Source organism: Phyllobates terribilis, unplaced genomic scaffold (assembly GCF_046119375.1).
Source record: "Phyllobates terribilis strain yellow unplaced genomic scaffold, ASM4611937v1 Scaffold_12__6_contigs__length_324123572, whole genome shotgun sequence".
NCBI classification, from domain to species: Eukaryota; Metazoa; Chordata; class Amphibia; order Anura; family Dendrobatidae; genus Phyllobates; species Phyllobates terribilis.
The window spans coordinates 87057996-87129111 of record NW_027362772.1 but is presented as its reverse complement, the minus strand read 5'-3'; the positions used below and the strand labels follow the sequence as shown (position 1 = coordinate 87129111).

Here is a 71116-nt window from a genome sequence, read left to right as displayed (position 1 = left end):
GTGGTGTGGAGGTGATGTCTGATGGCTCCGGGGTGATGTGAGGTGGTGTGGAGGTGATGTCTGATGGCTCCGGGGTGATGTGAGGTGGTGTGGAGGTGATGTCTGATGGCTCCGGGGTGATGTGAGGTGGTGTGGGGGTGATGTCTGATGGCTCCAGGGTGATGTGAGGTGGTGTGGAGGTGATGTCTGATAGCACCGGGGTGATGTGAGGTGGTGTGGAGGTGATGTCTGATGGCACCGGGGTGATGTGAGGTGGTGTGGGGGTGATGTCTGATGGCACCGGGGTGATGTGAGGTGGTGTGGAGGTGATGTCTGATGGCTCCGGGGTGATGTGAGGTGGTGTGGGGGTGATGTCTGATGGCTCCGGGGTGATGTGAGGTGGTGTGGAGGTGATGTCTGATGGCTCCGGGGTGATGTGAGGTGGTGTGGGGGTGATGTCTGATGGCACCGGGGTGATGTGAGGTGGTGTGGAGGTGATGTCTGATGGCTCCGGGGTGATGTGAGGTGGTGTGGGGGTGATGTCTGATGGCACCGGGGTGATGTGAGGTGGTGTGGAGGTGATGTCTGATGGCTCCGGGGTGATGTGAGGTGGTGTGGAGGTGATGTCTGATGGCTCCGGGGTGATGTGAGGTGGTGTGGAGGTGATGTCTGATGGCACCGGGGTGATGTGTGGGGGTGATGTCTGATGGCTCCGGGGTGATGTGTGGGGGTGATGTCTGATGGCTCCGGGGTGATGTGAGGTGGTGTGGAGGTGATGTCTGATGGCACCGGGGTGATGTGAGGTGGTGTGGAGGTGATGTCTGATGGCTCCGGGGTGATGTGAGGTGGTGTGGAGGTGATGTCTGATGGCTCCGGGGTGATGTGAGGTGGTGTGGGGGTGATGTCTGATGGCTCCGGGGTGATGTGAGGTGGTGTGGAGGTGATGTCTGATGGCTCCGGGGTGATGTGAGGTGGTGTGGAGGTGATGTCTGATGGCTCCGGGGTGATGTGAGGTGGTGTGGAGGTGATGTCTGATGGCACCGGGGTGATGTGAGGTGGTGTGGGGATGATGTCTGATGGCTCCGGGGTGATGTGTGGGGGTGATGTCTGATGGCTCCGGGGTGATGTGAGGTGGTGTGGAGGTGATGTCTGATGGCACCCGGGTGATGTGAGGTGGTGTGGGGGTGATGTCTGATGGCTCCGGGGTGATGTGAGGTGGTGTGGAGGTGATGTCTGATGGCACCGGGGTGATGTGAGGTGGTGTGGGGGTGATGTCTGATGGCTCCGGGGTGATGTGTGGGGGTGATGTCTGATGGCTCCGGGGTGATGTGAGGTGGTGTGGAGGTGATGTCTGATGGCACCGGTGTGATGTGAGGTGGTGTGGAGGTGATGTCTGATGGCTCCGGGGTGATGTGAGGTGGTGTGGAGGTGATGTCTGATGGCCCCGGGGTGATGTGAGGTGGTGTGGAGGTGATGTCTGATGGCTCCGGGGTGATGTGAGGTGGTGTGGAGGTGATGTCTCATGGCTCCGGGGTGATGTGAGGTGGTGTGGAGGTGATGTCTGATGGCTCCGGGGTGATGTGAGGTGGTGTGGGGGTGATGCTGGATGGCTCCGGGGTGATGTGAGGTGGTGTGGAGGTGATGTCTGATGGCTCCGGGGTGATGTGAGGTGGTGTGGAGGTGATGTCTGATGGCTCCGGGATGATGTGAGGTGGTGTGGAGGTGATGTCTGATGGCTCCGGGGTGATGTGAGGTGGTGTGGAGGTGATGTCTGATGGCTCCGGGGTGATGTGAGGTGGTGTGGAGGTGATGTCTGATGGCACCGGGGTGATGTGAGGTGGTGTGGAGGTGATGTCTGATGGCTCCGGGGTGATGTGAGGTGGTGTGGGGGTGATGTCTGATGGCTCCGGGGTGATGTGAGGTGGTGTGGAGGTGATGTCTGATGGCTCCGGGGTGATGTGAGGTGGTGTGGAGGTGATGTCTGATGGCTCCGGGATGATGTGAGGTGGTGTGGAGGTGATGTCTGATGGCTCCGGGGTGATGTGAGGTGGTGTGGAGGTGATGTCTGATGGCTCCGGGGTGATGTGAGGTGGTGTGGAGGTGATGTCTGATGGCACCGGGGTGATGTGAGGTGGTGTGGAGGTGATGTCTGATGGCTCCGGGGTGATGTGAGGTGGTGTGGGGGTGATGTCTGATGGCTCCGGGGTGATGTGAGGTGGTGTGGAGGTGATGTCTGATGGCTCCGGGGTGATGTGAGGTGGTGTGGAGGTGATGTCTGATGGCTCCGGGGTGATGTGAGGTGGTGTGGAGGTGATGTCTGATGGCTCCGGGGTGATGTGAGGTGGTGTGGAGGTGATGTCTGATGGCTCCGGGGTGATGTGAGGTGGTGTGGAGGTGATGTCTGATGGCTCCGGGGTGATGTGAGGTGGTGTGGAGGTGATGTCTGATGGCTCCGGGGTGATGTGAGGTGGTGTGGGGGTGATGTCTGATGGCTCCGGGGTGATGTGAGGTGGTGTGGAGGTGATGTTTGATGGCTCCGGGGTGATGTGAGGTGGTGTGGGGGTGATGTCTGATGGCACCGGGGTGATGTGAGGTGGTGTGGAGGTGATGTCTGATGGCTCCGGGGTGATGTGAGGTGGTGTGGAGGTGATGTCTGATGGCTCCGGGGTGATGTGAGGTGGTGTGGGGGTGATGTCTGATGGCTCCGGGGTGATGTGAGGTGGTGTGGAGGTGATGTCTGATGGCTCCGGGGTGATGTGAGGTGGTGTGGGGGTGATGTCTGATGGCACCGGGGTGATGTGAGGTGGTGTGGAGGTGATGTCTGATGGCTCCGGGGTGATGTGAGGTGGTGTGGGGGTGATGTCTGATGGCACCGGGGTGATGTGAGGTGGTGTGGGGGTGATGTCTGATGGCTCCGGGGTGATGTGAGGTGGTGTGGGGGTGATGTCTGATGGCTCCGGGGTGATGTGAGGTGGTGTGGAGGTGATGTCTGATGGCTCCGGGGTGATGTGAGGTGGTGTGGGGGTGATGTCTGATGGCTCCGGGGTGATGTGAGGTGGTGTGGAGGTGATGTCTGATGGCTCCGGGGTGATGTGAGGTGGTGTGGGGGTGATGTCTGATGGCACCGGGGTGATGTGAGGTGGTGTGGAGGTGATGTCTGATGGCTCCGGGGTGATGTGAGGTGGTGTGGAGGTGATGTCTGATGGCACCGGGGTGATGTGAGGTGGTGTGGGGGTGATGTCTGATGGCTCCGGGGTGATGTGAGGTGGTGTGGGGGTGATGTCTGATGGCTCCGGGGTGATGTGAGGTGGTGTGGGGGTGATGTCTGATGGCTCCGGGGTGATGTGAGGTGGTGTGGAGGTGATGTCTGATGGCACCGGGGTGATGTGAGGTGGTGTGGAGGTGATGTCTGATGGCTCCGGGATGATGTGAGGTGGTGTGGAGGTGATGTCTGATGGCTCCGGGGTGATGTGAGGTGGTGTGGGGGTGATGTCTGATGGCTCCGGGGTGATGTGAGGTGGTGTGGGGGTGATGTCTGATGGCTCCGGGGTGATGTGAGGTGGTGTGGGGGTGATGTCTGATGGCTCCGGGGTGATGTGAGGTGGTGTGGGGGTGATGTCTGATGGCTCCGGGGTGATGTGAGGTGGTGTGGGGGTGATGCTGGATGGCTCCGGGGTGATGTGAGGTGGTGTGGAGGTGATGTCTGATGGCTCCGGGGTGATGTGAAGTGGTGTGGGGGTGATGTCTGATGGCTCCGGGGTGATGTGAGGTGGTGTGGAGGTGATGTCTGATGGCTCCGAGGTGATGTGAGGTGGTGTGGAGGTGATGTCTGATGGCTCCGGGGTGATGTGAGGTGGTGTGGGGGTGATGTCTGATGGCTCCGGGGTGATGTGAGGTGGTGTGGAGGTGATGTCTGATGGCTCCGGGGTGATGTGAGGTGGTGTGGGGGTGATGTCTGATGGCTCCGGGGTGATGTGAGGTGGTGTGGAGGTGATGTCTGATAGCACCGGGGTGATGTGAGGTGGTGTGGGGGTGATGTCTGATGGCACCGGGGTGATGTGAGGTGGTGTGGAGGTGATGTCTGATGGCTCCGGGGTGATGTGAGGTGGTGTGGGGGTGATGTCTGATGGCTCCGGGGTGATGTGAGGTGGTGTGGGGGTGATGCTGGATGGCTCCGGGGTGATGTGAGGTGGTGTGGAGGTGATGTCTGATGGCTCCGGGGTGATGTGAGGTGGTGTGGAGGTGATGCTGGATGGCTCCGGGGTGATGTGAGGTGGTGTGGAGGTGATGTCTGATGGCTCCGGGATGATGTGAGGTGGTGTGGAGGTGATGTCTGATGGCTCCGGGGTGATGTGAGGTGGTGTGGGGGTGATGTCTGATGGCTCCGGGGTGATGTGAGGTGGTGTGGAGGTGATGTCTGATGGCTCCGGGGTGATGTGAGGTGGTGTGGGGGTGATGTCTGATGGCTCCGGGGTGATGTGAGGTGGTGTGGAGGTGATGTCTGATGGCTCCGGGGTGATGTGAGGTGGTGTGGGGGTGATGTCTGATGGCTCCGGGGTGATGTGAGGTGGTGTGGGGGTAATGCTGGATGGCACCGGGGTGGAGGGGGGTAGTGGCGATGTGTCCTGATGATGGCGTCCTGCTCCTCTTCTCTCTTAGGATTCACACCGGGGACCGGCCGTACAAGTGCCCGCAGCCGGGCTGTGAAAAGGCTTTCACACAACTCTCCAACCTGCAGGTTTGTGCCCGCTGCGGGGTGGGCGATACTGGGTGATGGGCGACTCTTCCGTACAACGCGCTGACTCTTATCTTTCAGTCTCACCAGCGGCAGCACAACAAAGACAAACCGTACAAGTGTCCAAACTGCTACCGGGCGTACAGCGACTCGGCCTCGCTGCAGATCCACTTGTCGGCCCACGCGGTGAAGCACGCCAAGGCGTACTGCTGCAGCATGTGCGGGCGCGCCTACACATCCGTGAGTACACCCTCTCTACTAGGTGTGACCAGTGTGGTGGGGCCCCGTGGTTCCTGTTCTCGGACCACTTATCTCTTTCTGGTGGTCCGGCTCGGGGGTGACTGTCTTCTCTTCTGCAGGAGACCTATCTGATGAAGCACATGTCCAAGCACACGGTGGTGGAGCACCTGGTGAACCACCACTCTCCTCAGCGGGCCGAGTCCCCCGGCATTCCAGTCCGAATCTCCCTTATATAAAGACCGTACGACTGAGGGTGACCAGCCGAGCGGCGCCTCTCTCCAGCCGAGCGGCGCCTCTCTCTCCAGCCGAGCGGCGCCTCTCTCTCCAGCCGAGCGGCGCCTCTCTCCAGCCGAGCGGCGCCTCTCTCTCCAGCCGAGCGGCGCCTCTCTCTCCAGCCGAGCGGCGCCTCTCTCTCCAGCCGAGCGGCGCCTCTCTCTCCAGCCGAGCGGCGCCTCTCTCTCCAGCCGAGCGGCGCCTCTCTCCAGCCGAGCGGCGCCTCTCTCTCCAGCCGAGCGGCGCCTCTCTCCAGCCGAGCGGCGCCTCTCTCTCCAGCCGAGCGGCGCCTCTCTCTCCAGCCGAGCGGCGCCTCTCTCTCCAGCCGAGCGGCGCCTCTCTCTCCAGCCGAGCGGCGCCTCTCTCTCCAGCCGAGCGGCGCCTCTCTCTCCAGACTGCAGAGCTCTTCCTCGTGTCGGGGCGGCCGTCATTCCTGGACTGAGCAGCCGCTTCGGGGGTCTCGCCCCATTTCATGGCCTCTGGATTCTCGCTGGTCGCCCTCGGGATTCCTTCTACGTGTCAGACTAGAGATGAGCGGACATTTTCCCGGGGGTCTCAGAACTTTTTGGCATGGCCGTCGTGTGGTGACGCCCCCCCCGGTCGAGCACTTTCAATCTAATTTTTTTTTTTTTTTTATGTTTCTTTTTTATCCTCCATTTTTTTTTTTTTTTTACATAAAAGAAAATAATTAAAAAAAAAAAAAAAAAAAAAAAAAAATCCTATTTATTGGCCAAGAATCCTGGTGCTGCTAATCCTGGAAAAGAGACTAAGCGGAGTCGGTGGAGGATGGGGGGGGGTGTCCCGGCCCCTCCAGGAAGCCCTGACCTTGGTGGGCAGACGTCACTCCCCCGCGGGCGGCCGTCATGTGGCGGTTATCCTCAGCGCGTGCTGGGGGGGCGCAGGGCTGCTCGTCTCCTCTCAGCTCACAGCGCAGTTGCAGTGGCATTTAGTGCTCCGCAGTTTGGGGTCATACGTGCAGCAGTAGCGGCTCTGTGCGCACCCGGATAGGGGGGACGTTCAGCTGCAGAGCGGTGGTCACATCTGCGCTCGCTGAACGGCGGCCATTGTGGAGGATAGACGGTCGGTGACGCCGGACCCTCAGCCCTCGGGGGGCACTTACCTCTCAGACTCTTTTCTCAGGACTCTCGCTCCTTCTGCCCCAGGTACTGGCCGGATCTTGGGTAACATGCTGAGTGTAGCACTTGGCATGTGTGGTTATTTCCTGTAGGTGGCAGCACTGAGGCGTTGCAGGCTGCCCTCCTTGTGTGCCCGCTATGGTGGTGAGCTGCTCCGCGGTGCCAACCGCTGGACTGGGTGAATGCATTCGTCTCTGTCGCTTGTTTTCTGCCACCTTCTGTGACTTGGAATCACACCCACATTTTTTTTTATACAGTTTGTGTTACCAAAAGTCAAAACCAGTTACCTCTCCTCGTGTGCCCCCCATCACCAGGTCCCGGGGGCCTATGTGCTGCCCCTCCTGTCCCGTCTTTTTGTCTCCTCTGCGGGGAGGGATTGTGGCAAGCTTTAAGACATGGCGCGGTGTGCGGCTCGAGGACGCGCTGGGGTCCTGCGGGGGTTCTCCAGCCGGTGCTCTCCTGCTCAGGCCGGCGCTGTGTGCGGCTCGAGGACTCGCTGGGGTCCTGCAGGGGTTCTCCAGCAGGTGCTCTCCTGCTCAGGCCGGCGCGGTGTGCGGCTCGAGGACTCGCTGGGGTCCTGCGGGGGTTCTCCAGCCGGTGCTCTCCTGCTCAGGCCGGCGCTGTGTGCGGCTCGAGGACTCGCTGGGGTCCTGCAGGGGTTCTCCAGCCGGTGCTCTCCTGCTCAGGCCGGCGCTGTGTGCGGCTCGAGGACACGCTGGGGTCCTGCGGGGGTTCTCCAGCCGGTGCTCTCCTGCTCAGGCCGGCGCTGTGTGCGGCTCGAGGACACGCTGGGGTCCTGCGGGGGTTCTCCAGCCGGTGCTCTCCTGCTCAGGCCGGCGCGGTGTGCGGCTCGAGGACGCGCTGGGGTCCTGCGGGGGTTCTCCAGCCGGTGCTCTCCTGCTCAGGCCGGCGCGGTGTGCGGCTCGAGGACGCGCTGGGGTCCTGCGGGGGTTCTCCAGCCGGTGCTCTCCTGATCAGGCCGGCGCTGTGTGCGGCTCGAGGACTCGCTGGGGTCCTGCGGGGGTTCTCCAGCCGGTGCTCTCCTGCTCATGCCGGCGCTGTGTGCGGCTCGAGGACTCGCTGGGGTCCTACGGGGGTTCTCCAGCAGGTGCTCTCCTGCTCAGGCCGGCGCTGTGTGCGGCTCGAGGACACGCTGGGGTCCTGCGGGGGTACTCCAGCCGGTGCTCTCCTGCTCAGGCCGGCGCTGTGTGCGGCTCGAGGACTCGCTGGGGTCCTGCGGGGATTCTCCAGCAGGTGCTCTCCTGCTCAGGACTGCCCGGTGTGCGGCTCAAGGACTCGCTGGGGTCCTGCAGGGGTTCTCCAGCAGGTGCTCTCCTGCTCAGGCCGGCGCGGTGTGCGGCTCGAGGACTCGCTGGGGTCCTGCGGGGGTTCTCCAGCAGGTGCTCTCCTGCTCAGGCCGGCGCTGTGTGCGGCTCGAGGACACGCTGGGGTCCTGCGGGGGTTCTCCAGCCGGTGCTCTCTTGCTCAGGCCGGCGCTGTGTGCGGCTCGAGGACTCGCTGGGGTCCTGCGGGGGTTCTCCAGCAGGTGCTCTCCTGCTCAGGACTGCCTGGTGTGCGGCTCAAGGACTCGCTGGGGTCCTGCAGGGATTCTCCAGCAGGTGCTCTCCTGCTCAGGCCGGCGCGGTGTGCGGCTCGAGGACTCGCTGGGGTCCTGCGGGGGTTCTCCAGCAGGTGCTCTCCTGCTCAGGCCGGCGCTGTGTGCGGCTCGAGGACTCGCTGGGGTCCTGCGGGGGTTCTCCAGCAGGTGCTCTCCTGCTCAGGACTGCGCGGTGTGCGGCTCAAGGACTCGCTGGGGTCCTGTGGGGGTTCTCCAGCAGGTGCTCTCCTGCTCAGGACTGCGCGGTGTGCGGCTCAAGGACTCGCTGGGGTCCTGCGGGGGTTCTCCAGCAGGTGCTCTCCTGCTCAGGCCGGCGTGGTGTGCGGCTCGAGGACTCGCTGGGGTCCTGCGGGGGTTCTCCAGCAGGTGCTCTCCTGCTCAGGCCGGCGCGGTGTGCGGCTCGAGGACTCGCTGGGGTCCTGCGGGGGTTCTCCAGCAGGTGCTCTCCTGCTCACAGGCCGGTGCTGTGTGCGGCTCGAGGACGTGCTGGGGTTCTCCAGCAGGTGCTCTCCTGCTCAGGACGGCGCGGTGTGCGGCTCGAGGACTCGCTGGGGTCCTGCGGGGGTTCTCCAGCTGGTGCTCCCCTGCTCACAGGCCGGTGCTGTGTGCGGCTCGAGGACGCGCTGGGGTTCTCCAGCAGGTGCTCTCCTGCTCAGGACGGCGCGGTGTGCGGCTCGAGGACTCGCTGGGGTCCTGCGGGGGTTCTCCAGCAGGTGCTCTCCTGCTCAGGCCGGTGCTGTGTGCGGCTCGAGGACGCGCTGGGGTCCTGCGGGGGTTCTCCAGCAGGTGCTCCCCTGCTCAGGCCGGCACTGTGTGCGGCTCGAGGACGCGCTGGGGTCCTGCGGGGGTTCTCCAGCTGGTGCTCTCCTGCCCAGGCCGGTGCTGTGTGCGGGGGTCCTGCGGGGGTTCTCCAGCAGGTGCTCCCCTGCTCAGGCCGGCGCTGTGTGCGGCTCGAGGACGTGCGGGGGTTCTCCACCTGGTGCTCTCCTGCTCAGGCCGGCGCTGTGTGCGGCTGGAGGACGTGCGGGGGTTCTCCAGCAGGTGCTCCCCTGCTCAGGCCGGTGCTGTGTGCGGCTCGAGGACGTGCGGGCGTTCTCCAGCAGGTGCTCCCCTGCTCAGGCCGGTGCTGTGTGCGGCTCGAGGACGTGCGGGGGTCCTGCGGGGGGTTCTCCAGCAGGTGCTCCCCTGCTCAGGCCGGTGCTGTGTGCGGCTCGAGGACGTGCGGGGGTTCTCCAGCAGGTGCTCTCCTGCTCAGGCCGGTGCTGTGTGCGGCTCGAGGACGTGCGGGGGTTCTCCAGCAGGTGCTCCCCTGCTCAGGCCGGCGCTGTGTGCGGCTCGAGGACGTGCGGGGGTTCTCCAGCAGGTGCTCTCCTGCTCAGGACGGCGCTGTGTGCGGCTCGAGGACGCGCTGGGGTCCTGCGGGGGGTTCTCCAGCCGGTGCTCCCCTGCTCAGGCCGGTGCTGTGTGCGGCTCGAGGACGTGCGGGGGTTCTCCAGCAGGTGCTCTCCTGCTCAGGCCGGTGCTGTGTGCGGCTCGAGGACGTGCGGGGGTTCTCCAGCAGGTGCTCCCCTGCTCAGGCCGGCGCTGTGTGCGGCTCGAGGACGTGCGGGGGTTCTCCAGCAGGTGCTCTCCTGCTCAGGCCGGTGCTGTGTGCGGCTCGAGGATGTGCTGGGGTCCTGCGGGGGTTCTCCAGCAGGTGCTCCCCTGCTCACAGGCCGGTGCTGTGTGCGGCTCGAGGACGTGCGGGGGTTCTCCAGGAGGTGCTCTCCTGCTCAGGCCGGCGTGGTATGCGGCTCGAGGACTCGCTGGGGTCCTGCGGGGGTTCTCCAGCAGGTGCTCTCCTGCTCAGGCCGGCGCGGTGTGCGGCTCGAGGACTCGCTGGGGTCCTGCGGGGGTTCTCCAGCAGGTGCTCTCCTGCTCACAGGCCGGTGCTGTGTGCGGCTCGAGGACGTGCTGGGGTTCTCCAGCAGGTGCTCTCCTGCTCAGGACGGCGCGGTGTGCGGCTCGAGGACTCGCTGGGGTCCTGCGGGGGTTCTCCAGCTGGTGCTCCCCTGCTCACAGGCCGGTGCTGTGTGCGGCTCGAGGACGCGCTGGGGTTCTCCAGCAGGTGCTCTCCTGCTCAGAACGGCGCGGTGTGCGGCTCGAGGACGCGCTGGGGTTCTCCAGCAGGTGCTCTCCTGCTCAGAACGGCGCGGTGTGCGGCTCGAGGACTCGCTGGGGTCCTGCGGGGGTTCTCCCGCAGGTGCTCTCCTGCTCAGGACGGCGCGGTGTGCGGCTCGAGGACTCGCTGGGGTCCTGCGGGGATTCTCCGGCAGGTGCTCCCCTGCTCACAGGCCAGCGCTGTGTGCGGCTCGAGGACGGGCTGGGGTCCTGCGGGGGTTCTCCAGCAGGTGCTCCCCTGCTCACAGGCCGGTGCTGTGTGCGCCTCGAGGACGCGCTGGGGTCCTGCGGGGGTTCTCCAGCAGGTGCTCCCCTGCTCAGGCCGGCGCTGTGTGCGGCTCGAGGACGCGCTGGGGTCCTGCGGGGGTTCTCCAGCAGGTGCTCCCCTGCTCAGGCCGGCGCTGTGTGCGGCTCGAGGACGCGCTGGGGTCCTGCGGGGGTTCTCCAGTTGGTGCTCTCCTGCCCAGGCCGGTGCTGTGTGCGGGGGTCCTGCGGGGGTTCTCCAGCAGGTGCTCCCCTGCTCAGGCCGGCGCTGTGTGCGGCTCGAGGACGTGCGGGGGTTCTCCACCTGGTGCTCTCCTGCTCAGGCCGGCGCTGTGTGCGGCTGGAGGACGTGCGGGGGTTCTCCAGCAGGTGCTCCCCTGCTCAGGCCGGTGCTGTGTGCGGCTCGAGGACGTGCGGGGGTTCTCCAGCAGGTGCTCCCCTGCTCAGGCCGGTGCTGTGTGCGGCTCGAGGACGTGCGGGGGTCCTGCGGGGGGTTCTCCAGCAGGTGCTCCCCTGCTCAGGCCGGTGCTGTGTGCGGCTCGAGGACGTGCGGGGGTTCTCCAGCAGGTGCTCTCCTGCTCAGGCCGGTGCTGTGTGCGGCTCGAGGACGTGCGGGGGTTCTCCAGCAGGTGCTCCCCTGCTCAGGCCGGCACTGTGTGCGGCTCGAGGACGTGCGAGGGTTCTCCAGCAGGTGCTCTCCTGCTCAGGACGGCGCTGTGTGCGGCTCGAGGACGCGCTGGGGTCCTGCGGGGGGTTCTCCAGCCGGTGCTCCCCTGCTCAGGCCGGTGCTGTGTGCGGCTCGAGGACGTGCGGGGGTTTTCCAGCAGGTGCTCTCCTGCTCAGGCCGGTGCTGTGTGCGGCTCGAGGACGTGCGGGGGTTCTCCAGCAGGTGCTCCCCTGCTCAGGCCGGCGCTGTGTGCGGCTCGAGGACGTGCGGGGGTTCTCCAGCAGGTGCTCTCCTGCTCAGGACGGCGCTGTGTGCGGCTCGAGGACGCGCTGGGGTCCTGCGGGGGGTTCTCCAGCCGGTGCTCCCCTGCTCAGGCCGGCGCTGTGTGCGGCTCGAGGACGTGCGGGGGTTCTCCAGCAGGTGCTCCCCTGCTCAGGCCGGCGCTGTGTGCGGCTCGAGGACGTGCGGGGGTTCTCCAGCAGGTGCTCTCCTGCTCAGGACGGCGCTGTGTGCGGCTCGAGGACGCGCTGGGGTCCTGCGGGGGTTCTCCAGCAGGTGCTCCCCTGCTCAGGCCGGCGCTGTGTGCGGCTCGAGGACGCGCTGGGGTCCTGCGGGGGTTCTCCAGTTGGTGCTCTCCTGCCCAGGCCGGTGCTGTGTGCGGGGGTCCTGCGGGGGTTCTCCAGCAGGTGCTCCCCTGCTCAGGCCGGCGCTGTGTGCGGCTCGAGGACGTGCGGGGGTTCTCCACCTGGTGCTCTCCTGCTCAGGCCGGCGCTGTGTGCGGCTGGAGGACGTGCGGGGGTTCTCCAGCAGGTGCTCCCCTGCTCAGGCCGGCACTGTGTGCGGCTCGAGGACGTGCGAGGGTTCTCCAGCAGGTGCTCTCCTGCTCAGGACGGCGCTGTGTGCGGCTCGAGGACGCGCTGGGGTCCTGCGGGGGGTTCTCCAGCCGGTGCTCCCCTGCTCAGGCCGGTGCTGTGTGCGGCTCGAGGACGTGCGGGGGTTTTCCAGCAGGTGCTCTCCTGCTCAGGCCGGTGCTGTGTGCGGCTCGAGGACGTGCGGGGGTTCTCCAGCAGGTGCTCCCCTGCTCAGGCCGGCGCTGTGTGCGGCTCGAGGACGTGCGGGGGTTCTCCAGCAGGTGCTCTCCTGCTCAGGACGGCGCTGTGTGCGGCTCGAGGACGCGCTGGGGTCCTGCGGGGGGTTCTCCAGCCGGTGCTCCCCTGCTCAGGCCGGCGCTGTGTGCGGCTCGAGGACGTGCGGGGGTTCTCCAGCAGGTGCTCCCCTGCTCAGGCCGGCGCTGTGTGCGGCTCGAGGACGTGCGGGGGTTCTCCAGCAGGTGCTCTCCTGCTCAGGACGGCGCTGTGTGCGGCTCGAGGACGCGCTGGGGTCCTGCGGGGGGTTCTCCAGCAGGTGCTCCCCTGCTCACAGGCCGGTGCTGTGTGCGGCTCGAGGACGTGCGGGGGTTCTCCAGGAGGTGCTCTCCTGCTCAGGCCGGTGCTGTGTGCGGCTCGAGGACGTGCGGGGGTCCTGCGGGGGGTTCTCCAGCAGGTGCTCTCCTGCTCAGGCCGGTGCTGTGTGCGGCTCGAGGACGTGCGGGGGTCCTGCGGGGGGTTCTCCAGCAGGTGCTCCCCTGCTCAGGCCGGTGCTGTGTGCGGCTCGAGGACGTGCGGGGGTCCTGCGGGGGGTTCTCCAGCAGGTGCTCTCCTGCTCAGGCCGGTGCTGTGTGCGGCTCGAGGACGTGCGGGGGTCCTGCGGGGGGTTCTCCAGCAGGTGCTCTCCTGCTCAGGACGGCGCTGTGCTGCCCACTGGTGAATCCCTTCTTTTCTGCGCGGTTTAAGCCTTAACCATCCGGTTCTTTCGGTTTTTTGCTGACCTTGGCTGCCCCTTCCGCTTCTGATGTGACGGCCCTTACCCCTCGGCATGTAATAATGTGTACAGGCGCTGATACTGATTAACACTTTCTTTTCTATATAATGTACGAGCCACATGTATGTAGACCCTAGCTATCTCATTCAAGGAAATGATGGGGGTGATACTCCTCCATTCTACGACTGAACTAATTCACGGCTTCATTATGTATAAAAATAACAGGAAAAAAAACAAGTTGCTCTTTGTATCTGTTGTGGAAATAAACTTGTACATGCAGCCTTTGTATAAAGCGTGCGGCTCCGCTGGCCTCATTCATTTTGTTCAACACATAGGATGCGCGTGGGGCTCCGCTGGCCTCACTCCTTCTGCGCAACGCCTAGGAGGACGCGCGTGGGGCTCCGCTGGCCTCACTTTTTCTGCGCAACGCCTAGGAGGACGCGCGTGGGGCTCTGCTGTCCTCATTCCTTCTGCGCAGCGCCTAGGAGGATGCGCGTGGGCTCCGCTGGCCTCACTCCTTCTGCGCAGCGTCTAGGAGGACGCGCGTGGGGCTCCGCTGCCCTAACTCCTTCTGCGCAGCGCCTAGGAGGACGCGCGTGGGGCTCCGCTGGTCTCATTCCTTCTGCGCAGCGCCTAGGAGGACGCGCGTGGGGCTCCGCTGGTCTCATTCCTTCTGCGCAGCGCCTAGGAGGACGCGCGTGGGGCTCCTCTGGTCTCATTCCCGCGCGTGGGGCTCCTCTGGTCTCATTCCCGCGCGTGGGGCTCCTCTGGTCTCATTCCTTCTGCACAGCGCTTAGGAGGGTGCATGTGGGGCTCCGCTGGCCTCATTCCTTCTGCGCAGCGCCTAGGAGGATGCGCGTGGAGCTCCGCTGGCCTCATTCCTTCTGCGCAACGCCTAGGAGGACTCGCGTGGGGCTAGGTTGACCTCATTCCTTCTGCACAACGCCTAGGAGGACGCGCGTGGGGCTAGGCTGACCTCATTCCTTCTGCGCAACGTCTAGGAGGACGCGCGTAGGGCCCCGCTGGCCTCACTCCTTCTGCGCAACGCCTAGGAGGACGCATGTGCAGTGCACACATAGGACAAAAGCCTGGCAGAAGAGCACGTGCACAGCAGCACAGAGAACTTAAGCCTCGGTGTAAGGGGAGGAAAGTAGGAAGACCAAGCAATCTGTGCCCATCAGACAGGTGCGGGGGTTCAGCTTCTTCGTGGGACCTTTCTGTATTGGAACCCTGGATCCGGGTCAGTGTTGTGGCCCCGGCCCCGGATGAGGGAGGCTCTGGGAGGTTGTTGCTTTGTATTGAAGTCTCCAGCCTCCGCCGTGAAGGATCCGGAGCAGAAGTTTCGCCTGGACATCTCACCTGCAGGAGCGGACCCCCAGGAAGGTCCCATGGGGCCAATGCGACTTCAATCACACATTTATCGCCGGTCGGTGAGAACCGTAGACGGGATTGTGAAATGATGCAACTGGCCGACACAGGATTAATACAACTGCAACTTTATTTATAAAATAAAGATAACACGGCCTTTATACGCGAGCACCAAGAGCGCTGCCGCCAATCCCTGACACGGTGCCAGTAGTAGTCTGGGCCTCTCCCGTGGACGATGTGCACAGGGAAAATAATGGCGGAAGCAAAAGGACAACCCCTGGGGATGAGGACAATCCCATCTGTTCATGCAATATGGACACAGCCATTGTCCTGACGGTAGAGGACGGACCCCTCCAGTCAGATCAGGCTCAGCCCAGGGCTGAATGCACAGGGGCCCGAGTCAGTGAGGGCCACACCAGGAGATTGAGGAGCTAAGGTGATGGAGCCAAAAGAGGAGGACGGGTCACCGCCATCGCCCACTACCCCCAGCCCACCAGCAATGCTTCCCTGACGCTAGAGGAAGGGTCACCGCCATCGCCCACGACCACCCTCATAACGGACATGCAGAAAAGGCTTCCAACGATGAAATGGCGGCGGATACAAATCTACAAATTCATTTCCTGCTAAAAACAGGAGAAACCGTATAAAATAGAGAATCTGCTCATAAAAATATAGAAAACGAGGAAAACTCCTATAAATAACGCTGTTCCCCAGAGGGCTAATAGCCCTGCAGATGTTGCTGCCCCCGTCCTGCAATCCATACCCCACGAGGGTTCGGCGAGCTGCCCGGCTGGTTAGGGGTCCTTCAGCATGCTGATCCGAGCGTACAGCTTCAGCGCCGGCCCCAGCTTAATGTTCATGGTGCTCATCAGGTGGTCCTCCTTGAGGAGCAGCAGGGCCTGGCCGTCAATCTCCTGCACACGAAACTCCTCCGAGATCTCCTGACACCCTGCACAGAGAAGACGACATGAAGATGGGGGGTTCTGACAGAGGAGCGGCCGCGATCACCGACAGGTGCCACAATATGGAGGCAGCCGAAGCAGTGGAAACCCCCCGCTAGGTCAGACCTGGGCAGGAAGCACACACCTGGCAAGGACCGGATGAAGCAGTGGAAACCCCCCGCTAGGTCAGATCTGGGCAGGAAGCACACACCTGGCAAGGACCGGATGAAGCAGTGGAAACCCCCCGCTAGGTCAGATCTGGGCAGGAATCACACACCTGGCAAGGACCGGATGAAGCAGTGGAAACCCCCCGCTAGGTCAGACCTGGGCAGGAATCACACACCTGGCAAGGACCGGATGAAGCAGTGGAAACCCCCCGCTCGGTCAGACCTGGGCAGGAAGCGCACACCTGGCAAGGTCCGGATGAAGCAGTGGAAACCCTCCGCTAGGTCAGACCTGGGCAGGAAACACACACCTGGCAAGGACCAGATGAAGCAGTGGAAACCCCCCGCTAGGTCAGATCTGGGCAGGAATCACACACCTGGCAAGGACCGGATGAAGCAGTGGAAACCCCCCGCTAGGTCAGACCTGGGCAGGAATCACACACCTGGCAAGGACCGGATGAAGCAGTGGAAACCCCCCGCTAGGTCAGACCTGGGCAGGAAGCACACACCTGGCAAGGACCGGATGAAGCAGTGGAAACCCCCCGCTAGGTCAGACCTGGGCAGGAAACACACACCTGGCAAGGACCAGATGAAGCAGTGGAAACCCCCCGCTAGGTCAGATCTGGGCAGGAATCACACACCTGGCAAGGACCGGATGAAGCAGTGGAAACCCCCCGCTAGGTCAGACCTGGGCAGGAATCACACACCTGGCAAGGACCGGATGAAGCAGTGGAAACCCCCCGCTCGGTCAGACCTGGGCAGGAAGCGCACACCTGGCAAGGTCCGGATGAAGCAGTGGAAACCCTCCGCTAGGTCAGACCTGGGCAGGAAACACACACCTGGCAAGGACCAGATGAAGCAGTGGAAACCCCCCGCTAGGTCAGATCTGGGCAGGAATCACACACCTGGCAAGGACCGGATGAAGCAGTGGAAACCCCCCGCTAGGTCAGACCTGGGCAGGAATCACACACCTGGCAAGGACCGGATGAAGCAGTGGAAACCCCCCGCTAGGTCAGACCTGGGCAGGAATCACACACCTGGCAAGGACCGGATGAAGCAGTGGAAACCCCCCGCTAGGTCAGACCTGGGCAGGAATCACACACCTGGCAAGGACCGGATGAAGCAGTGGAAACCCCCCGCTAGGTCAGACCTGGGCAGGAAGCGCACACCTGGCAAGGACCGGATGAAGCAGTGGAAACCCCCCGCTAGGTCAGACCTGGGCAGGAAGCGCACACCTGGCAAGGACCGGATGAAGCAGTGGAAACCCCCCGCTAGGTCAGACCTGGGCAGGAAGCGCACACCTGGCAAGGACCGGATGAAGCAGTGGAAACCCCCCGCTAGGTCAGACCTGGGCAGGAAACACACACCTGGCAAGGACCGGATGAAGCAGTGGAAACCCCCCGCTAGGTCAGACCTGGGCAGGAAACACACACCTGGCAAGGACCGGATGAAGCAGTGGAAACCCCCCGCTAGGTCAGACCTGGGCAGGAAGCACACACCTGGCAAGGACCGGATGAAGCAGTGGAAACTCCCCACTAGGTCAGACCTGGGCAGGAAGCGCACACCTGGCAAGGACCGGATGAAGCAGTGGAAACCCCCCGCTAGGTCAGACCTGGGCAGGAAGCGCACACCTGGCAAGGACCGGATGAAGCAGTGGAAATCCCCCGCTAGGTCAGACCTGGGCAGGAATCACACACCTGGCAAGGACCGGATGAAGCAGTGGAAATCCCCCGCTAGGTCAGACCTGGGCAGGAAGCGCACACCTGGCAAGGACCGGATGAAGCAGTGGAAACCCCCCGCTAGGTCAGACCTGGGCAGGAATCACACACCTGGCAAGGACCGGATGAAGCAGTGGAAACCCCCCGCTAGGTCAGACCTGGGCAGGAAACACACACCTGGCAAGGACCGGATGAAGCAGTGGAAACCCCCCGCTCGGTCAGACCTGGGCAGGAAGCGCACACCTGGCAAGGTCCGGATGAAGCAGTGGAAACCCCCCGCTAGGTCAGACCTGGGCAGGAATCACACACCTGGCAAGGACCGGATGAAGCAGTGGAAACCCCCCGCTAGGTCAGACCTGGGCAGGAAGCACACACCTGGCAAGTACCGGATGAAGCAGTGGAAACCCCCCGCTAGGTCAGACCTGGGCAGGAATCACACACCTGGCAAGGACCGGATGAAGCAGTGGAAACCCCCCGCTAGGTCAGACCTGGGCAGGAAACACACACCTGGCAAGGACCGGATGAAGCAGTGGAAACCCCCCGCTAGGTCAGACCTGGGCAGGAAGCACACACCTGGCAAGGACCGGATGAAGCAGTGGAAACCCCCCGCTAGGTCAGACCTGGGCAGGAATCACACACCTGGCAAGGACTGGATGAAGCAGTGGAAACCCCCCGCTAGGTCAGACCTGGGCAGGAAGCACACACCTGGCAAGGACTGGATGAAGCAGTGGAAACCCCCCGCTAGGTCAGACCTGGGCAGGAAGCACACACCTGGCAAGGACCGGATGAAGCAGTGGAAACCCCCCGCTAGGTCAGATCTGGGCAGGAATCACACACCTGGCAAGGACCGGATGAAGCAGTGGAAACCCCCCGCTAGGTCAGACCTGGGCAGGAAACACACACCTGGCAAGGACCGGATGAAGCAGTGGAAACCCCCCGCTAGGTCAGACCTGGGCAGGAAGCACACACCTGGCAAGGACCGGATGAACTCGTAGACATCTTCCACGTTCCACTTGGTGGGATCACGCGGTAAGAAGTTGTGAAGGACGCCCTGTAGACCCGTCAGCTCCAGAGCACGCTCACTGTGACGACGGCGGTGGCGGCGGGACAGGGAGGAGATGGCAGACATGGGGGATAAGGGCTCCTCATAGCTGGAGTGGTCGGAGCAGCGGCTGGAGTCTTCTTGGCTGTTGTTGTGATTGAGGTTGGAAGTTGTAGTCAGAGGTTTCACACTGATGGGAGTGATGGGCTCCGACATCTGCGGGGAGAAGGGAATGCAGAAGGCTAGTCGAGATCAGCCGGTGCCCAACCCCGGAAAAACCCATAAAACTGGACGCAGCCCCCACCAACGCTAAAGACCCCTGAGCCTACTGGCGCCAAGCAGTAAAACCAATACCCCCATCCCTCGACCTTAGTGCAGCCAACCCTAAAAAACTCCCTTTGCTACTGCCAAAAAAAAGTCCCTAACTTTGCCCCCAAAACAACTGCAGCCACAGCAAACCCTGCAAAAACCAGCCGCCCCTACAGAAGCCCCCTCAAGGGCAGAGCTCAAACCGACTGCCGAACAGGGCGACCCCGTAGGAGCAGCGGCGGCGGCACCTAGAATCTATCGGCTTCTCGCTAGCCCCCTGCGGCTCCGGCCTGCGCTCCTGGACGCTGCGCTCCATACCGGCAGCATCCTCTCCGCGCTGGGACTCTGCAGGTTCCTCTTCCGTGACCTCCGGCGCTGGGGCTTCGCTGACGCAGGTTTCTGTAACTTGGAGCGGTCCGGGTGAAAAAGGCCGACGCGCTTCGTACAGCCGACATTATACCTGGAGCATAGAGGGGAAGAGTTATCCCAAGAGTCTCCATGCTCTACTCCATATACAGTATACTCCATATACAGTATACTCCATATACAGTATACTCCATATACAGTATACACCTCCTCTTAGTGCGGTGCAGTGGGGGCAGCAGCACAATCTATAGCACATTGGGGGGCAGCACAATCTATAGCACATTGGGGGGCAGCACAATCTATAGCACATTGGGGGGCAGCACAATCTATAGCACATTGGGGGGCAGCACAATCTATAGCACATTGGGGGGCAGCACAATCTATAGCACATTGGGGGGCAGCACAATCTATAGCACATTGGGGGGCAGTAGTATAATGCAGGATGTGCTGTAAATGTTTTCATAAGAATTTTATATCTCTGATAATTGCAATGGACACTGAGACGACCCACCGCGGCCGCCGAGACGACCCACCGCGACGACCCACCGCGGCCGCCGCGACGACCCACCGCGACGACCCACCGCGGCCGCCGAGACGACCCACCGCGGCCGCCGAGAAGACCCACCGCGGCCGCCGAGAAGACCCACCGCGGCCGCCGAGACGACCCACCGCGGCCGCCGAGAAGACCCACCGCGGCCGCCGAGACGACCCACCGCGGCCGCCGAGGCTTCACCGTCTTATGATCACAGCTATTCCAGCCCTTTATACCTTTCCTTCAAAAAAAACAAAATGCTGACACCCGTTTATCACAGAACGGCCGGGAAGAAGCCGCCATCACCTCCACCCCGAGGACGCAGCGCACACCCGAAAAGACCAAGACATCACATCTACTCACAGGGGTCCCCCTATACCCCGTATACACCTCCACCCCGTATACGCCTCCACCTCCCCCTATACCCCGTATACACCTCCCCCTATACCCCGTATACACCTCCCCCTATACCCCGTATACGCCTCCACCTCCCCCTATACCCCGTATACACCTCCCCCTATACCCCGTATACACCTCCCCCTATACCCCGTATACACCTCCACCCCGTATACGCCTCCACCTCCCCCTATACCCCGTATACACCTCCACCCCATATACGCCTCCACCTCCTATACCCCGTATACGCCTCCTCCCCCTATACCCCGTATACGCCACCTCCCCCTATACCCCGTATACACCTCCTCCCCCTATACCCCGTATACACCTCCCCCTATACGCCTCCTCCCCCTATACCCCGTATACACCTCCCCCTATACCCCGTATACACCTCCCCCTATACCCCGTATACACCTCCCCCTATACCCCGTATACACCTCCCCCTATACGCCTCCTCCCCCTATACCCCGTATATACCTCCACCCCGTATACGCCTCCACCTCCCCCTATACCCCGTATACACCTCCCCCTATACCCCGTATACACCTCCCCCTATACGCCTCCTCCCCCTATACCCCGTATACACCTCCACCCCGTATACACCTCCACCCCGTATACGCCTCCACCTCCCCCTATACCCCGTATACACCTCCCCCTATACCCCGTATACGCCTCCTCCCCCTATACCCCGTATACACCACCTCCCCCTATACCCCGTATACACCTCCTCCCCCTATACGCCTCCCCCCCCTATACCCCGTATACACCTCCACCCCGTATACACCTCCACCTCCCCCTCTACACCTCCCCCTATACACCTCCCCCCTATACCCCGTATACACCTCCCCCCCTATACCCCGTATACACCTCCTCCCCCTATACCCCGTATACACCTCCTCCCCCTATACGCCTCCCCCCCCCTATACCCCGTATACACCTCCACCTCTACACCTCCCCCTATACCCCGTATACACCTCCCCCTATACCCCGTATACACCTCCCCCCCTATACCCCGTATACACCTCCCCCCCCTATACCCCGTATACACCTCCCCCCCCTATACCCCGTATACACCTCCCCCCCCTATACCCCGTATACACCTCCCCCCCCTATACCCCGTATACACCTCCCCCCCCTATACCCCGTATACACCTCCCCCTATACCCCGTATACACATACCCCGTATACGCCTCCTCCTCCATCCCCCATATACAGAATACGCTGCCGCCTCCTCCATCCCCCATATACAGTATACGCCTCCTCCATCCCCCATAAACAGTATACGCCTCCTCCATCCCCCATATACAGTATACGCCTCCTCCATCCCCCATATACAGAATACGCTGCCGCCTCCTCCATCCCCCATATACAGTATAAGCCTCCTCCATCCCCCATATACAGTATACGCCTCCTCCATCCCCCATAAACAGTATACGCCTCCTCCATCCCCCATATACAGTATACGCTGCCGCCTCCTCCATCCCCCTTATACAGTATACGCCTCCTCCTATACCCCATATACAGTATACGCCCCCTCCATCCCCCATATACAGTATACGCCCCTCCATCCCCCATATACAGTATACGCCTCCTCCATCCCCCATATACAGTATACGCCTCCTCCATACCCCATACATAGTATACGCCTCCTCCTTCTATACCCCTTATACAGTATACGCCTCCTCCATCCCCCTTATACAGTAGACGCCCCCTCTATCCCCCATATACAGTATACGCCTCCTCCACCCCCCATATACAGTATACGCCTCCTCCTCCACCCCCCATATACAGTAGACGCCTCCTCCATCCCCCATATACAGTAGACGCCCCCTCCATCCACCATATACAGTAGACGCTTCCTCCATTCCCCATATACAGTATACGCCTCCTCCTCCATCCTCCATATACAGTATACGCCTCCTCCATCCCCCATATACAGTATACTCCTCCTCCTCCTATACGCCTCCTCCACCCCCATATACAGTATACGCCTCCTCCTCCTATACCCCTTATACAGTATACGCCTCCTCCTCCACCCCCCATATACAGTATACGCTGCCGCCTCCTCCATCCCCCTTATACAGTATACGCCTCCTCCTATACCCCATATACAGTATACGCCCCCTCCATCCCCCATATACAGTATACGCCCCTCCATCCCCCATATACAGTATACGCCTCCTCCATCCCCCATATACAGTATACGCCTCCTCCATACCCCATACATAGTATACGCCTCCTCCTTCTATACCCCTTATACAGTATACGCCTCCTCCATCCCCCTTATACAGTAGACGCCCCCTCTATCCCCCATATACAGTATACGCCTCCTCCACCCCCCATATACAGTATACGCCTCCTCCTCCACCCCCCATATACAGTAGACGCCCCCTCCATCCACCATATACAGTAGACGCTTCCTCCATTCCCCATATACAGTATACGCCTCCTCCTCCATCCTCCATATACAGTATACGCCTCCTCCATCCCCCATATACAGTATACTCCTCCTCCTATACCCCTTACACAGTATACGCCTCCTCCATCCCCCATATACAGTATACGCCTCCTCCTCCTATACGCCTCCTCCACCCCCATATACAGTATACGCCTCCTCCTCCTATACCCCTTATACAGTATACGCCTCCTCCTCCACCCCCCATATACAGTAGACGCCTCCTCCATCCCCCATATACAGTAGACGCCTCCTCCATTCCCCATATACAGTAGACGCCTCCTCCTCCATCCTCCATATACAGTATACGCCTCCTCCATCCCCCATATACAGTATACGCCTCCTCCTATACCCCTTATACAGTATACGCCTCCTCCTATACCCCTTACACAGTATACGCCTCCTCCTATACCCCTTATACAGTATACGCCTCCTCCTATACCCCTTACACAGTATATGCCTCCTCCACCCCCCATATACAGTATACGCCTCCTCCTCCTATACCCCTTACACAGTATACGCCTCCTCCACCCCCCATATACAGTGTACGCCTCCTCCTCCACCCCCCATATACAGTATACGCCTCCTCCTCCACCCGCCATATACAGTGTACGCCTCCTCCTCCACCCCCCATATACAGTGTACGCCTCCTCCTCCACCCCCCATATACAGTGTACGCCTCCTCCTCCACCCCCCATATACAGTATACGCCTCCTCCTCCACCCGCCATATACAGTATACGCCTCCTCCTCCACCCCCCATATACAGTATACGCCTCCTCCTCCACCCCCCATATACAGTATACGCCTCCTCCTCCATCTCCCATATACAGTATACGCCTCCTACACCCCCTTATACAGTATACGCCTCCTCCTCCTATACCCCATATACAGTATACGCCTCCTCCATCCCCCATATACAGTATACGCCTCCTCTTCCTATACCCCTTATACAGTATACGCCTCCTCCATCCCCCTTATACAGTATACGCCTCTTCCATCCCCCATATACAGTATACGCCTCTTCCATCCCCCATATACAGTATACGCCTCTTCCATCCCCATATACAGTATACGCCTCCTCCTCCTATACCCCTTATACAGTATACGCCTCCTCCATCCCCCTTATACAGTATACGCCTCCTCCACCCCCCATATACAGTATACGCCGCCTCCTCCATCCCCCTTATACAGTATACGCCTCCTCCTCCATCCCCCTTATACAGTATACGCCCCCTCTATCCCCCATATACAGTATACGCCTCCTCCTCCACCCCCCATATACAGTATACGCCTCCTCCTCCACCCCCCATATACAGTATACGCCTCCTCCTCCATCCCCCTTATACAGTATACGCCCCCTCTATCCCCCATATACAGTATACGCCCCCTCTATCCCCCATATACAGTATACGCCTCCTCCACCCCCCATATACAGTATACGCCTCCTCCTCCACCCCCCATATACAGTAGACGCCTCCTCCATCCCCCATATACAGTAGACGCCCCCTCCATCCACCATATACAGTATACGCCTCCTCCTCCTATACCCCATATACAGTACACGCCTCCTCCTCCATCCCCCATATACAGTATACGCCTCCTCCTCCATCCCCCTTATACAGTATACGCCCCCTCCATCCCCCATATACAGTATACGCCCCCTCTATCCCCCATATACAGTATACGCCTCCTCCACCCCCCATATAGAGTATACGCCTCCTCCTCCACCCCCCATATACAGTAGACGCCTCCTCCACCCCCCATATACAGTAGACGCCTCCTCCATCCCCCATATACAGTAGACGCCCCCTCCATCCACCATATACAGTATACGCCTCCTCCATCCCCCATATACAGTATACGCCTCCTCCTCCTATACCCCTATATACAGTACACGCCTCCTCCTCCATCCCCCATATACAGTATACGCCTCCTCCTCCACCCCCCATATACAGTATACGCCTCCTCCACCCCCTTATACAGTACACGCCTCCACCTCCTATACCCCTATATACAGTACACGCCTCCTCCTCCATCCCCCATATACAGTATACGCCTCCTCCTCCACCCCCCATATACAGTATACGCCTCCTCCATCCCCCATATACAGTAGACGCCTCCTCCACCCCCCATATACAGTAGACGCCTCCTCCATCCCCTATATACAGTAGACGCCTCCTCCATCCCCCATATACAGTAGACGCCCCCTCCGTCCCCCATATACAGTAGACGCCCCCTCCGTCCACCATATACAGTATACGCCTCCTCCATCCCCCATATACAGTATACGCCTCCTCCATCCCCCATATACAGTATACGCCTCCTCCTCCACCCCCCATATACAGTAGACGCCCCCTCCATCCACCATATACAGTATACGCCTCCTCCTCCATCCCCCATATACAGTATACGCCTCCTCCTCCACCCTCCATATACAGTATACGCCTCCTCCTCCACCCCCCTTATACAGTATACGCCTCCTCCTCCATCCCCCATATACAGTATACGCCTCCTCCTCCACCCCCCTTATACAGTATACGCCTCCTCCATCCCCCATATACAGTATACGCCTCCTCCACCCCCCATATACAGTATACGCCTCCTCCTCCACCCCCCATATACAGTATACGCCTCCTCCTCCACCCCCCTTATACAGTATACGCCTCCTCCTCCATCCCCCATATACAGTATACGCCTCCTCCTCCACCCCCCATATACAGTATACGCCTCCTCCTCCATCCCCCATATACAGTATACGCCTCCTCCTCCACCCCCCATATACAGTATACGCCTCCTCCTCCATCCCCCATATACAGTATACGCCTCCTCCTCCACCCCCCATATACAGTATACGCCTCCTCCTCCATCCCCCATATACAGTATACGCCTCCTCCTCCATCCCCCATATACAGTATACGCCTCCTCCTCCATCCCCCATATACAGTATACGCCTCCTCCTCCACCCCCCATATACAGTATACGCCTCCTCCTCCATCCCCCATATACAGTATACGCTCCCTCTGTTCGGGTCATCACCGTTTTGCACAGGCCATTGAGCAGAAGCGCTTGGAGCGTTTAAACTTGTACTCAAAGTCCACTCGCCCGCAGAGCTCACACTTCAGCTTGGGGGGATTTCCTTCATCTTTGGACACTGAGGAAACAAATAAGAAGGAATGAGCAGCCGCGCAGGACGGGGCAGGACCGGGGCAGGACGGGGCAGGACGGGGGCAAGACCGGGCAGGACCGCGCAGGACGGGGCAGGACGAGGCAGGACGGGGCAGGACGGGGCAGGACCGGGCAGGACGGGGCAGGACGAGGCAGGACGAGGCAGGACCGGGCAGGACCGGGGCAGGACCGGGGCAGGACCGCGCAGGACGGGGCAGGACCGCGCAGGACGGGGCAGGATGGGGCAGGACGAGGCAGGACGGGGCAGGACGGGGCAGGACCGGGGCAGGACCGGGGCAGGACCGGGCAGGACCGCTGCCGCTGGAGGGCGGCCGTCCAGACTGTCAGCTCTTGGGACCCTGCAGCCAGTCACCTGCTGTGAAGGTTTCCTCCATCTCTGAGTCAGTGGTCGTGTTGGGGTCTTGTTGCTGGGGCAGTTTTTCTGTCTCCTGCTTCTCCTGTGACCCCACAAGCAGAGAAGAGCGGCCCACCTGTCAATAAAGCAGCTGCAGTTAGGAGAGGAGGCGACCATCCTGCTGTGTGGACGAGGACTAGCAGGAGCCGGGACAGGGACGCTGCTCAGAGCAGGGCCAGCCACATGAATGCCCACATGGCGGCCACTAAACGCTGCTACAGGAGCCAACCCTGGAGACCCCGCGGGATGCTCGGACTCAGGGGCGGCTGCTGCTCCTGGAGACCCCGCGGGATGGTTGGACTCAGGGGCGGCTGCTGCTCCTGGAGACCCCGCGGGATGCTCGGACTCAGGGGCGGCTGCTGCTCCTGGAGACCCCGCGGGATGCTCGGACTCAGGGGCGGCTGCTGCTCCAGGAGCCAACCCCGGAGACCCCGCGGGATGGTCGGACGCAGGGGCGGCTGCTGCTCCAGGAGACCCCGGGATGGTCAGATTAGGAGCAGGCTGCTGCGGCACCTCTTTGATATGCGCTTTCCTGATGCACAGAAGCTTTCTGACAATCTGCTGCGGATATCTCTGCTTCCTGTCAGTGAATATGACACATGGCCGGCTGAGCTCTTTAACCTGCCCTGATCAGTGCAGACACATTGCACCAAACCCTCAGCTCTGCTCAGTAACACACAGTTGTGAGGATGTGTAGAGCACCCCGCATATGAACAGAGGGGGAATCACCCATCCCCCCAGATGATCTAGCACTGGCCATGTGTAGCATTGGTGTAGATGGGCTTTGGGACCCCTCCGCCTCCAGGGCCCGGCTGCTGCCCCTGCACACGGCGGCGTCATGCGGTGACGGCGGCGCTGACTCACCTCGCGGACAGCTCTGCTCCGGTGCGACTGCAAAGTAAGAAGACGAGAGACATGAATGAGCCGACAGCTGGTGGAGGAGACGCGGCACTACTACTCCCCCCATCCACTCAGCCCCCAACGTACCGGGAACGGCTGGCCTCCCTCCTGGATCACGAAGCCTTCGATGACGTGGGTGAGGATCTGCGGCTTGACCACGGCCGGCGGCGGTTTGCTCTCACCGTTCTGCTGGGCGTTGCCGGTGGCGGCGGCTGGAATTGGAGATGAACCATTTCCCGATGTCATGTCCAGCGGAGGGTGAGGGTCCGGGGAGGCCGGGAGAGCGGAGTCTGGGGGGCAGGAGAGATGGCACATGAGACCCTGATACCTCGCCCCTAGGGGCTCGTTCACACCTCAGCTTCTCCTCCACCCTCTTCATAGCTCTGGACACGGCAGTGACAGGGGCACAATCTGTGGTAGAGGATCGGATCATTGCCGTGTGTGACAGAGGTCCCGAACCAGCACTCTGGTAACAGTGTGAACAGGGTCTTACTGAGCAGGAAACTATGTACCGGAAAAGGCTGGAAACCCGACCAGCTCACAGCCAGAGGGCACCGCGGCAGGCACAGGAATCAGCCGCGGACGGCCACCGGGGCAGGCACAGTAAACGGCCCGCGGACGGCCACCGAGGCAAGCACAGTAATCGGCCCGCGGACGGCCACCGGGGCAGGCACAGTAATCGGCCCGCGGACGGCCACCGGGGCAGGCACAGTAATCGGCCCGCGGACGGCCACCGGGGAAAGCACAGTAAACGGCCCGCGGACGGCCACCGAGGCAAGCACAGTAATCGGCCCGCGGACGGCCACCGGGGCAGGCACAGTAATCGGCCCGCGGACGGCCACCGGGGCAGGCACAGTAATCGGCCCGCGGACGGCCACCGGGGCAGGCACAGTAATCGGCCCGCGGACGGCCACCGAGGCAAGCACAGTAATCGGCCCGCGGACGGCCACCGGGGCAGGCACAGTAATCGGCCCGCGGACGGCCACCGGGGAAAGCACAGTAAACGGCCCGCGGACGGCCACCGAGGCAAGCACAGTAATCGGCCCGCGGACGGCCACCGAGGCAAGCACAGTAATCGGCCCGCGGACGGCCACCGGGGCAGGCACAGTAATCGGCCCGCGGACGGCCACCGGGGCAGGCACAGTAATCGGCCCGCGGACGGCCACCGGGGCAGGCACAGTAATCGGCCGCGGACGGCCACCGGGGCAGGCACAGTAATCGGCCCGCGGACGGCCACCGGGGCAGGCACAGTAATCGACCCGCGGAGGGCCACCGGGGAATTCACAGTAATCGGGCGCGGACGGCCACCGGGGAAAGCACAGTAAACGGCCCGCGGACGGCCACCGAGGCAAGCACAGTAATCGGCCCGCGGACGGCCACCGAGGAAGGCACAGTAATCGGCCCACGGACGGCCACCGGGGAAGGCACAGTAATCGGCCCGCGGACGGCCACCGAGGAAGGCACAGTAATCGGCCGCGGACGGCCACCGAGGAAGGCACAGTAATCGGCCCGCGGACGGCCACCGGGGAAGGCACAGTAATCGGCCCGCGGACGGCCACCGGGGCAGGCACAGTAATCGGCCGCGGACGGCCACCGGGGCAGGCACAGTAATCGGCCCACGGATGGCCACCGGGGCAGGCACAGTAATCAGCCCGCGGACGGCCACCGGGGCAGGCACAGTAATCGGCTGGGGGAGGCGTGGGACACCGGGGCAGGCACAGTAATCGGCCGTGGACGGCCACCGGGGGAAAGCACAGTAATCGGCCCACAGACGGCCACCGGGGCAGGCACAGTAATCGGCCGCGGACGGCCACCGGGGCAGGCACAGTAATCGGCCCGCGGACGGCCACCGGGGAATTCACAGTAATCGGGCGCGGACGGCCACCGGGGAAAGCACAGTAAACGGCCCGCGGACGGCCACCGAGGCAAGCACAGTAATCGGCCCGCGGACGGCCACCGGGGCAGGCACAGTAATCGGCCCGCGGACGGCCACCGGGGCAGGCACAGTAATCGGCCCGCGGACGGCCACCGGGGCAGGCACAGTAATCGGCCCGCGGACGGCCACCGGGGAAAGCACAGTAAACGGCCCGCGGACGGCCACCGAGGCAAGCACAGTAATCGGCCCGCGGACGGCCACCGGGGCAGGCACAGTAATCGGCCCGCGGACGGCCACCGGGGCAGGCACAGTAATCGGCCCGCGGACGGCCACCGGGGCAGGCACAGTAATCGGCCCGCGGACGGCCACCGAGGCAAGCACAGTAATCGGCCCGCGGACGGCCACCGGGGCAGGCACAGTAATCGGCCCGCGGACGGCCACCGGGGAAAGCACAGTAAACGGCCCGCGGACGGCCACCGAGGCAAGCACAGTAATCGGCCCGCGGACGGCCACCGGGGCAGGCACAGTAATCGGCCCGCGGACGGCCACCGGGGCAGGCACAGTAATCGGCCCGCGGACGGCCACCGGGGCAGGCACAGTAATCGGCCGCGGACGGCCACCGGGGCAGGCACAGTAATCGGCCCGCGGACGGCCACCGGGGCAGGCACAGTAATCGACCCGCGGAGGGCCACCGGGGAATTCACAGTAATCGGGCGCGGACGGCCACCGGGGAAAGCACAGTAAACGGCCCGCGGACGGCCACCGAGGCAAGCACAGTAATCGGCCCGCGGACGGCCACCGAGGAAGGCACAGTAATCGGCCCACGGACGGCCACCGAGGAAGGCACAGTAATCGGCCGCGGACGGCCACCGAGGAAGGCACAGTAATCGGCCCGCGGACGGCCACCGGGGAAGGCACAGTAATCGGCCCGCGGACGGCCACCGGGGCAGGCACAGTAATCGGCCGCGGACGGCCACCGGGGCAGGCACAGTAATCGGCCCACGGATGGCCACCGGGGCAGGCACAGTAATCAGCCCGCGGACGGCCACCGGGGCAGGCACAGTAATCGGCTGGGGGAGGCGTGGGACACCGGGGCAGGCACAGTAATCGGCCGTGGACGGCCACCGGGGGAAAGCACAGTAATCGGCCCACAGACGGCCACCGGGGCAGGCACAGTAATCGGCCGCGGACGGCCACCGGGGCAGGCACAGTAATCGGCCCGCGGACGGCCACCGGGGCAGGCACAGTAATCGACCCGCGGAGGGCCACCGGGGAATTCACAGTAATCGGGCGCGGACGGCCACCGGGGAAAGCACAGTAAACGGCCCGCGGACGGCCACCGAGGCAAGCACAGTAATCGGCCCGCGGACGGCCACCGGGGCAGGCACAGTAATCGGCCCGCGGACGGCCACCGGGGCAGGCACAGTAATTGGCCCGCGGACGGCCACCGGGGCAGGCACAGTAATCGGCCCGCGGACGGCCACCGGGGAAAGCACAGTAAACGGCCCGCGGACGGCCACCGAGGCAAGCACAGTAATTGGCCCGCGGACGGCCACCGGGGCAGGCACAGTAATCGGCTGGGGGAGGCGTGGGACACCGGGGCAGGCACAGTAATCGGCCGTGGACGGCCACCGGGGGAAAGCACAGTAATCGGCCCACAGACGGCCACCGGGGCAGGCACAGTAATCGGCCCGCGGACGGCCACCGGGGCAGGCACAGTAATCGACCCGCGGAGGGCCACCGGGGAATTCACAGTAATCGGGCGCGGACGGCCACCGGGGCAGGCACAGTAATCGGCCCGCGGACGGCCACCGGGGCAGGCACAGTAATCGGCCCGCGGACGGCCACCGAGGCAAGCACAGTAATCGGCCCGCGGACGGCCACCGGGGCAGGCACAGTAATCGGCCCGCGGACGGCCACCGGGGAAAGCACAGTAAACGGCCCGCGGACGGCCACCGAGGCAAGCACAGTAATCGGCCCGCGGACGGCCACCGGGGCAGGCACAGTAATCGGCCCGCGGACGGCCACCGGGGCAGGCACAGTAATCGGCCCGCGGACGGCCACCGGGGCAGGCACAGTAATCGGCCCGCGGACGGCCACCGGGGCAGGCACAGTAATCGGCCGCGGACGGCCACCGGGGCAGGCACAGTAATCGCCCGCGGACGGCCACCGGGGCAGGCACAGTAATCGACCCGCGGAGGGCCACCGGGGAATTCACAGTAATCGGGCGCGGACGGCCACCGGGGAAAGCACAGTAAACGGCCCGCGGACGGCCACCGAGGCAAGCACAGTAATCGGCCCGCGGACGGCCACCGAGGAAGGCACAGTAATCGGCCCACGGACGGCCACCGGGGAAGGCACAGTAATCGGCCCGCGGACGGCCACCGAGGAAGGCACAGTAATCGGCCGCGGACGGCCACCGAGGAAGGCACAGTAATCGGCCCGCGGACGGCCACCGGGGAAGGCACAGTAATCGGCCCGCGGACGGCCACCGGGGCAGGCACAGTAATCGGCCGCGGACGGCCACCGGGGCAGGCACAGTAATCGGCCCACGGACGGCCACCGGGGCAGGCACAGTAATCGGCCCGCGGACGGCCACCGGGGCAGGCACAGTAATCAGCCCGCGGACGGCCACCGGGGCAGGCACAGTAATCGGCTGGGGGAGGCGTGGGACACCGGGGCAGGCACAGTAATCGGCCGTGGACGGCCACCGGGGGAAAGCACAGTAATCGGCCCACAGACGGCCACCGGGACAGGCACAGTAATCGGCCGCGGACGGCCACCGGGGCAGGCACAGTAATCGGCCGAGGACGGCCACCGGGGCAGGCACAGTAATCGGCCCGCGGACGGCCACCGGGGCAGGCACAGTAATCGGCCCGCGGACGGCCACCGGGGCAGGCACAGTAATCGGTCCGCGGACGGCCACTGAGGCAGGCACAGTAATCGGGGGCGGACGGCCACCGGAGCAGGCACAGTAATCGGCCCGCGGACGGCCACCGGGGCAGGCACAGTAATCGGGGGCGGACGGCCACCGGAGCAGGCACAGTAATCGGCCCGCGGACGGCCACCGGGGCAGGCACAGTAATCGGCCCGCGGACGGCCACCGGGGCAGGCACAGTAATCGGTCCGCGGACGGCCACCGAGGCAGGCACAGTAATCGGGGGCGGACGGCCACCGGAGCAGGCACAGTAATCGGCCCGCGGACGGCCACCGGGGCAGGCACAGTAATCGGCTGAGGGGTGCACAGTTATCAGCTAGGTATGGACACCAGGACAGACAAAATTATCAGCTGCGGGGACGACGACACTGGAGGGGCACAGTTATCAGCTGTGGGGGGGGCACACACATCGTTGTCAGCTGTGGGGGGCACACACATCGTTGTCAGCTGTGGGGGGGCGCACACACTGTTATCAGCTGTGGGGGGGGGGCACACACACATCGTTGTCAGCTGTGGGGGGGGGGGCACACACTGTTATCAGCTGTAGGGGGGGGTAAACCGTTTGAGGTATCTGGGGACATCGTACTCTGGATTGCTGCGGACCCCGGAGATTTACCACCCCGTCCCCCACACATTCACGGACACTGACCTGTAGGCGACTCTGGTCAGCGGCTTCTCCACAGATATGGACTTTGCATGGGAAGGTCACACGTAGGACCCCACTCCACAAGAGCCACCACCCCCAGACACCCACACGCCTGCCATCAGAGTGACCCCGAAAGCAAGCCTCTGCTGGGGGGCGCTGGAGGCCGGGAGCCGGAGCCTCTCGTGGGGGGCGCTGGAGCCTCTCGTGGGGGGTGCAGGAGCCTCTGCTGGGGGGCGCTGGAGGCCGGGAGCCGGAGCCTCTGGTGGGGGGTGCTGGAGCCTCTCGTGGGGGGTGCTGGAGCCTCTCGTGGGGGGTGCTGGAGCCTCTGGTGGGGGGTGCTGGAGCCTCTGGTGGGGGGTGCTGGAGCCTCTCGTGGGGGGTGCTGGAGCCTCTCGTGGGGGGTGCTGGAGCCTCTCGTGGGGGGTGCTGGAGCCTCTGGTGGGGGGCGCTGGAGGCCGGGAGCCGCAGCCTCTGGTGGGGGGCGCTGGAGGCCGGGAGCCGCAGCCTCTGGTGGGGGGCGCTGGAGGCCGGGAGCCGCAGCCTCTGGTGGGGGGCGCTGGAGGCCGGGAGCCGCAGCCTCTGGTGGGGGGCGCTGGAGGCCGGGAGCCGCAGCCTCTGGTGGGGGGCGCTGGAGGCCGGGAGCCGCAGCCTCTGGTGGGGGGCGCTGGAGGCCGGGAGCCGCAGCCTCTGGTGGGGGGCGCTGGAGGCTGGGAGCCGCAGCCTCTGGTGGGGGGCGCTGGAGGCTGGGAGCCGCAGCCTCTGGTGGGGGGCGCTGGAGGCCGGGAGCCGCAGCCTCTGGTGGGGGGCGCTGGAGGCCGGAGCCTCTCGTGGGGGGTGCAGGAGCCTCTGGTGGGGGGCGCTGGAGGCCGGGAGCCGCAGCCTCTGGTGGGGGGCGCTGCTCTTTGTTGTGACCCCGGTAGGCAGGGAGTTTCAGCCGCTCAGGAAAGTGCTGGTCCCGGCCTAGGACTCCACATTGTCCACACTTCCCAGACAATGAATGAGAGGCTCAGCCCTTTGTGAGTCGGCCCCTCGCCCGCACGTCCCTCCTCCTCCAATCCCAGAGGCGGGCGAGGCAGAAAGCAAAACAAGAGGGAGGAGGACGAGGAGGAGGAGGAGGAGGACGAGGAGGATGAGGAGGACGAGGAGGAGGACGAGGAGGAGGGGGCGACCACAGCAGCTGCTAACAAGAAAGCCAGCTGTCCGCCTGCCGAGCAACAGTGCAAGCAGCAGCTGTCAGTGCGCCCCCCAAACCGGGACACTCACCCCCAAACAGGGTCACCCACACCCACCCAACAAACCTGGTGGATGTGGGTGTCCCGGTTGTGGCGGCGGGTGACAAGCTTTGGGGGAGTGGATGTCCCGGAGACCCCTACACCCCAATCTGGGACTCCCCCCACCCGAGCCGGGTCACCCACACACCTCTGGTTGCAGCAGAAGAAGGTGATCATAGGAGGCAATACAAGGAGACACCACATGCTGCTCCACCTGCAGCCCCGACAGCCAGCACACAACCTCAGGGCTCATGTGATGGGGTCTTCGGGGTCAGTGGGGTCAGCAGCTCCGTGTATTATAGATCCTCAGTCACAGAGATCAGAGCACAGCGCAGCGGAGCCACTGATCAGTGCGGCAGTGTAAAGCATGGGGATTTCAGAGCAGCGGAGCCACTGATCAGTGCGGCAGTGTAAAGCATGGGGATTTCAGACTACCGCAGTCTCCTGCAGTGGAGGATGCCTGGCAGGCAGGTGTCAGCCATCTTGGAGGAGCTGGGGGGGGTCCTGTGTGTGGGGGGGAGGGGAGCAGCATTCTCTATGTATGAGGACGGCCGTGTCCCCGGGGCGTGATTACTATTTCATGAGCGTGCTCTAGGGCAGGTGGTGGGGGTCTCGCTGCACAATGTGCGCCCCCCACATGCCGCGCCTGTCGCTGCACCTCCTGCTCTTCTGCCGGCAGAGTGGGCGGCCGGGCACATGTTCAGCGCCCCCTCCTGTCTGTGGTGGTGTGGGGTACTGCAGCCCCACGTCATCCCGCACACGGACAGGAGGGGGCGCCTTCTCACCCTGGCGACAGCAGGAGCTGGTCAGTCACAGTCATACGTAGCAGCGGCCTTCAGAGCAGCACTCACCGTGCGCCAGGCATTGGTCCTCGGCTCTGGAGATGGACACCGTGGCAGGGACAGGAAAAAGCCCCTTCAGGGAAGGACTGATGGAAGAGCAGCGATCATAGGGGGTCTCTGCGGCCGGAGGGCTCTGCAAGACAGAAGAGGGGAGATGAGGAGACATGGCGCCCCCCGGAGGCCACTAGTCTGTCAGTGAATGGGAACATCCAGAGCTGAGGGCTTGTTACAATGTATCAGCGCAGGTTACAGCAGCCTACAGTCCGCACAGGACACATTGATGCTGCTTTTTGTCTGCACCGATACACTGTAACATTCCTTCAGCAGTGTTACAGGAAGACTAGTCTGCCCTGACAGGGAGCAGAGACCATCGGAGAGAGGCAGAAATGAAGGCGTTACAGGGGTTAAGCTGAGGTCTCATGAGTGGGCACCGGCGGGACCCCGTACGGACCCTCCACTCACCGCACCAGGAGCAGCGGCCGAGATGCTGGGGAGAAGCTGCCGCTGTACAGACCCCTCAGCGCCCGCGGGGCTCCAGCACGCTCCGGGACTTGCTCTGTGCCCATTGGTCTTAGCACAAGTGGTCGCCGGATCCAGCTCTGCCTGCGATGTGACGGGTGCGGAGCTGAGACACCGGGAGACCTGGGTGACTGGCAGCAGCGGGCAAGGTGGGATCTGAAGCAGAGGGAAGAAACCTACGAGGAAAGCGAAGACAGTCAGTGAGCAACAGGCTCCAACAAAAGGGGGCAGCAGCAGAGCACAAGGCCCCACAACAACCTACACAGCCCACCACTATCTTTATAGATAGAGGGCACGTAGAAGGGGGGGTACAGGGTCAGTAATGGGGCAACATCGTGTATTATATACAGGGTAAAGGGTCAGTAACGGGGGGACATTGTGTATTATATCCAGGGTCAGTAACGGGGGGACATTGTGTATTATATCCAGGATCAGTAACGGGGGGACATTGTGTATTATATCCAGGGTCAGTAACGGGGGGACATTGTGTATTATATCCAGGGTCAGTAACGGGGGGACATTGTGTATTATATCCAGGGTCAGTAACGGGGGGACATTGTGTATTATATCCAGGGTCAGTAACGGGGGGACATTGTGTATTATATCCAGGGTCAGTAACGGGGGGACATTGTGTATTATATCCAGGGTCAGTAACGGGGGGACATTGTGCATTATAGCCAGGGTCCAGGGTCAGTAACGGGGGGACATTGTGTATTATATCCAGGGTCAGTAACGGGGGGACATTGTGTATTATATCCAGGGTCAGTAACGGGGGGACATTGTGCATTATAGCCAGGGTCCAGGGTCAGTAACGGGGGGACATTGTGTATTATATCCAGGGTCAGTAACGGGGGGACATTGTGTATTATATCCAGGGTCAGTAACGGGGGGACATTGTGTATTATATCCAGGGTCAGTAACGGGGGGACATTGTGTATTATATCCAGGGTCAGTAACGGGGGGACATTGTGCATTATAGCCAGGGTCCAGGGTCAGTAACGGGGGGACATTGTGTATTATATCCAGGGTCAGTAACGGGGGGACATTGTGTATTATATCCAGGGTCAGTAACGGGGGGACATTGTGTATTATATCCAGGGTCAGTAACGGGGGGACATTGTGTATTATATCCAGGGTCAGTAACGGGGGGACATTGTGTATTATATCCAGGGTCAGTAACGGGGCGACACTGTGTATTATATCCAGGGTCAGTAACGGGGCGACACTGTGTATTATGTACGGGGTACAGGATCAGTAACGGGGCGACATCGTGTATTATATACAGGGTAAAGGGTCAGTAATGGGGCGACATCATGTCTTATGTACAGGGTAAAGGGTCAGTAACGGGGGGACATTGTGTATTATAGCCGAGGTCCAGGGTCAGTAACGGGGGGACATTGTGAATTATAGCCAGGGTCCAGGGTCAGTAACGGGGGGACATTGTGTATTATATATAGGGTCAGTAATGGGGCGACATTGTGTATTATGTACGGGGTACAGGGTCAGTAATGGGGCGACATCGTGTATTATATACAGGGTCAGTAATGGGGTGACATCGTGTATTATATACAGGATCAGTAATGGGGCGACATCGTGTATTATATACAGGGTCAGTAATGGGGTGACATCGTGTATTATATACAGGGTCAGTAATGGGGTGACATCGTGTATTATATACAGGGTCAGTAATGGGGTGACATCGTGTATTATATACAGGGTACAGGGTCAGTAACGGGGGGACATTGTGCATTATAGCCAGGGTCCAGGGTCAGTAACAGGGGGACATCGTGTATTATGTAACAGGGTACAGGGTCAGTAACGGGGCGACATCGTGTATTATGTACGGGGTACAGGATCAGTAACGGGGCGACATCATGTCTTATGTACAGGGTAAAGGGTCAGTAACGGGGGGACATTGTGTATTATGTACGGGGTACAGGGTCAGTAATGGGGCGACATCGTGTATTATATACAGGGTCAGTAATGGGGTGACATCGTGTATTATATACAGGATCAGTAATGGGGCGACATCGTGTATTATATACAGGGTCAGTAATGGGGTGACATCGTGTATTATATACAGGGTCAGTAATGGGGTGACATCGTGTATTATATACAGGGTCAGTAATGGGGTGACATCGTGTATTATATACAGGGTACAGGGTCAGTAACGGGGGGACATTGTGCATTATAGCCAGGGTCCAGGGTCAGTAACAGGGGGACATCGTGTATTATGTAACAGGGTACAGGGTCAGTAACGGGGCGACATCGTGTATTATGTACGGGGTACAGGATCAGTAACGGGGCGACATCATGTCTTATGTACAGGGTAAAGGGTCAGTAACGGGGGGACATTGTGTATTATAGCCGAGGTCCAGGGTCAGTAACGGGGGGACATTGTGAATTATAGCCAGGGTCCAGGGTCAGTAACGGGGGGACATTGTGAATTATAGCCAGGGTCCAGGGTCAGTAACGGGGGGACATTGTGTATTATATATAGGGTCAGTAATGGGGCGACATTGTGTATTATGTACGGGGTACAGGGTCAGTAATGGGGCGACATCGTGTATTATATACAGGGTCAGTAATGGGGTGACATCGTGTATTATATACAGGATCAGTAATGGGGCGACATCGTGTATTATATACAGGGTCAGTAATGGGGTGACATCGTGTATTATATACAGGGTCAGTAATGGGGTGACATCGTGTATTATATACAGGGTCAGTAATGGGGTGACATCGTGTATTATATACAGGGTCCAGGGTCAGTAACAGGGGGACATCGTGTATTATGTAACAGGGTACAGGGTCAGTAACGGGGCGACATCGTGTATTATGTACGGGGTACAGGATCAGTAACGGGGCGACATCGTGTATTATGTACGGGGTACAGGGTCAGTAATGGGGCGACATTGTGTATTATGTACGGGGTACAGGGTCAGTAATGGGGCGACATTGTGTATTATATACAGGGTCAGTAATGGGGTGACATCGTGTATTATATACAGGGTCAGTAATGGGGTGACATCGTGTATTATATACAGGATCAGTAATGGGGCGACATCGTGTATTATATACAGGGTCAGTAATGGGGTGACATCGTGTATTATATACAGGGTCAGTAATGGGGTGACATCGTGTATTATATACAGGGTACAGGGTCAGTAACGGGGGGACATTGTGCATTATATACAGGGTACAGGGTCAGTAACGGGGGGACATTGTGCATTATAGCCAGGGTACAGGGTCAGTAACGGGGCGACATCGTGTATTATGTACGGGGTACAGGATCAGTAACGGGGCGACATCGTGTATTATGTACGGGGTACAGGATCAGTAACGGGGCGACATCGTGTATTATGTACAGGGTACAGGGTTAGTAATGGGGCGACATCGTGTATTATGTACGGGGTACAGGGTCAGTAATGGGGCGACATCGTGTATTATGTACAGGGTACAGGGTCAGTAATGGGGCGACATCGTGTATTATGTACAGGGTCCAGAGTCAGTAACAGGGCGACATCGTGTATTATGTACAGGGTACAGGGTCAGTAATGGGGCGACATCGTGTATTATATACAGGGTCAGTAACGGGGCGACATCGTGTATTATGTACGGGGTACAGGGTCAGTAACGGGGCGACATCGTGTATTATGTACAGGGTACAGGGTCAGTAATGGGGCGACATCGTGTATTATGTAAGGGGTACAGGGTCAGTAACAGGGCGACATCGTGTATTATGTACAGGGTACAGGGTCAGTAATGGGGCGACATCGTGTATTATATACAGGGTCAGTAACGGGGCACAGGGTCAGTAATAGGGCGACATCGTGTATTATATACAGGGTACAGGGTCAGTAATGGGGCGACATCGTGTATTATATACAGGGTACAGGGTCAGTAATGGGGCGACATCGTGTATTATATACAGGGTACAGGGTCTGTAATGGGGCGACATCATGTATTATATACAGGGTCAGTAACGGGGCGACATCGTGTATTATGTACGGGGTCAGTAATGGGGCGACCGTGTATTATATACAGGGTACAGGGTCAGTAATGGGGCAACATCATGTATTATATACAGGGTATAGGGTCAGTAATGGGGCGACATCGTGTATTATGTACAGGGTACAGGGTCAGTAATGGGGCGACATCGTGTATTATGTACAGGGTCAGTAATGGGGCGACATCGTGTATTATGTACGGGGTCAGTAATGGGGCGACATCGTGTATTATGTACGGGGTCAGTAATGGGGCGACATCGTGTATTATGTACGGGGTCAGTAATGGGGCGACATCGTTTATTATGTACGGGGTCAGTAATGGGGCGACATCGTTTATTTTTTACGGGGTACAGGGTCAGTAATGGGGCGACATCGTGTATTATGTAAGGGGTCAGTAATGGGGCGACATCGTGCATTATGTACGGGGTCAGTAAAGGGGCGACATCGTGTATTATGTACTGGGTACAGGGTCAGTAATGGGGCGACATCGTGTATTATGTACGGGGTCAGTAATGGGGCGACATCGTGTATTATATACAGGGTACAGGGTCAGTAATGGGGCGACATCGTGTATTATATACAGGGTACAGGGTCAGTAATGGGGCGACATCGTGTATTATGTACGGGGTCAGTAATGGGGCGACATCGTGTATTATGTACGGGGTCAGTAATGGGGCGACATCGTGTATTATGTACGGGGTCAGTAATGGGGCGACATCGTGTATTATGTACGGGGTCAGTAATGGGGCGACATTGTGTATTATGTACGGGGTCAGTAATGGGGCGACATCGTGTATTATGTACGGGGTACAGGGTCAGTAATGGGGCGACATTGTGTATTATATACAGGGTCAGTAATGGGGCGACATCATGTATTATGTACGGGGTCAGTAATGGTGCGACAGTGTGCATTATATACAGGGTCAGTAATGGGAGGACATTGTGTATTATATACAGGGTCAGTAATGGGGCGACATCGTGTATTATACACAGGGTCAGTAATGGGGCGACATCGTGTATTATATACAGGGTCAGTAATGGGGCGACATCGTGTATTATATACAGGGTCAGTAATGGGGCGACATCGTGTATTATATACAGGGTCAGTAATGGGGCGACATCGTGTATTACGTACAGGGTCAGTAATGGGGCGACATCGTGTATTACGTACAGGGTCAGTAATGGGGCGACATCGTGTATTATGTACAGGGTCAGTAATGGGGCGACATCGTGTATTACGTACAGGGTACAGGGTCAGTAATGGGAGGACATTGTGTATTATATACAGGGTCAGTAATGGGGCGACATCGTGTATTACGTACAGGGTCAGTAATGGGGCGACATCGTGTATTACGTACAGGGTCAGTAATGGGGCGACATCGTGTATTATGTACAGGGTCAGTAATGGGGCGACATCGTGTATTACGTACAGGGTACAGGGTCAGTAATGGGAGGACATTGTGTATTATATACAGGGTCAATAATGGGGCGACATCGTGTATTATGTACGGGGTCAGTAATGGGGCGACATTGTGTATTATATACAGGGTCAGTAATGGGGCGACATCGTGTATTATGTACGGGGTCAGTAATGGGGCAACATTGTGTATTGTATAGTCGTGGTCAGTCTCACCTGGAGTTTTGGGGGGTTGCGCAGTCAGGGTGTCCAGGGTCTTGCTTGCCGTCTCTTGGTCGCCGCTGGTAATCCTCTGGGGGCTCCCCGTGGTCAGGGGGCCGGGAGGCTGTGATTGGCCAATGTTTCCTCCTCCCAATGTGAGATTCTGCACCTACAGATTTGTCGTCAGCATCTTCTTCTCATTGTGGCCCCCCGCGACCCCCAAACTCCGTTTAATTTGTAGTCACTCACCTGAGAAGTGGCCCCTGGACTGACTGTGGCCGGGACGCTGCTCACAGGGGTGACCGGAGTAAATATTAGCTGAAAGGCACAACATGGAGGACGATCAGGGATGTCCATGTGGCCACGGCAGGTCCCACACCTCTGGCTGAATGTGGCCCCATGGGAAGAAGGAGACACCATCACTGGACTACAACACACCAGCACCTGGCACCATCAGCAGGCCCTGCCTACTGACCAGGCTCCTCCTACTAGAGGGTGTGGTAATCTGGTCTTTATCACCTCCTCCTTCTCCCACCCTCAGAACTCATCAGCCAATCAGAGGAATTTGAGCTAAAGAAGTGGGAGGAGGAAGCAGCAACCAATCAGGAGGATGACTGTGATGCCAGTGCTCAGAGTCCCTGTAAGGACTGAAGCCGCGGTCAGGTACGCAGCACCCCTGCCGAGCTCCTGCTGGAGAGGCCGCACCCATCAGCTGATTACATGGAGGCGCCATTCACAGCATGGCGGGCGCCCGGGGTGTCAGACACAGAAGGGCAAGTCCATAGCCTCTCGTCAGACATCGTCATCTGGCCACAGGGGCATTTACTGCTGTAGAGGTGACATAGGGGGCGCCGCTGATACCAATGTATTAATTCACTCCCCCCAGGCCTCTATCCACACACAAACCCCCTGTGACCCCAGGACGACCCACCATCTGTGCCCGCAGATACATCTGTGCCTGGGAGGGAGAACCATCACTTCCCAGGAGCATGGCCTGCGGAGCGACCCCCGAGGATGGCGGAGCGACGGCGGTGACCGGGCACTGGACAACCTGAGGTGAACAGCTCAGGCGAATCTGCTGTGCAGAGAACATGAAAGAAGAATAAGCACCCCGATATACATCCACCTACCCAGTGTTTCCCCCAATATACGCCCCCCTACCCAGAATGTGCCCCGTCATCAGTGCCCCAATATAGATCGCCCTACTGGTGTGCGCCCCGACATCAGTGCCCCAACATAGATCGCCCTACCAGTGTGCACCAACATCAGTGCCCTGATATAGGTCTCCCTACCAGTGTGCGCCCCGAAATCAGTGCCCCGATACAGATCGCCCTACTGGTGCGCGCCTCGACATCAATGCCCCAATATAGGTCTCCCTACCAGTGTGCGCCCCAACATCAGCTCCCCGATATAGATCGCTCTACTGGTGTGCGCCTCGACATCAGTGCCCCAACATAGATCGCCCTACCAGTGTGCGCCAACATCAGTGCCCCGATATAGGCCCCCTACCAGTGTGCGCCCCAACATCAGCTCCCCGATATAGATCGACCTACTGCTGTGCGCCCCAACATCAGTGCCCGATATAGGTCGCCCTACCAGTGTGCGCCCCGACATCATTGCCCCGATATAGGCCCCCTACCAGTGTGCGCCCCAACATCAGCTCCCCGATATAGATCGCCCTACTGGTGTGCGCCCCGACATCATTGCCCCGATTTAGGCCCCCTACCAGTGTGCGCCCCAACATCAGCTCCCCGATATAGATCGCCCTACCAGTGTGCGCCCTGACATCAGTGCCCGATATAGGTCACCCTACCAGTGTGTGCCCCGACATCATTGCCCCGATATAGGCCCCCTACCAGTGTGCGCCCCAACATCAGCTCCCCGATATAGATCGCCCTACTGGTGTGCGCCTCGACATCAGCTCCCCGATATAGGTCGCCCTACCAGTGTGCGCCTCGACATCAGTGCCCCGATATAGGTCGCCCTACCAGTGTGTGCCCCGACAGCAGTGTCCCGATATAGGTCTCCCTACCAGTGTGTGCCCCGACATCAGCGCCCCGATTTAGGTCTTCCTACACAGTGTGCGCCTCGACATCAGTGCCCCGATATAGGTTTCCCTACCAGTGTGTGCCCCGACATCATTGCCCCGATATAGGTCTCCCTACCAGTGTGTGCCCCGACATCAGCGCCCCGATATAGGTCTCCCTACCAGTGTGTGCCCCGACATCAGCGCCCCGATATAGGTCTCCCTACCAGTGTGTGCCCTGACATCAGCACCCCGATAAAGGTCTCCCTACCAGTGTGTGCCCTGACATCAGCGCCCCAATATAGGTCTCCCTATAAGTGTGTGCCCCGACATCAGCGCCCCGATATAGGTCTCCCTACCAGTGTGTGCCCTGACATCAGCGCCCCAATATAGGTCTCCCTACAAGTGTGTGCCCCGACATCAGTGCCCTGATATAGGTCTCCCTACCAGTGTGCGCCCCGACATCAGCACCCCGATATAGGTCTCCCTACCAGTGTGTGCCCCGACATCAGTGCCCCGATATAGGTCGCCCTACCAGTGTGTGCCCCAACATCAGTGCCCCGATATAGTACTCCCTACGAGTGTGCGCCCCGACATCAGTGCCCCAATATAGGTCGCCCTACGAGTGTGCGCCCCGACATCAGTGCCCCGATATAGTGCTCCCTACCAGTGTGCACCCCGACTTCAGCTCCCCGATATAGATTGCCCTACTGGTGTGCGCCCCAACATCAGTGCCCCGATATAGGCCCCCCTACCCAGAATGTTTCCCCCGACATCAGCGCCCCAATATGGATCGCCCTAACAGTGTGCACCCCAACATCAGCGCCCGGATATAGGTCGACCTACCAGTGTGCGCCCCAACATCAGCTCCCCGATATAGATCACCCTACTGGTGTGCGCCCCAACATCAGTGCCCCGATATAGGCTTCCCTACCCAGAATGTTTCCCCCGACATCAGCGCCCCAATATGGATCGCCCTATCAGTGTGTGCCCCGACATCAGTGCCCCGATATAGGTCTCCCTACCAGTGTGCGCCCCGACATCAGTGCCAAAATATAGGTCGCCCTACCAGTGTGTGCCCCAACATCAGTGCCCCGATATAGTGCTCCCTACCAGTGTGCACCCCGACATCAGCGCCCTGATATAGGTCGACCTACCAGTGTGCGCCCCAACATCAGCTCCCCGATATAGATCGCCCTACTGGTGTGCGCCCCAACATCAGTGCCCCGATATAGGCCCCCCTACCCAGAATGTTTCCCCCGACATCAGCGCCCCAATATGGATCGCCCTACCAGTGTGCGCCCCGACATCAGCGCCCCGATATAGATCGCCCTACTGCTGTGCGCCCCAACATCAGTGCTCGACATAGATCGCCCTACCAGTGCGCCCCAACATCAGTGCTCAATATAGATCGCCCTACCAGTGTGCGCCAACATCAGTGCCCCGATATAGGCCCCCTACCAGTGTGCGCCCCGACATCAGCTCCCCGATATAGATCGCCCTACTGCTGTGCACCCCAACATCAGCGCCCGATATAGGTCGCCCTACCAGTGTGTGCCCCGACATCATTGCCCCGATATAGGCCCCCTACCAGTGTGCGCCCCAACATCAGCTCCCGATATAGATCGCCCTACCAGTGTGCGCCCTGACATCAGTGCCCGATATAGGTCTCCCTACCAGTGTGTGCCCCGACATCAGTGCCCGGATATAGGTCGACCTACCCAGAATGTTTCCCCCGACATAAGCGCCCCAATATGGATCGCCCTACCAGTGTGCACCCCGACATCAGCGCCCGGATATAGGTCGACCTACCAGTGTGCGCCCCAACATCAGCTCCCCGATATGGATCACCCTACTGGTGTGCGCCCCAACATCAGTGCCCCGATATAGGCCCCCCCTACCCAGAATGTTTCCCCCGACATCAGCGCCCCAATATGGATCGCCCTACCAGTGTGTGCCCTGACATCAGTGCCCCGATATAGGTCTCCCTACCAGTGTGCGCCCCATCAGTGCCCCAATATAGGTCGCCCTACCAGTGTGTGCCCCAACATCAGCGCCCCGATATAGTGCTCCCTACCAGTGTGCACCCCGACATCAGCGCCCTGATATAGGTCGACCTACCAGTGTGCGCCCCAACATCAGCTCCCCGATATAGATCGCCCTACTGGCGTGCGCCCCAACATCAGTGCCCCGATATGGGCCCCCCTACCCAGAATGTTTCCCCCGACATCAGCGTCCAAATATGGATCGCCCTACCAGTGTGCACCCCGACATCAGCGCCCCGATATAGATCGCCCTACTGCTGTGCGCCCCAACATCAGCTCCCCGATATAGATCGCCCTACTGGCGTGCGCCCCAACATCAGTGCCCCGATATAGGCCCCCCTACCCAGAATGTTTCCCCCGACATCAGCGCCCCAATATGGATCGCCCTACCAGTGTGCGCCCCGACATCAGCTCCCCGATATAGATCGCCCTACTGCTGTGCGCCCCAACATCAGTGCCCGATATAGGTCGCCCTACCAGTGTGTGCCAAGACATCATTGCCCCGATATAGGCCCCCTACCAGTGTGTGCCCCAACATCAGCTCCCCGATATAGATCGCCTTACCAGTGTGCGCCCTGACATCAGTGCCCGATATAGGTCACCCTACCAGTGTGCGCCCCGACATCATTGCCCCGATATAGGCCCCTACCAGTGTGCGCCCCAACATCAGCACCCCGATATAGATCGCCCTACTGGTGTGTGCCTCGACATCAGCTCCCCGATATAGGTCGCCCTACCAGTGTGCGCCTCGACATCAGTGCCCCGATATAGGTCGCCCTACCAGTGTGTGCCCTGATATAGGTCTCCCTACCAGTGTGTGCCCCGACATCAGCGCCCCGATATAGGTCTCCCTACCAGTGTGTGCCCCGACATCAGTGCCCCGATATAGGTCTCCCTACCAGTGTGTGCCCCGACATCAGCGTCCCGATATAGGTCTCCCTACCAGTGTGTGCCCTGACATCAGCGCCCCAATATAGATCTCCCTACCAGTGTGTGCCCCGACATTAGTGCCCTGATATAGGTCTCCCTACCAATGTGCGCCCCGACATCAGCACCCCGATATAGGTCTCCCTACCAGTGTGTGCCCCGACATCAGTGCCCCGATATAGGTCGCCCTACCAGTGTGTGCCCCAACATCAGTGCCCTGATATAGTGCTCCCTACCAGTGTGCGCCCCGACATCAGTGCCCCAATATAGGTCGCCCTACGAGTGTGCGCCCCGACATCAGTGCCCCGATATAGTGCTCCCTACCAGTGTTCACCACAACATCAGCTCCCCGATATAGATCGCCCTACTGGTGTGTGCCCCAACATCAGTGCCCCGATATAGGCCCCCCTACCCAGAATGTTTCCCCCGACATCAGCGCCCCAATATGGATCGCTCTACCAGTGTGCACCCCGACATCAGCACCCGGATATAGGTCGACCTACCAGTGTGCGCCCCAATATCAGCTCCCCGATATAGATCACCCTACTGGTGTGCGCCCCAACATCAGTGCCCCGATATAGGCCCCCCTACCCAGAATGTTTCCCCCGACATCAGCGCCCCAATATGGATCGCCCTACCAGTGTGTGCCCCGACATGAGTGTCCCGATATAGGTCTCCCTACCAGTGAGCGCCCCGACATCAGTGCCCCAATATAGGTCGCCCTACCAGTGTGTGCCCCAACATCAGTGCCCCGATATAGTTCTCCCTACCAGTGTGCACCCCGACATCAGCGCCCTGATATAGGTCGACCTACCAGTGTGCGCCCCAACATCAGCTCCCCGATATAGATCGCCCTACTGGTGTGCGCCCCAACATCAGTGCCCCGATATAGGCCCCCCTACCCAGAATGTTTCCCCCAACATCAGCGCCCCAATATGGATCGCCCTACCAGTGTGCGCCCCGACATCAGCGCCCCGATATAGGTCGCCCTAGCAGTGTGCGCCCCAACATCAGCTCCCCGATATAGATCGCCCTACTGGTGTGCGCCCCAACATCAGTGCCCCGATATAGGCCTTCCTACCCAGAATGTTTCCCCCGACATCAGCGCCCCAATATAGATCGCCCTACCAGTGTGTGCCCCGACTTCAGCGCCCTGATATACGTCCACCTACCCAGTGTTTTCCCCCCAATATATGCCCCCCCTACCCAGAATGTGCCCCGACATCAGCTCCCCGATATAGATCGCCCTACTGGCGTGCGCCCCAACATCAGTGCCCCGATATAGGCCCCCCTACCCAGAATGTTTCCCCCGACATCAGCGCCCCAATATGGATCGCCCTACCAGTGTGCGCCCCGACATCAGCTCCCCGATATAGATCGCCCTACTGCTGTGCGCCCCAACATCAGTGCCCGATATAGGTCGCCCTACCAGTGTGTGCCAAGACATCATTGCCCCGATATAGGCCCCCTACCAGTGTGTGCCCCAACATCAGCTCCCCGATATAGATCGCCTTACCAGTGTGCGCCCTGACATCAGTGCCCGATATAGGTCACCCTACCAGTGTGCGCCCCGACATCATTGCCCCGATATAGGCCCCTACCAGTGTGCGCCCCAACATCAGCACCCCGATATAGATCGCCCTACTGGTGTGTGCCTCGACATCAGCTCCCCGATATAGGTCGCCCTACCAGTGTGCGCCTCGACATCAGTGCCCCGATATAGGTCGCCCTACCAGTGTGTGCCCTGATATAGGTCTCCCTACCAGTGTGTGCCCCGACATCAGCGCCCCGATATAGGTCTCCCTACCAGTGTGTGCCCCGACATCAGTGCCCCGATATAGGTCTCCCTACCAGTGTGTGCCCCGACATCAGCGTCCCGATATAGGTCTCCCTACCAGTGTGTGCCCTGACATCAGCGCCCCAATATAGATCTCCCTACCAGTGTGTGCCCCGACATTAGTGCCCTGATATAGGTCTCCCTACCAGTGTGCGCCCCGACATCAGCACCCCGATATAGGTCTCCCTACCAGTGTGTGCCCCGACATCAGTGCCCCGATATAGGTCGCCCTACCAGTGTGTGCCCCAACATCAGTGCCCTGATATAGTGCTCCCTACCAGTGTGCGCCCCGACATCAGTGCCCCAATATAGGTCGCCCTACGAGTGTGCGCCCCGACATCAGTGCCCCGATATAGTGCTCCCTACCAGTGTTCACCACAACATCAGCTCCCCGATATAGATCGCCCTACTGGTGTGTGCCCCAACATCAGTGCCCCGATATAGGCCCCCCTACCCAGAATGTTTCCCCCGACATCAGCGCCCCAATATGGATCGCTCTACCAGTGTGCACCCCGACATCAGCACCCGGATATAGGTCGACCTACCAGTGTGCGCCCCAATATCAGCTCCCCGATATAGATCACCCTACTGGTGTGCGCCCCAACATCAGTGCCCCGATATAGGCCCCCCTACCCAGAATGTTTCCCCCAACATCAGCGCCCCAATATGGATCGCCCTACCAGTGTGTGCCCCGACATGAGTGTCCCGATATAGGTCTCCCTACCAGTGAGCGCCCCGACATCAGTGCCCCAATATAGGTCGCCCTACCAGTGTGTGCCCCAACATCAGTGCCCCGATATAGTTCTCCCTACCAGTGTGCACCCCGACATCAGCGCCCTGATATAGGTCGACCTACCAGTGTGCGCCCCAACATCAGCTCCCCGATATAGATCGCCCTACTGGTGTGCGCCCCAACATCAGTGCCCCGATATAGGCCCCCCTACCCAGAATGTTTCCCCCAACATCAGCGCCCCAATATGGATCGCCCTACCAGTGTGCGCCCCGACATCAGCGCCCCGATATAGGTCGCCCTAGCAGTGTGCGCCCCAACATCAGCTCCCCGATATAGATCGCCCTACTGGTGTGCGCCCCAACATCAGTGCCCCGATATAGGCCTTCCTACCCAGAATGTTTCCCCCGACATCAGCGCCCCAATATAGATCGCCCTACCAGTGTGTGCCCCGACTTCAGCGCCCTGATATACGTCCACCTACCCAGTGTTTTCCCCCCAATATATGCCCCCCCTACCCAGAATGTGCCCCGACATCAGCTCCCCGATATAGGTCGCCCTACCAGTGTACGCCCCAACATCAGTGCCCGATATAGGCCCCCCTACCCAGAATGTGCCCCGACATCAGCGCCTTGATATATGTCGCCCTACCAGTGTGCGTCCCGACATCAGTGCCCCGATATAGGTCTCCCTACCAGTGTGCGCCCCAATATAGGTCGCCCTACCAGTGTGTGCCCCAACATCAGCGCCCCGATATAGGTCGCCCTACCAGTGTGTGCCCCAACATCAGCGCCCCGATATAGGTCGCCCTACCAGTGTGCGCCCCGACATCATTGCCCCGATATAGGCCCCTACCAGTGTGCGCCCCAACATCAGCACCCCGATATAGATCGCCCTACTGGTGTGTGCCTCGACATCAGCTCCCCGATATAGGTCGCCCTACCAGTGTGCGCCTCGACATCAGTGCCCCGATATAGGTCGCCCTACTAGTGTGTGCCCCGATATAGGTCTCCCTACCAGTGTGTGCCCCGACATCAGCGCCCCGATATAGGTCTCCCTACCAGTGTGTGCCCCGACATCAGTGCCCCGATATAGGTCTCCCTACCAGTGTGTGCCCCGACATCAGCGTCCCGATATAGGTCTCCCTACCAGTGTGTGCCCTGACATCAGCGCCCCAATATAGATCTCCCTACCAGTGTGTGCCCCGACATTAGTGCCCTGATATAGGTCTCCCTACCAGTGTGCGCCCCGACATCAGCACCCCGATATAGGTCTCCCTACCAGTGTGTGCCCCGACATCAGTGCCCCAATATAGGTCGCCCTACCAGTGTGTGCCCCAACATCAGTGCCCTGATATAGTGCTCCCTACCAGTGTGCGCCCCGACATCAGTGCCCCAATATAGGTCGCCCTACGAGTGTGCGCCCCGACATCAGTGCCCCGATATAGTGCTCCCTACCAGTGTTCACCCCAACATCAGCTCCCCGATATAGATCGCCCTACTGGTGTGTGCCCCAACATCAGTGCCCCGATATAGGCCCCCCTACCCAGAATGTTTCCCCCGACATCAGCGCCCCAATATGGATCGCTCTACCAGTGTGCACCCCGACATCAGCACCCGGATATAGGTCGACCTACCAGTGTGCGCCCCAATATCAGCTCCCCGATATAGATCACCCTACTGTTGTGCGCCCCAACATCAGTGCCCCGATATAGGCCCCCCTACCCAGAATGTTTCCCCCGACATCAGCGCCCCAATATGGATCGCCCTACCAGTGTGTGCCCCGACATGAGTGTCCCGATATAGGTCTCCCTACCAGTGAGCGCCCCGACATCAGTGCCCCAATATAGGTCGCCCTACCAGTGTGTGCCCCAACATCAGTGCCCCGATATAGTTCTCCCTACCAGTGTGCACCCCGACATCAGCGCCCTGATATAGGTCGACCTACCAGTGTGCGCCCCAACATCAGCTCCCCGATATAGATCGCCCTACTGGTGTGCGCCCCAACATCAGTGCCCCGATATAGGCCCCCCTACCCAGAATGTTTCCCCCAACATCAGCGCCCCAATATGGATCGCCCTACCAGTGTGCGCCCCGACATCAGCGCCCCGATATAGGTCGCCCTAGCAGTGTGCGCCCCAACATCAGCTCCCCGATATAGATCGCCCTACTGGTGTGCGCCCCAACATCAGTGCCCCGATATAGGCCTTCCTACCCAGAATGTTTCCCCCGACATCAGCGCCCCAATATAGATCGCCCTACCAGTGTGTGCCCCGACTTCAGCGCCCTGATATATGTCCACCTACCCAGTGTTTTCCCCCCAATATATGCCCCCCCTACCCAGAATGTGCCCCGACATCAGCTCCCCGATATAGGTCGCCCTACCAGTGTACGCCCCAACATCAGTGCCCGATATAGGCCCCCCTACCCAGAATGTGCCCCGACATCAGCGCCTTGATATATGTCGCCCTACCAGTGTGCGTCCCGACATCAGTGCCCCGATATAGGTCTCCCTACCAGTGTGCGCCCCAATATAGGTCGCCCTACCAGTGTGTGCCCCAACATCAGCGCCCCGATATAGGTCGCCCTACCAGTGTGTGCCCCAACATCAGCGCCCCGATATAGGTCGCCCTACCAGTGTGTGCCCCAACATCAGCGCCCCGATATAGGTCGCCCTACCAGTGTGTGCCCCAACATCAGCGCCCCGATATAGGTCGCCCTACCAGTGTGTGCCCCGACTTCAGCGCCCTGATATATGTCCACCTACCCAGTGTTCCCCCCCCAATATATGCCCCCCCTACCCAGAATGTGCCCCGACATCAGCTCCCCGATATAGGTCTCCCTACCAGTGTACGCCCCAAACATCAGTGCCCGATATAGGCCCCCCTACCCAGAATGTGCCCCAACATCAGCGCCTTGATATATGTCGCCCTACCAGTGTGCGCCCCGACATCAGTGCCCGGATATAGGTCTCCCTACCAGTGTGCGTCCCGACAGCAGTGCCCCGATTTACATTGAGGAGCAAATTGGTAACAGTGTTGTGATTTTGTGACTTTCAGGCTCCACATCCCACCATCCACTGCTGCTTCAATGTGAGACCCCCATCATTGTATAGACCTTCCTCTTCTCTATCTCATACATGCATGTGACTGTGAGACCCCCATCATTGTATAGACCTTCCTTTTCTCTGTTTCATACATGCATGTGACTGTGAGACCATCATTGTATAGACCTTCCTCTTCTCTATCTCATACATACATGTGACTGTGAGACCCCCATCATTGTATAGACCTTCCTCTTCTCTATCTCATACATACATGTGACTGTGAGACCCCCATCATTGTATAGACCCTCCTCTTCTCTATCTCATACATACATGTGACTGTGAGACCCCCATCATTGTATAGACCCTCCTCTTCTCTATCTCATACATACATGTGACTGTGAGACCCCCATCATTGTATAGACCTTCCTCTTCTCTGTTTCATACATACATGTGACTGTGAGACCCCCATCATTGTATAGACCTTCCTCTTCTCTATCTCATACATACATGTGACTGTGAGATCCCCATCATTGTATAGACCTTCCTCTTCTCTGTTTCATACATACATGTGACTGTGAGACCCCCATCATTGTATAGACCCTCCTCTTCTCTCTCATACATGCATGTGACTGTGAGATCCCCATCATTGTATACACCTTCCTCTTCTCTATCTCATACATACATGTGACTGTGAGATCCCCATCATTGTATAGACCTTCCTCTACTCTGTTTCATACATACATGTGACTGTGAGACCCCCATCATTGTATAGACCTTCCTCTTCTCTATCTCATACATACATGTGACTGTGAGATCCCCATCATTGTATAGACCTTCCTCTTCTCTGTTTCATACATACATGTGACTGTGAGACCCCCATCATTGTATAGACCCTCCTCTTCTCTATCTCATACATGCATGTGACTGTGAGATCCCCATCATTGTATAGACCTTCCTCTTCTCTATCTCATACATACATGTGACTGTGAGATCCCCATCATTGTATAGACCATCCTCTTCTCTATCTCATACATACATGTGACTGTGAGATCCCCATCATTGTATAGACCTTCCTCTTCTCTATCTCATACATACATGTGACTGTGAGACCCCCATCATTGTATAGACCTTCGTCTTCTCTATCTCATACATACATGTGACTGTGAGATCCCCATCATTGTATAGACCTTCCTCTTCTCTATCTCATACATACATGTGACTGTGAGATCCCCATCATTGTATAGATCTTCCTCTTCTCTATCTCATACATACATGTGACTGTGAGACCCCCATCATTGTATAGACCTTCCTCTTCTCTGTTTCATACATACATGTGACTTCCGGTTCTTTAGCAGATGATCAGTTCTGCAGATTCTCATCAGGTCGCGGCATTGTTACTGTTTTGCTCCTAAAAATCTAAATAGTAATTAGTATTATTTAGTAAATCCGCCTTTGATTTTCCCCACGGCCTGAATCCTTCTCGATCAGACTCCAGCAGGTCTCCACCGATATCTGATCCCAGGTCTCTTCTCCACCATGGGAATGGTTGGTGATATCAACCATTAGTATATGGGAGGGGGGAAAACTTTTCCAGATGGGTGGTGACCATGGCGGCCATTTTTGAAGTCGGCCATTTTGGATCCAACTTTATTTTTTTCAATGGGAAGAGGGTCATGTGACACATCAAACTTATTGAGAAAAACAATGGCGTGCTCGGTTTTAACGTAACTTTATTCTTTCGTGTGCCACAAACAGGAAGTTGATATCACCAACCATTCCCATTTTATTTAGGTGTATCCATATAAATGGCCCACCCGGTAGATCAGCATTGAGACCACCATGGATCCTGGTCAAGTATCCAACGCCGGAAGCCAGGACCGTTCTTCAGGTCCATACCTCTCCCAATGTACAAGATATTGACGGGATTGCCGGACCATACGGGAGGAGGCGGGGGCGAGGGAGACAGAACAGGGGAATAAACTCCTTCAACAAAGACTTGTGGGACACATTAGGAATACGACTGAGGGAGTCGTAATCGGATTGACCACCTCCAGAATCTCATATGGACCAATGAATCTAGGACCCAACTTCAGAAAGGGCTAATATTCTTAGAGGATAGCCATACCTTATCCCCCACCTTGAAGGCGGCACCTGACGCGCGTCTCCTATCGGCCTTCAGTTTCTGCCGATGCTGAGCCACCCCAATATTCTTTTTAACCTCCACCAACTCTTGGTTACATCTACCCCAGGACACCCAGAACTTATCCTGGAGAACTCACCAAAATGAGGATGAAACCCATAATTACAGAAAAACGGCGAGGTCCCAGTGGACTGATTAACCCGACTGTTAAAGGCAAACTCAGCCAGAGGAAGAAAGGACGACCAATTCTCCTGCTGATCGGTGACAAAACATCTTAAAATTTTTTCTAAAGACTGATTTGTCCTTTCGGTCTGACCGTTAGTTTCAGGATGAAAAGGACAAATCAATCCCCAACCTTCTGCAGAAAGCCCTCCAAAACCTAGAGACGAATTGTAAGAGGAATCCCATGCAGTCGTACCACATGAGTAATAAACAGTTTGGAGAGAGTCTCAGATTTGGGTAACCCAGATAGTGGAGAGAGAGTCTCAGAATTGGGTAACCCAGATAGTGGACAGGGAGTCTCAGAATTGGGTAACACAGATCGTGGAGAGAGAGTCTCAGAATTGGGTAACCCAGATAGTGGACAGAGAGTCTCAGAATTGGGTAACCCAGATAGTGGACAGAGAGTCTCAGAATTGGGTAACCCAGATAGTGGACAGAGAGTCTCAGAATTGGGTAACCCAGATAGTGGACAGAGAGTCTCAGAATTGGGTAACCCAGATAGTGGACAGAGAGTCTCAGAATTGGGTAACCCAGATAGTGGAGAGAGAGTCTCAGAATTGGGTAACCCAGATAGTGGACAGAGAGTCTCAGAATTGGGTAACCCAGATAGTGGAGTGAAGTGAGCCTGTTTGCTGAATCGATCGACTACCACCCAAACAGCCGTCACCCCCCCCCCAGACAGGTAAATCGGAAATGAAATTCATGGACAAATGAGTCCATGGTCTTTCCGGAATGGGCAAAGGAGCCAATTCCCCAGCCGGCCGGCCATGTTGCACTTTGGCCTCCTTCCAAAAAATGCCTCCATTCTTCAAAAGCCAATTTGACCAAACCTTTACCTCCGCTCCTTTGCGAGTGAGGTCCGTAAGAGGCTTGACGATCTGAGAAAAACCTTTAATACATTTTCTGTAATAATTTGCGAACCCTAAAAAGCGCTGCAAAGCCTTAAGGTCGCTGGGTTGAACCCAATCAATGATGGCCTGAACCTTCCCGGGATCCATCTTAAACCCGGAGGCTGACACAATGAAGCCCAAGAATGATATTTCTTGAACAGTAAAAGGTACATTTTTCAATATTGGTGAACAAACAATTATCTCTTAACCTTTGCAGAACCAAACGAACATGCTTATAATGAATATCCAGATCAGGTGAACAAAAAAATTAGAATATCATCTAAATAAACCACAATAAATCTCCCAATATAATCAGAGAGGATATCATTCATAAAATTCTGCATTCGTTAGCCCAAAAGGCATGACGAGGTTTTCAAAAAGACCTTCAGAGGTTAAAAACTCTGTCTCCCACTCATCACCCTCACTAATACGCATCAGATTATACGCCCCTCTGAGATCCAGTTTGGAAAACCATTGGGCCCCCGAAAGCTGATTATATAGATCGGGGAAAAGTGGAAGCGGATAAGTATTTTTAACAGTTATCTTGTTTAATTCTCGGAAATTGAGGCAGGGACGGAGACCTCCATCTTTTTTTTTAACAAAAAACGGGCGATGAGGGAGGACGAATGTGACCTTTCCGTAAACTTTCGTTAATATAAGCCTTCATGGTTGCCCGACAAGTTATACAAGCGAGTTTTGGGTAATTTGGCGTTAGGAATGAGATTAATAGCACAGTCAATAGGGACGGTGAGGAGGTAAGATCTCAGACTCTACTTCCGAAAAAACATCTCCGAAGTCCTTCAGGTATTCCGGAAGACCCTCTAGACTAACGGAGCAAGCATGCACAGATTTACGACATCTTTCAATACGATGAGGGTCCCATTTGACAATATCTTGTTGATACCAGTCAATGATCGGATTATGCATGCGCAGCCAAGGAAGACCCAACACAATCCCAGCCGGTAAATTGTCCGAGACATAACAGGAGATTAATTCTGTACGAAGTGACCCCACTTTGAGTGTGAACTCCACCTGAAGCAGATTTTCTATCAATAGCCGCAATTTGAATAGGGTCTTCTATCTTAACTGTCCCTAATCCTAACTTCTGAACAAGTCCCGCATCAATGAAGTTAGCCGCGGATCCACGGTCAATAAAGGCAAATGTTGATTGACACTGTTCTTGAAACAGAAGTTCGGCATTCAACAACACTTTATCGGAGGAGTAAAAGGGTACTTGTAAGTCTGGGTGACCTCCTCGACAATCATACAGACCTAGGCGTTTCCCGACGGCTTATTCGTTGCAGGTCGTGCCGGGCAATCCTTTAAGAGATGTCCAGTTTGGCCACAATACAGACAAAGTCCAAGTTCCAGTTGGCGTCTCCTCTCCTTGACCTGGCAGCTCCAACCTTCATAGGTTCTACCTCTGGTAAACGACCCGGGCCCGGTGGAAAAAATGGAAACTCCTGTTGAACCTTGCGTCTCTCACGCATCTTCCGATCCATGCGGATAGCCTGAGTCATGGCCTCCACCAAACAACCAGGTGGAGCATGCAGAGCCAGAGTGTCCTTTAGAGACTCCGAAAGACCCCTGAGGAATGGGAACCTGAGAGCCGCGTCATTCCAGAGAACCTCAGTACAATAGTCTTCCGCTGTGTGGTTCCCCTGTGTCAGGTTCATGATCCTTGTCTCTGCCACCTTGACCCTGTCAGGTTCGTCATAGATCTGTCCTAAAGCGTCAAAGAAAATGTCCACAGAAAGACGTTCAGGAGCAAAAGGGGCCAGATGATTGCAGAAACGACCCAGCAAAACCAAAACAGACTGACAGCCTCCGCACAATAGTAACATGTCAGACCAGGAAAGTGTGGAGATCGCGACAACCACCAGGAGCAAAACAGTAACAATGCAGCGACATGAGACGAATCTGCAGAACTAATCATCTGCTAAATAGTCACATGTATGTATGAGATAGAGAAGATGAAGGTCTATACAATGATGGGGGTCTCACGGTGCAAGCAGCAGTGGATGGTGGGATGTGGCGCCTGAAAGTCAGAACATTGTTACCCTTTTGCTTGTCACTGTATGTCCCCCTACCCAGACTGTGCCCCAACACGGTGTACCCCGATACATCCTCCACACCCCGCCCATAGATTACATAGGGTGCCCCCGATACCTGGGCTGTGCTCTCTGTGGTACACATAGGAAAGGTGGGTGGCAGACTTGGGGCTCACTCACCATCAGCGGCTGGGATGGAGTCGGTTGTGAGTCGCTGACTGCGGGGGGCGTTCTGGTGGCCTAGAATAACAGCAGAGGTTAGTTCTACGCAGAAGACCCTCGGATCCCAAGAGGACAGTGGGCTCACCTGCTGTCGGAGTGCTGTGGTTTGCAACATTAGATGCTGCTGCTGAGCTGCGTACATCTGCTGCAGGTACTGTGCCGCTGTGCCGGGAGCCTGTCGTGCCGTAGTGCCGGGCGCCTGTCGTGCCCCTGTCCCGGGCGCCTGTCGTGCCGTTGTGCCTGGCACCTGTCGTGCCGCTGTCCCGGGCACCTGTCGTGCCGCTGTCCCGGGCACCTGTCGTGCCGCTGTCCCGGGAGCCTGTCGTGCCGCTGTCCCGGGCGCCTGTCGTGCCGCTGTCCCGGGCGCCTGTCGTGCCGCTGTCCCGGGCGCCTGTCGTGCTGTAGTGCAGGGCGCCTGTCGTGCCGTAGTGCAGGGTGCCTGTCGTGCTGCTGTGCCGGGCGCCTGTCGTGCCGCTGTCCCGGGCGCCTGCTGTATCACCTGCATCACAGGACACATTATCTCGGACCCCGGTCTGATATCAGGGGCTCTGAATATATACTTGTTCTATAATACGCCACAAATCTGCCTTCCGCAACGTTCTCTAAGGCGATGTGCACACAGAGGCTGCAGGAAACGCTCCCTTGTGCACACATCTTTTTCAGCTGGATTCCGCCTCTAACTTGTATGTAAAAACACCACAAAATCGCCGCCATAAAGGCACATAAAGCACCGCAATGTAAAACCACATCGCTCTGCACATGCTCAGACTGTTCTTTTTATTAACTGTAACTACTTCACCGTGAAGCGACGCGTTCATTTCTCCAGAAGCTTCCTTGTGTCCAGACACGAGGCGGGATATGGGAGCAAAGAGAAGATTACAACACAAATGAATAGGAGCAGGCTTCTAAGCACTTTGTTTTTAAGTGATTTGTTCAGGCTTTTTTTGGAGCAAACCTGCGATGTGTGGAGAGTACAGGACCTCACTAGTCTTCTACCCGGGATGTGTGGAGAGTACAGGATCTCACTAGTCTTCTACCCGGGATGTGTGGAGAGTACAGGATCTCACTAGTCTTCTACCCGGGATGTGTGGAGAGTACAGGATCTCACTAGTCTTCTACCCGGGATGTGTGGAGAGTACAGGACCTCACTAGTCTTCTACCCGGGATGTGCGGAGAGTACAGGACCTCACTAGTCTTCTACCCGGGACGTGTGGAGAGTACAGGATCGCACTAGTCTTCTACCCGGGACGTGTGGAGAGTACAGGATCTCACTAGTGTTCTACCCGGGACGTGTGGAGAGTACAGGACCTCACTAGTCTTCTACCCGGGACGTGTGGAGAGTACAGGACCTCACTAGTCTTCTACCCGGGACGTGTGGAGAGTACAGGACCTCACTAGTCTTCTACCCGGGACGTGTGGAGAGTACAGGACCTCACTAGTCTTCTACCCGGGACGTGTGGAGAGTACAGGATCTCACTAGTCTTCCTCCCGGGATGTGTGGAGAGTACAGGATCTCACTAGTCTTCTACCCGGGATGTGTGGAGAGTACAGGACCTCACTAGTCTTCCTCCCGGGATGTGTGGAGAGTACAGGACCTCACTAGTCTTCCTCCTGGGATGTGTGGAGAGTACAGGACCTCACTAGTCTTCCTCCTGGGATGTGTGGAGAGTACAGGACCTCACTAGTCTTCCTCCCGGGATGTGCGGAGAGTACAGGACCTCACTAGTCTTCTACCCGGGATGTGCGGAGAGTACAGGACCTCACTAGTCTTCCTCCCGGGATGTGCGGAGAGTACAGGACCTCACTAGTCTTCCTCCCGGGATGTGCGGAGAGTACAGGACCTCACTAGTCTTCCTCCCGGGATGTGCGGAGAGTACAGGACCTCACTAGTCTTCCTCCCGGGATGTGCGGAGAGTACAGGACCTCACTAGTCTTCCTCCCGGGATGTGCGGAGAGTACAGGACCTCACTAGTCTTCCTCCCGGGATGTGCGGAGAGTACAGGATCTCACTAGTCTTCCTCCCGGGATGTGCGGAGAGTACAGGACCTCACTAGTCTTCCTCCCGGGATGTGCGGAGAGTACAGGACCTCACTAGTCTTCCTCCCGGGATGTGCGGAGAGTACAGGACCTCACTAGTCTTCCTCCCGGGATGTGCGGAGAGTACAGGACCTCACTAGTCTTCCTCCCGGGATGTGCGGAGAGTACAGGACCTCACTAGTCTTCCTCCCGGGATGTGCGGAGAGTACAGGACCTCACTAGTCTTCCTCCCGGGATGTGCGGAGAGTACAGGACCTCACTAGTCTTCCTCCCGGGATGTGCGGAGAGTACAGGATCTCACTAGTCTTCCTCCCGGGATGTGCGGAGAGTACAGGACCTCACTAGTCTTCCTCCCGGGATGTGCGGAGAGTACAGGACCTCACTAGTCTTCCTCCCGGGATGTGCGGAGAGTACAGGACCTCACTAGTCTTCCTCCCGGGATGTGCGGAGAGTATAGGACCTCACTAGTCTTCCTCCCGGGATGTGCGGAGAGTATAGGACCTCACTAGTCTTCCTCCCGGGATGTGCGGAGAGTACAGGACCTCACTAGTCTTCTACCCGTGATGTGTGGAGAGTACAGGACCTCACTAGTCTTCTACCCGTGATGTGCGGAGAGTACAGGACCTCACTAGTCTTCTACCCGTGATGTGTGGAGAGTACAGTACCTCACTAGTCTTTTTCCCGGGATGCGTAGAAAGTACAGGACAAAGAAATCTGTGGGTCAGCCAAAAGTTGGGAGACAGTCAGTATCGACTGGTACAAAGGCAGTGGAACTACCGCCACGGAGAGGGGATCTTGTGGACTAGAGGCAATGCATTTTGGCCATTTACCTAGAGTTGTTGTAAAACCTTGATGTAAGGAATAATATATTGGAGCATCGTTAACCTGCTTAGGTGATTATTAAAACCCACAACCACAGATCTTCACAGTCTTCCACCTGGGATGTGTGGAAAGTACAGAACCTTACTACTCTTGCACCTGGGATGTGCGGAGAGTACAGGACCTCACTAGTCTTGCACCTGGGATGTGTGGAGAGTACAGGACCTCACTAGTCTTCCTCCCGGGATGTGTGGAGAGTACAGGACCTCACTAGTCTTCCTCCCGGGATGTGCGGAGAGTACAGGACCTCACTAGTCTTCCTCCCGGGATGTGCGGAGAGTACAGGACCTCACTAGTCTTCCTCCCGGGATGTGCGGAGAGTACAGGACCTCACTAGTCTTCTACCCGGGATGTGCGGAGAGTACAGGACCTCACTAGTCTTCCTCCCGGGATGTGCGGAGAGTACAGGACCTCACTAGTCTTCCTCCCGGGATGTGCGGAGAGTACAGGACCTCACTAGTCTTCCTCCCGGGATGTGCGGAGAGTACAGGACCTCACTAGTCTTCCTCCCGGGATGTGCGGAGAGTACAGGACCTCACTAGTCTTCCTCCCGGGATGTGCGGAGAGTACAGGACCTCACTAGTCTTCCTCCCGGGATGTGCGGAGAGTACAGGATCTCACTAGTCTTCCTCCCGGGATGTGCGGAGAGTACAGGACCTCACTAGTCTTCCTCCCGGGATGTGCGGAGAGTACAGGACCTCACTAGTCTTCCTCCCGGGATGTGCGGAGAGTACAGGACCTCACTAGTCTTCCTCCCGGGATGTGCGGAGAGTACAGGACCTCACTAGTCTTCCTCCCGGGATGTGCGGAGAGTACAGGACCCCACTAGTCTTCCTCCCGGGATGTGCGGAGAGTACAGGACCTCACTAGTCTTCCTCCCGGGATGTGCGGAGAGTACAGGACCTCACTAGTCTTCCTCCCGGGATGTGCGGAGAGTACAGGATCTCACTAGTCTTCCTCCCGGGATGTGCGGAGAGTACAGGACCTCACTAGTCTTCCTCCCGGGATGTGCGGAGAGTACAGGACCTCACTAGTCTTCCTCCCGGGATGTGCGGAGAGTACAGGACCTCACTAGTCTTTCTCCCGGGATGTGCGGAGAGTATAGGACCTCACTAGTCTTCCTCCCGGGATGTGCGGAGAGTATAGGACCTCACTAGTCTTCCTCCCGGGATGTGCGGAGAGTACAGGACCTCACTAGTCTTCTACCCGTGATGTGTGGAGAGTACAGGACCTCACTAGTCTTCTACCCGTGATGTGCGGAGAGTACAGGACCTCACTAGTCTTCTACCCGTGATGTGTGGAGAGTACAGTACCTCACTAGTCTTTTTCCCGGGATGCGTAGAAAGTACAGGACAAAGAAATCTGTGGGTCAGCCAAAAGTTGGGAGACAGTCAGTATCGACTGGTACAAAGGCAGTGGAACTACCGCCACGGAGAGGGGATCTTGTGGACTAGAGGCAATGCATTTTGGCCATTTACCTAGAGTTGTTGTAAAACCTTGATGTAAGGAATAATATATTGGAGCATCGTTAACCTGCTTAGGTGATTATTAAAACCCACAACCACAGATCTTCACAGTCTTCCACCTGGGATGTGTGGAAAGTACAGAACCTTACTACTCTTGCACCTGGGATGTGCGGAGAGTACAGGACCTCACTAGTCTTGCACCTGGGATGTGCGGAGAGTACAGGATCTCACTAGTCTTCTACCCGGGATGTATGGAGAGTACAGGACCTCACTAGTCTTCTACCCGGGATGTATGGAGAGTACAGGACCTCACTAGTCTTCTACCCGGGATGTGTGGAGAGTACAGGACCTCACTAGTCTTCCTCCCGGGATGTGCGGAGAGTACAGGACCTCACTAGTCTTCCTCCCGGGATGTGCGGAGAGTACAGGACCTCACTAGTCTTCCTCCCGGGATGTGCGGAGAGTACAGGACCTCACTAGTCTTCCTCCCGGGATGTGCGGAGAGTACAGGACCTCACTAGTCTTCCTCCCGGGATGTGCGGAGAGTACAGGACTTCACAGTCTGGAGCTCTGTAACATCTGCCCCATTGTGACGTTGTTTCAACAGACGGTACAAAGAGCGGAGAGAAGGAGGATGGAGACCTTGGGTCCAGGGGCCACCAGTGACCCTTCCTCAGGAGGTCACAATCCCCTGCCCACCATCAGCTGAGGTCGCAGAGTATAACACTTTGTTACCAAAAAATTCATGAAACCCCAAAAATGGTGAATGGCAGAACAGGAATATGGATGTGACGCAGGGCGAGTACAGCCGGGGCCGCGCGGCACGTACCGGGCCACATACCGATGCTGTGCATCCCCCTCAGGTGTGCAGTGGGGCAGGACCCTCAGTCCGTTTATGACGAGTACCTGTACCATCTGCTGCTCTGGGATCCCGCTATGCACCACTCCGGGGGGCGTCACCGCGGGGCTGCTGGAGACCGGAGGCGCGTACTCCATCCTCCGTGTGTGAGGACGACAGAGACGTCATCTGCAGAAATACAAGGATTGCAGGAGCGGAAGTAGGCAAAGTACAGGGGCCACACACAGGGGCCCCCCAGACACACAGAGACCACACACAGGAGCCCCCCGGACACAGGGGCCCCCGCAAAGGAGCTTCCTGGACACAGAGGGGCCCCCGCACACACAGGGGCCCCCGAGACACACAGAGACCACACACAGGAGCCCTCTGGACACACAGGGGCCCCCTGAACACATAGGGGCCCCCGAGACACACAGAGACCAGACACAGGAGACCCCGCACACACAGGGGCCCACCACACACACAGAGACCACACACAGGAGCCCCCGCACACACAGGGGCCCCCACACACACAGAGACCACACACAGGGGCCCCCACACACACAGGGGCCCCCACACACACAGAGACCACACACAGGGGCCCCCACACACACAGGGGCCCCCTGGACACACAGGGGCCCCGCAGACACACAGAGACCACACACAGGAGCCCCCACACACACAGAGGCCCCCACACACACAGGGGCCACACACAGGGCCCCCCCTGGACACACAGGGGTCCCCCAGACACAGAGACCACACACAGGAGCCCCCTGGACACACAGGAGCCCCCCAGACACACAGAGACCACACACAGGAGACCCTGGACACACAGGGGCCCCCGCACACACACGAGCCCCCCAGACACACAGAGACCACACACAGGAGCCCCCCGGACACCCCGGAGCCCCCCAGACACACAGAGACCACACACAGGAGCCCCCTGGACACACAGGAGCCCCCGCACACACGAGCCCCCCAGACACATAGAGACCACACACAGGAGCCCCCTGGACACACAGGGGCCCCCCAGACACACAGAGACCACACACAGGAGACCCTGGACACACAGGGGCCCCCGCACACACACGAGCCCCCCAGACACACAGAGACCACACACAGGAGCCCCCCGGACACACAGGGGCCACAACACACACAGAGACCAGACACAGGAGCTCCCTGGACACACAGAAGCCCCCGCACACACACGAGCCCCCCAGACACAGGAGCCCCCCGGACACACACGAGCCCCCCAGACACACAGAGACCACACACAGGAGCCCCCCGGACACACAGGGGCCCCCAGACACACAGAGACCACACACAGGAGCCCCCTGGACACACAGGAGCCCCCGCACACACACGAGCCCCCCAGACACACAGAGACCACACACAGGAGCCCCCCGGACACACAGGGGCCACAACACACACAGAGACCAGACACAGGAGCTCCCTGGACACACAGGAGCCCCCGCACACACACGAGCCCCCCAGACACACAGAGACCAGACACAGGAGCTCCCTGGACACACACGAGCCCCCCAGACACATAGAGACCACACACAGGAGCCCCCCGGACACACAGGGGCCCCCAGACACACAGATACCACACACAGGAGCTCCCTGGACACACGAGCGCCACACACACACAGGGGCCCACCACACACAGGGGCCACACACACGAGCCCCCCAGACATGCAGGCGCCACACACAGGGGCCCCCAAGACACAAGGGCCACACACAGGAGCTCCCTGGACACGCAGGGGCCACACACACTCACAGGAGCCCCCCGGACACACAGGGGCCACACACACCGGGCCCTCTATCACTACAGCTGACCTGCCTCCTCCTCACACATTTTCCTGACACTGACCCTCTGCCCGTGTAGCTCCGCCCCGCGCTCCTGTCTCCGCCCACCCCGTACACCTGTCCCCGCCCCGTACACCTGGCTCCGCCCGTCTGTGTCACCTGCAGTGTCCGCGGCGCTCGCCCTCAGCTCGGTGTGGCCGGTGTGACGGCGGCGGAGCTCGGCGGTGCCTGTGACCTCCGGGGAGAGCGGACCTCTCACTGCTGCGGCCGCTCCCGGTCTCCGCAGCTTTTGTTCTACTACAGGAGCGCACGCGTCCCGGCACGGTGGCCGCCATCACCGGGTTACCTAGCAACAGCCAATCAGGAGCGGAATCACTGAACAGCGCTGCCAGGGCCACAGAGGAGACCAGGAGGAGCCACAGAGGGAGAAGAGACCAGGAGGGGCCACCGAGGAGACCAGGAGGGGCCACAGAGGAGACCAGGAAGAGCCACAGAGGAGACCAGGAGGAGCCACAGAGGAGACCAGGAGGAGCCACAGAGGGAGAAGAGACCAGGAGGGGCCACAGAGGAGACCAGGAGGAGCCACAGAGGAGACCAGGAGGAGCCACAGAGGGAGAAGAGACCAGGAGGGGCCACAGAGGAGACCAGGAGGAGCCACAGAGGGAGAAGAGACCAGGAGGGGCCACAGAGGAGACCAGGAGAGGCCACAGAGGAGACCAGGAGGAGCCACAGAGCAGAGGAGACCAGGAGGAGCCACAGAGGACACCAGGAGGGGCCACAGAGGAGACCAGGAGGAGCCACAGAGGAGACCAGGAGAGGCCGCAGAGGAGACCAGGAGGAGCCACAGAGGAGACCAGGAGGGGCCACAGAGGAGACCAGGAGGAGCCACAGAGCAGAGGAGACCAGGAGGGGCCACAGAGGAGACCAGGAGGGGCCACAGAGGAGACCAGGAGGAGCCACAGAGCAGAGGAGACCAGGAGGAGCCACAGAGGAGACCAGGAGGGGCCACAGAGGAGACCAGGAGGAGCCACAGAGCAGAGGAGACCAGGAGGGGCCACAGAGGAGACCAGGAGGGGCCACAGAGGAGACCAGGAGGAGCCACAGAGCAGAGGAGACCAGGAGGAGCCACAGAGGAGACCAGGAGGGGCCACAGATGAGACCAGGAGGAGCCACAGAGGAGACCAGGAGGGGCCACAGAGGAGACCAGGAGGAGCCACAGAGGAGACCAGGAGAGGCCACAGAGGAGACCAGGAGGAGCCACAGAGCAGAGGAGACCAGGAGGAGCCACAGAGGAGACCAGGAGGGGCCACAGAGCAGAGGAGACCAGGAGGAGCCACAGAGCAGAGGAGACCAGGAGGAGCCACAGAGGAGACCAGGAAGAGCCACAGAGCAGAGGAGACCAGGAGAGGCCACAGAGGAGACCAGGAGGGGCCACAGAGGAGACCAGGAGAGGCCACAGAGGAGACCAGGAGGAGCCACAGAGCAGAGGAGACCAGGAGGAGCCACAGAGGAGACCAGGAGAGGCCACAGAGGAGACCAGGAGGGGCCACAGAGGAGACCAGGAGAGGCCACAGAGGAGACCAGGAGGAGCCACAGAGCAGAGGAGACCAGGAGGAGCCACAGAGGAGACCAGGAGGGGCCACAGAGCAGAGGAGACCAGGAGGGGCCACAGAGGAGACCAGGAGGAGCCACAGAGGAGACCAGGAGGAGCCACAGAGCAGAGGAGACCAGGAGGAGCCACAGAGGAGACCAGGAGGGGCCACAGAGCAGAGGAGACCAGGAGGGGCCACAGAGGAGACCAGGAGGAGCCACAGAGCAGAGGAGACCAGGAGGAGCCACAGAGCAGAGGAGACCAGGAGGAGCCACAGAGGAGACCAGGAGGAGCCACAGAGCAGAGGAGACCAGGAGGAGCCACAGAGCAGACCAGGAGGAGCCACAGAGCAGAGGAGACCAGGAGGAGCCACAGAGGAGACCAGGAGGGGCCACAGAGCAGAGGAGACCAGGAGGAGCCACAGAGGAGACCAGGAGAGGCCACAGAGGAGACCAGGAGGAGCCACAGAGCAGAGGAGACCAGGAGGAGCCACAGAGGAGACCAGGAGGGGCCACAGAGCAGAGGAGACCAGGAGGGGCCACAGAGGAGACCAGGAGGAGCCACAGAGGAGACCAGGAGGAGCCACAGAGCAGAGGAGACCAGGAGGAGCCACAGAGGAGACCAGGAGGGGCCACAGAGCAGAGGAGACCAGGAGGGGCCACAGAGGAGACCAGGAGGAGCCACAGAGCAGAGGAGACCAGGAGGAGCCACAGAGCAGAGGAGACCAGGAGGAGCCACAGAGGAGACCAGGAGAGGCCACAGAGGAGACCAGGAGGGGCCACAGAGGAGACCAGGAGAGGCCACAGAGGAGACCAGGAGGAGCCACAGAGCAGAGGAGACCAGGAGGAGCCACAGAGGAGACCAGGAGAGGCCACAGAGGAGACCAGGAGGGGCCACAGAGGAGACCAGGAGAGGCCACAGAGGAGACCAGGAGGAGCCACAGAGCAGAGGAGACCAGGAGGAGCCACAGAGGAGACCAGGAGGGGCCACAGAGCAGAGGAGACCAGGAGGGGCCACAGAGGAGACCAGGAGGAGCCACAGAGGAGACCAGGAGGAGCCACAGAGCAGAGGAGACCAGGAGGAGCCACAGAGGAGACCAGGAGGGGCCACAGAGCAGAGGAGACCAGGAGGGGCCACAGAGGAGACCAGGAGGAGCCACAGAGCAGAGGAGACCAGGAGGAGCCACAGAGCAGAGGAGACCAGGAGGAGCCACAGAGGAGACCAGGAGGAGCCACAGAGCAGAGGAGACCAGGAGGAGCCACAGAGCAGACCAGGAGGAGCCACAGAGCAGAGGAGACCAGGAGGAGCCACAGAGGAGACCAGGAGGGGCCACAGAGCAGAGGAGACCAGGAGGAGCCACAGAGGAGACCAGGAGAGGCCACAGAGGAGACCAGGAGGAGCCACAGAGCAGAGGAGACCAGGAGGAGCCACAGAGGAGACCAGGAGGGGCCACAGAGCAGAGGAGACCAGGAGGGGCCACAGAGGAGACCAGGAGGAGCCACAGAGGAGACCAGGAGGAGCCACAGAGCAGAGGAGACCAGGAGGAGCCACAGAGGAGACCAGGAGGGGCCACAGAGCAGAGGAGACCAGGAGGGGCCACAGAGGAGACCAGGAGGAGCCACAGAGCAGAGGAGACCAGGAGGAGCCACAGAGCAGAGGAGACCAGGAGGAGCCACAGAGGAGACCAGGAGGAGCCACAGAGCAGAGGAGACCAGGAGGAGCCACAGAGGAGACCAGGAGGAGCCACAGAGCAGAGGAGACCAGGAGGAGCCACAGAGGAGACCAGGAGGGGCCACAGAGCAGAGGAGACCAGGAGGAGCCACAGAGGAGACCAGGAGAGGCCACAGAGGAGACCAGGAGGAGCCACAGAGCAGAGGAGACCAGGAGGAGCCACAGAGGAGACCAGGAGGGGCCACAGAGCAGAGGAGACCAGGAGGAGCCACAGAGGAGACCAGGAGGGGCCACAGAGGAGACCAGGAGAGGCCACAGAGGAGACCAGGAGGGGCCACAGAGGAGACCAGGAGGAGTCACAGAGGAGACCAGGAGGAGCCACAGAGCAGAGCAGACCAGGAGGAGCCACAGAGGAGACCAGGAGGGGCCACAGAGGAGACCAGGAGGAGCCACAGAGGAGACCAGGAGGAGTCACAGAGGAGACCAGGAGGGGCCACAGAGGAGACCAGGAGGAGCCACAGAGGAGACCAGGAGGGGCCACAGAGGAGACCAGGAGAGGCCACAGAGGAGACCAGGAGGGGCCACAGAGGAGACCAGGAGAGGCCACAGAGGAGACCAGGAGGGGCCACAGAGGAGACCAGGAGGAGCCACAGAGGAGACCAGGAGGGGCCACAGAGGAGACCAGGAGGGGCCACAGAGGAGACCAGGAGGAGCCACAGAGGAGACCAGGAGGGGCCACAGAGGAGACCAGGAGGAGTCACAGAGGAGACCAGGAGGGGCCACAGAGGAGACCAGGAGGAGTCACAGAGGAGACCAGGAGGAGCCACAGAGCAGAGGAGACCAGGAGGAGCCACAGAGGAGACCAGGAGGAGCCACAGAGGAGACCAGGAGGAGTCACAGAGGAGACCAGGAGGAGCCACAGAGGAGACCAGGAGGAGCCACAGAGGAGACCAGGAGGGGCCACAGAGGAGACCAGAAGGAGTCACAGAGGAGACCAGGAGGGGCCACAGAGGAGACCAGGAGGAGTCACAGAGGAGACCAGGAGGAGCCACAGAGCAGAGGAGACCAGGAGGAGCCACAGAGGAGACCAGGAGGGGCCACAGAGGAGACCAGGAGGAGCCACAGAGGAGACCAGGAGGGGCCACAGAGGAGACCAGGAGGAGTCACAGAGGAGACCAGGAGGAGCCACAGAGGAGACCAGGAGGAGCCACAGAGGGAGAGGAGACCAGGAGGGGCCACAGAGGAGACCAGGAGGGGCCACAGAGGAGACCAGGAGGAGCCACAGAGGAGACCAGGAGGAGCCACAGAGGAGACCAGGAGGAGCCACAGAGCAGAGGAGACCAGGAGGAGCCACAGAGGAGACCAGGAGGGGCCACAGAGGAGACCAGGAGAGGCCACAGAGGAGACCAGGAGGGGCCACAGAGGAGACCAGGAGGGGCCACAGAGGAGACCAGGAGGAGCCACAGAGGAGACCAGGAGGAGCCACAGAGGGAGAGGAGACCAGGAGGGGCCACAGAGGAGACCAGGAGGAGCCACAGAGGAGACCAGGAGGAGCCACAGAGGAGACCAGGAGGAGCCACAGAGCACAGGAGACCAGGAGGAGACCAGGAGGAGCCACAGAGGAGACCAGGAAGAGCCACAGAGGGAGAGGAGACCAGGAAGAGCCACAGAGGGAGAGGAGACCAGGAGGAGCCACAGAGGAGACCAGGAGGAGCCACAGAGGAGACCAGGAGGAGCCACAGAGGGAGAGGAGACCAGGAGGAGCCACAGAGGAGACCAGGAAGAGCCACAGAGGGAGAGGAGACCAGGAGGAGCCACAGAGGAGACCAGGAGGAGCCACAGAGGGAGAGGAGACCAGGAGGAGCCACAGAGGAGACCAGGAAGAGCCACAGAGGGAGAGGAGACCAAGAGGAGCCACAGAGGAGACCAGGAGGGGCCACAGAGGAGACCAGGAGAGGCCACAGAGGAGACCAGGAGGAGTCACAGAGGAGACCAGGAGGAGCCACAGAGGAGACCAGGAGGAGCCACAGAGGAAGAGGAGACCAGGAGGGGCCACAGAGGAGACCAGGAGGGGCCACAGAGGAGACCAGGAGGAGCCACAGAGGAGACCAGGAGGAGCCACAGAGGAGACCAGGAGGAGCCACAGAGCAGAGGAGACCAGGAGGAGCCACAGAGGAGACCAGGAGGAGCCACAGAGGAGACCAGGAAGAGCCACAGAGGGAGAGGAGACCAGGAAGAGCCACAGAGGGAGAGGAGACCAGGAGGAGCCACAGAGGAGACCAGGAGGAGCCACAGAGGAGACCAGGAGGAGCCACAGAGGGAGAGGAGACCAGGAGGAGCCACAGAGGAGACCAGGAAGAGCCACAGAGGGAGAGGAGACCAGGAGGAGCCACAGAGGAGACCAGGAGGAGCCACAGAGGGAGAGGAGACCAGGAGGAGCCACAGAGGAGACCAGGAAGAGCCACAGAGGGAGAGGAGACCAAGAGGAGCCACAGAGGAGACCAGGAGGGGCCACAGAGGAGACCAGGAGGAGCCACAGAGGAGACCAGGAGGAGCCACAGAGGGAGAGGAGACCGGGAGGAGCCACAGAGGAGACCAGGAAGAGCCACAGAGGGAGAGGAGACCAGGAGGAGCCACAGAGGAGACCAGGAAGAGCCACAGAGGGAGAGGAGACCAGGAAGAGCCACAGAGGGAGAGGAGACCAGGAGGAGCCACAGAGGAGACCAGGAGGAGCCACAGAGGGAGAGGAGACCAGGAGGAGCCACAGAGGAGACCAGGAAGAGCCACAGAGGGAGAGGAGACCAGGAAGAGCCACAGAGGGAGAGGAGACCAGGAGGAGCCACAGAGGGAGAGGAGACCAGGAAGAGCCACAGAGGGAGAGGAGAACAGGAAGAGCCACAGAGGGAGAGGAGACCAGGAGGAGCCACAGAGCAGACCAGGAGGGGCCACAGAGGAGACCGGGAGGAGCCACAGAGGAGACAGGGAGGGGCCACAGAGGAGACAGGGAGGGGCCACAGAGGAGACAGGGAGGGGCCACAGAGCAGACCAGGAGGAGCCACAGAGGGAGAGGAGACCAGGAAGAGCCACAGAGGAGACCAGGAAGAGCCACAGAGGAGACCAGGAGGAGCCACAGAGCAGAGGAGACCAGGAGGAGCCACAGAGGGAGAGGAGACCAGGAAGAGCCACAGAGGGAGAGGAGACCAGGAAGAGCCACAGAGGGAGAGGAGACCAGGAGGAGCCACAGAGCAGAGGAGCCACAGAGGAGACCAGGAAGAGCCACAGAGGGAGAGGAGACCAGGAGGAGCCACAGAGCAGAGGAGACCAGGAGGAGCCACAGAGGAAACAGGGAGGGGCCACAGAGGGAGAGGAGACCAGGAGGAGCCACAGAGGAGACCAGGAGGAGCCACAGAGCAGAGGAGACCAGGAGGAGCCACAGAGGAGACCAGGAGGAGCCACAGAGGAGACCAGGAGGAGCCACAGAGGATACCAGGAGGAGCCACAGAGCAGAGGAGACCAGGAGGAGCCACAGAGGAGACCAGGAAGAGCCACAGAGGGAGAGGAGACCAGGAGGAGCCACAGAGGGAGAGGAGACCAGGAGGAGCTACAGAGGAGACCAGGAGGGGCCACAGAGGAGACCATGAGGGGCCACAGAGGGAGAGGAGACCAGGAGGAGCTACAGAGGGAGAGGAGACCAGGAGGAGCCACAGAGGAGACCAGGAGGAGCCACAGAGGGAGAGGAGACTAGGAGGGGCCAAAGAGGAGACCAAGAGGGGAAAGGAGACCAGGAGGGGCCACAGAGGGAGAGGAGACCAGGAGGGGCCACAGAGGGAGAGGAGACCAGGAGGGGCCACAGATGAGACCAGGAGGAGCCACAGAGGAGACCAGGAGGGGCCACAGAGGGAGAGGAGACCAGGAGGGGCCACAGAGGAGACCAGGAGGGGCCACAGAGGAGACCAGGAGGGGCCACAGAGGAGACCAGGAGGGGCCACAGAGGGGAAAGGAGACCAGGAGGGGCCACAGAGGAGACCAGGAGGGGCCAAAGTGGAGACCAGGAGGGGCCACAGAGGAGACCAGGAGGAGCCACAGAGGGGAAAGGAGACCAGGAGGGGCCACAGAGGAGACCAGGAGGGACCACAGAGGAGACCAGGAGGGGCCACAGAGGAGACCAGGAGGGACCACAGAGGAGACCAGGAGAGGCCACAGAGGGGAAAGGAGACCAGGAGGGGCCACAGAGGGGAAAGTAGACCAGGAGGAGCTACAGAGGA

The 71116-nt window shown here is 59.4% G+C and overlaps 2 protein-coding genes across 7 annotated transcripts in view; one reads left to right on the top strand and one right to left on the bottom strand.

Annotated features, from left to right (window-relative positions):
• Positions 1-5893, top strand: part of ZNF362 (zinc finger protein 362) — a 118840-nt gene extending 112947 nt beyond the window's left edge. For both annotated transcript variants that reach the window (XM_073656035.1, XM_073656034.1), the window contains 3 exons: positions 4639-4717; positions 4796-4954; positions 5074-5893. In XM_073656035.1, the coding sequence (XP_073512136.1) occupies positions 4639-4717; positions 4796-4954; positions 5074-5190 (355 nt within the window). In that variant the 3' untranslated portion in view covers positions 5191-5893. The remainder of the gene's footprint in view (positions 1-4638; positions 4718-4795; positions 4955-5073) is intronic.
• An 8519-nt stretch (positions 5894-14412) lies between these two features.
• LOC141172154 (polyhomeotic-like protein 2) lies at positions 14413-63933 on the bottom strand. 5 transcript variants are annotated; one of them, XM_073656029.1, is made up of 16 exons: positions 63749-63933; positions 61849-61969; positions 56646-57059; positions 56519-56578; positions 41357-41503; positions 40675-40743; positions 40441-40594; positions 34741-34973; positions 34288-34411; positions 26793-26995; positions 26670-26696; positions 25764-25881; positions 25262-25376; positions 18793-18934; positions 18093-18381; positions 14413-15249 (listed from the first exon to the last, which is right to left on the bottom strand). In XM_073656029.1, the coding sequence occupies exons 2-16, from the start codon at positions 61936-61938 to the stop codon at positions 15095-15097; spliced, it is 2340 nt and encodes a 779-aa protein (XP_073512130.1). In that variant the 5' UTR covers positions 61939-61969; positions 63749-63933; the 3' UTR covers positions 14413-15094. The 5 variants fall into 5 exon arrangements, with proteins under 5 accessions (XP_073512130.1, XP_073512133.1, XP_073512132.1 ...); XM_073656032.1 differs by having other exon boundaries at positions 41357-41500; XM_073656031.1 differs by lacking the exon at positions 63749-63933 and adding an exon at positions 63654-63670.
• Between the last annotated feature and the right edge of the window lie 7183 nt (positions 63934-71116).

Bases quoted from the DNA above. Each gene is read 5' to 3' on its own strand.
- LOC141172154 (XM_073656029.1), bottom strand. From the start codon at position 61,938: ATGGAGTACGCGCCTCCGGTCTCCAGCAGCCCCGCGGTGACGCCCCCC. The intron at 41,504-56,518 runs GTGAGTGAGCCC...TTCTCTGCACAG, and splicing joins CTCCATCCCAGCCGCTGATG to CAGATTCGCCTGAGCTGTTC. The intron at 25,882-26,669 runs GTGAGTCAGCGC...CTTTATTGACAG, and splicing joins GGAGCAGAGCTGTCCGCGAG to GTGGGCCGCTCTTCTCTGCT.